Source organism: Ziziphus jujuba, chromosome 2 (assembly GCF_031755915.1).
Source record: "Ziziphus jujuba cultivar Dongzao chromosome 2, ASM3175591v1".
In the NCBI taxonomy this organism is placed as follows: domain Eukaryota; kingdom Viridiplantae; phylum Streptophyta; class Magnoliopsida; order Rosales; family Rhamnaceae; genus Ziziphus; species Ziziphus jujuba.
This window is the reverse complement of record NC_083380.1, coordinates 16,340,748-16,405,974: the sequence shown is the minus strand read 5'-3', so window position 1 is coordinate 16,405,974 and position 65,227 is coordinate 16,340,748. Positions and strand designations below refer to the sequence as shown.

The following is a 65,227-nucleotide window of genomic DNA, read 5'->3' as shown; positions in this document are numbered from 1 at the left end:
CCTCTTTAGCACATTTATCTAATGCCATAAACTCAGATTCCATCATGGATTAAGCTATCACAGTTTGTTTTGAGGATTTCCAAGTCACTGCTGCATTCGCTAATGTGACCACATAGCCACTAATGGACTTTGAATCCTTGATATCTAATATCCAATTTGCATAATTGTATCCTTCTAATACAGTAGGATATCTTGTATAGTCCAGTCTGTATCCATGAGTATATCGTAAGTACCTTAGTACTCTAACAATCACTTTCCAATAATCATCATTTGGATTACTCGTGTATCTGCTCAGTCTACTTATTACATAGGCCAAGTCTGGTATGGTACAACTCATCAAGTACATCAGATTTCCAATCACTCTAGAGTATTCCATTTGAGATACACTTTCTCCTTTATTTTTGGATAAGTGTAAACTCATATCTATAAGTGTTCTGGCTATACTAGTATCATCATTACTAAATTTAGCTAGTATTTTATCCACATAATGTGTTTGACTAAGAATGATTATATTCAAAGTCCTCGTGATTTTTCATACCTAAATTCACATTAGTAAGCCCCATATCTTTGATGTCAAATTTGGAATTTAACATGGTTTTTGTAGTCAGACCATATTGTCGTCACTATCCATTATGAGTATGTCATTTACATACAAACAGAGAATGACATATCCATTCTCTATATCTTTTACATAGATACATTTATCACATTCATTTATTCTAAACCCATCTTTTAGCATGACATTATCAAGTTTTTGATGCCACTGTTTTGCAGCTTGTTTAAGTCTATATAAGGACTTTACCAATCTACGGACTTTCTTTTCTTGTCTTGGAGTAGAGAAACCCTCAGGCTGCTCCATGTATGTGAAGTTCCACATCGATTGAAAAGGGGAATGAAGCATGCCTTATAAGGCTGTGGACATCTTTCCCTTGTGGACGCCTTCCCATAAGGGAAAGTAAAACCGTGAAGGGTAGGATTAGGCTCACCACCTAGCTTCCAAACCGGACAATATCCTAATTAGGCCTAGGAGGCCTGGGCCAATGGGACTAGCAGGTGAAGGGGTGGGACCCCTAACCATTAGGATGCGTTTTAAACTCTTGAGGGTTGGGTTGTAAGAGGATTCGTTAATGCCAAAGCAGACAATATTCACATGTAGGTGATCTGGGCTATTACAGTTAGTATCAGAGCCAGTACTCGAATCGGTGTGTGAGCGAGGACGTTGAGCCCCAAGAGGGGTGGATTGTGAAGTCCCACATCACATGCCTTATAAGGCTATAGATACCTTTCCCTTGTAGACGCATTCCCATGAGGGAAAGTAAAACCGTGAGGGGTAGGATTGGGGTCACCACTTAGCTTCCAAAGCAGACAATATCCTGATTGCGCCTAGGAGGCACGGACCAGTGGGACTGGCAGGTGAAGGGGTGGGACCTTTAACCATTAGGACGCATTTTAAACCCGTGAGAGCTGGGTTGTAAGAGGATTTTTCAATGCCGAAGCGGACAATATTCACATGCGAATGGTCTCGGCTATTACAATGTAGATCTCTTCATCTAGATCTCCATTAAGAAAGTTGTTTTCACATCCATTTGATGTACTTCAAGATTTTGCAATGCAGCAATCTTTAATATCATCCTTATGGAATTTATTCTCGTTACTGGAGAATAAGTGTCAAAATAATCAAGTCTTTCTTTTTGCTTGTATCTCTTAATTACAAGCCTTGCCTTGTATTTATCTATTGTTCCACATGCTTTCATCTTCCTTTTAAAAATCCATTTGTAACAGAATGGTTTACAACTTGGAGGAAGATCTACTAATTCCTAGGTGTGATTCTATAAGATGGAATCAATTTCACTTTTTATGGACTCTTTCCATAAATTCTCTTCAGGAGTATTTACAGCCTCTTGGAAGCTTTAAGGTTAACTTTCTAGCATATAAGTAAGAAAATCCGGACCGTAGTATTTTTCAGTTCTTACTCTTTTGCTATGTCTAATTTCAATCTCAGTCTCATCTTCATTCTTTTGTTCTTGATCACTATCATTATTATCATCACTGATAGCGTCGTAAGTTCATTTAGATGAACTCAGTCCTTCCACTTTATACGGAAAAATATGTTCGAAAAATGATGCATTTTTTGATTCCATTATTGTGTTCTTGTGTGTATCAAGAATTTTTGACCTGTACATGAGAAACCGATATGCACTACTCTTCTGTGCATATCTTATGAAGATGCAATCAACTATTTTAGGACCTTTCTTCATCTTCTTTACTTTGGCTAGACACCCTCACATTCGTAAATATTTATAGGAAGGTTGTCTTTCCTTCCACAACTTATAAGGTGTCTTTACCTGATCTTTCCGGGAGCACCTTATTTAAAAAGTCGTTTCTCGATAAAATGGCTTCCCCCCATAAGTTCTGAGATAATCCAGAACTTATCAGCATTGCTTTCATCATGTCTTTCAAAGTTCTATTTTCCTATTCAGCAACACCATTAGATTGTGGTGAATATGATAGAGTAACTTCATGTATAATGCCTTGTTAAGCACAATACTCTCCAAACAGAGTTACATACTCTCCACCACGATCACTTTAACTTTTCTATTGAGTTGATTCTTAACTTCTGTTTTATAGAGAATAAATTTCTATATAGCCTCATCCTTACTCTTAAGCAAATATACATAGCAATATTTTGTGCTATCATCAATAAAGGTAATAAAATACTTATTACTACCTTTTGTCGGTACGAATTTTAAATCACATACATCACTATGTATTAAATCCAAAGGTTCATTATTTCTATCAATTATTTGATATGGTGACCTTGTTGATTTTGCTTCCACACAAATTTCATACTTATTATTGGAATCAATTTCAAATGTGGGAATATGATTTAAGTTAATTAACTTCCACAGAGAATTAAAATTAACATGTCGCAAAGAATTAAATTAACACATCCTAGTCTACCATGCCATAAAATGGAAGACTCAAGCAAATAAACAGAAAAAGTACTAGCTTTATTCATTTTTTTTGGCTCTACAGTCATTACATTAAGTTTAAATAAACCATTGACTACATAGCCCTTTCTCACAAACATCCTAAACTTGGAAAAAATAACCTTATCTGACTCAAACACTACGCGAAAACCATATTTTCTCAGTAATGATCCAAATACCAGATTTTTACGAATGTTTGGAACATATAACATATTATTTACAGTCAGCTCCTTCCCAAAGGTCATATTTAGGATTACTTTACCCTCACCTTGGATTTCTGAAGTGGCGGAGTTATCCATGAACAGCTTTTCCCCATTCTTCTTTGACTCGAAGGAAGTGAACATGTTCCTATTTGAACACACGTGGTGGGTCGCACCAGTATCTACCCACCACTCTCTAAGATTAGATCCCACCAAGTTCACCTCAAGGACCACAGTGCTAAGGTCAATGTCATCAACCTCTCAAGTGATGTGCTCCATCATTTGTGTCTCTTTGTTTTTCTTTCTCTTCGACAGCCTACATTCTGTAGTTTTGTGACCATCTTATCACAATTAAGCACCTACTTTAAAACTTGGCATTCTTGGAGATTCCTCCTTTAGGTCCTAACCTAGAATCTTTTCCAGTTTTCTTCGTATTCTTGGAGATCTGACCATGCTCCATAACATTAGCCTTCATCATAGCCTTCGAACATCGTTTATCAGATTTCCTGTTATCATCTTCAATGTGAAGCTTGTTAACTAGAGTCTCCATATCCATATGCTTTCTTTTGTGCTTGAGATAATTCTTGAAATCAATCTAACTTGGAGGTAGCTTCACAATCATAGAAGCCACTTGTAAGGCTTCATTCATAATCATCCCTTTAGCAAGAAATTCTTTAATCAGTACTTGCAACTCATGTACTTGACTCATTAATGGCTTCATATCCACCATCATGTAGTCCAAGAATCGGCTTGTAATAAACTTTTTAGACCCAGTATGCTTAGTCTTGTACTTTCAGTCCAGTGTTTCCCACAGCTCCTTTACTAACTTTGTGCCATAGTATACTTCGTATAGGGCATCAGATAGGCCATTCAGGATGTAATTTTGACATAAGTAATCGAAATTGTTCCATGCATCCACTGTCATAAGTGTCTTCTTATCACTCTTTTCATTACTAGATGGCGCATCTTCAGTTAAGTACCTCGCAAATCCCAGCGTGGTCAAGTAGGAATGACAATTTGTCCCGCACGACCTGATCCCCGCGGTGCACCGCCCCTAACAAGGAGGTTTTTCCCTGAAAAATGGGGATTACAGGGCGGGCTCGGGGCAAAGATTTAACACCCAAACTGGGGACGGGTCGAGGACGAGGAATAAACACCCTGCCCCGAACCCGGCCCGGTATATATATTTATTTATTTATTTTAATTTTTTTTTGTTTCATTTATGTAAAACATCATTTTCTTCTTTTCTTACAAGTCCTCAACTTTGGCCGCCGATATTGATGTATTTTATTGTATTTTTGTTGTATTTTAGTCACTTTGTTTACATTTTATTCATAAAAAAATTATATAAATTTTTTAAAAAACAAAATTTATATGAATGATAAAAAAAAAAAAGGTGGAAATCGCCCTACCCCGTCTCCGATTGGGGAATCCCTGTCCCCGCCCCGCCTATAAAGAAATGGAAAAAACCACGGGAACGGGATAGAAAATTCCCCGTGGGGATGGGGATGGAATTTTAAAAACCGGCCCCGCCCTGCCACGTTGACATTCCTATGGTTAAGTAAAACAGCATCTTCTACGCTACCTCTTGAAGTTTGGTCTACTAAACTTCTCAGGTCTCTCTGTGTGACTAGCAGAAAAAGGCATCTGAATCCCAGAAGTCTGAATAGGCATGGTCCTATTGTCGTCACTTGCTATTTTTTGTAAAACTACAAAATAAATATCAATTAGTTGTTATTTTTTATCTCAACAAACTAATTCTAATCAATTTCCAACAGGAAAAACATAAAAAAAAAATGTGATTTTATAGGGTTTCTATATACACCACAAAATTACTGTAAACATCCATAAAATTGCTGTATACATTCACAAAATTGTTTTATACATCCACTGGGGCTGACACCGTCATTTACACAAGGATGACAGCATCGTTGATGTGGCACCTCATGGTGATGTGGCAATCCTATGTGTCAGTGTGCCCCCTACGTGGCTTATCTGAGGTCCAACACGTGGCATCTTATATGACAGACATGTGTCAGAGGTCGACACGTGTCTCACCTTATCACACGACATGTGGCTTAACGACTGTGCAACACATGGCCTTTCCATCGTGCGCCACATTACCTTGTCACTGTGTGCTATTTATCGTCACTATCTAGCCACTTGGCGATGTCTCATTGCAACATATGGCGAGCTCATAATCAATCGAGCTGAATATCTTGGGACTGGATTTGATTTGGGCTTGGGTCTTGAGCTGAACAATAACCTGTTTTAACCACGAGCTAGGTTTTTATAACTGAGTCAGGTCCATTAGAATTTAAAATTCAGGCCCACCAACCTAGAAACCTATCCATACCCATTTTTCCAACCCAATAACTCGTTTCCTGACCTATCTTCAACCTCTATCCGGGTTTTCTCGACCCGTTTATCTAATAATTGGGTTTTTCCCACCTGGTTTGAATTTTTCATATCTTTTTCACTATTACGGCAACCAAAATTCACCGAAAATATACCAAAAGTTTTAGAAATTCATGGGCAATAAGTTTTGTAGAAAAATTTTTGATAAAAACAAAAATAAAAAATATGCCCATAAATTTTTAAATCCCACGAGAATCAAATTTATTTATTTATTTCCATCAAAAACCGAAACAACACGTATATGTATAGTACACATATAAAACAAACATCCAAATAGAAATCATACAATCATGGGCGAATAAAAATTGATTAAACAAATTTAAAGAAATACCCATCCATTATAACATACATGAAAAATTATATATATAAATATATATATATATATATATATATATTTTTTTTTTTTCTTTTCCACTGGAAGCATACAAATCAAAGAACAGATGCAATCCACAAATACAAACAAATATGTAAATATAGAAAAATGCCTTAAAATTGTTGGAAAATATGTATGAATATATATGTAAATACATGTGGATAAACTAAAACAATATAAATAAAATTACATAAAATAATCAAAGTAAATCAAAACCTGTATGTCCTTGTTAATGGTGATCTGCTCTTTAAAAGTTTGACCGAGGCCTATATGGTACCACAGTATCCTTAAGACATTTTTCGCCCACCGCAGATATTTTGTAACAATCGTCTCCCATAATACAAAGGCTGCAAAGATCTTGGATACAGCACTTCCAAAACATTTTTTTCGAACTTTTGGTGTACCTTTACTTTACTACAGTCATAGTTTTCTCTCTGGTCTTTACTTTTTCACGTTATCTTGCAAAAAACCAATTTTCTCTGTAAAACCTTTTTCCCCCAACTCACCAGAACATTGAAAATAAATGTGAAAGCATAAAAAACTCTCAAGACAATTGTCCCCCACGTTTCAAAATTATTATTTTATTTTAAAAATTAATTAAAACTCATTATTTTCTCAATCATCAACCGTAAGGGAAACAAACATTAAAAGTCCAAAGCCCACTAACAAATCATTGACACACTTGGGCCCAAAACTATAACAAAAGTAATGTTAAGCTCATCATCGATAAAAGCAACATCAATAAGGTGTAACATCTTCAGTGTCTTGCAGCTCAAAATCCATTCACCAAGTGACACAATCGAAACCATAAGATGTTTCAATGTCAAATTCTCAAGCTCCCCAAATTCAGTACTAGTGGGCAAGATTAGGAAATCACTAGGACCAAAATTCACCTCCAATTCTCTTAAAGATTTACAACCCAATTTATCGTCTGTCAAAAGAAGAACACCAATCTTGTCTAACACCAAAAAAAACTTTCGAACATTACATTTTTTATTGCCTTAGATATCCAACGGTGACAGATAAAATCTCAAACATCAATACCAAGATTTTTGACACAAATCCCTATTTTAAGTTGACCTATATTATTGTTATCCCAACGATGCAAGTTTAAAAAGAGGTTTATAAATTTCCAAAACCTAGAGATTTCATTGCGATTATAGAAATTTTTTACCACAATATTCAAGAATGGTGTCGACAAACAAAGTTCTCTGCATCTCTTAGATAGAGTGGAAACTCTTGCAACGTATTAGAAATGAAAAAATTTCATGGAATATGTATTTCTCAAGATTGGTGAAACGATCAGAATTATCCATATTGATTGGTTTTATGAAAATTCTAATACTCCTAATCAATCCCGTCAGAGGAAAAAAAACGAAACACAAAGATAGCGAGCTCAACACTACTAACCTTGGTCCAGCTTTTTGTTTCCTATACCATGGCAGAGAGGGCTTGAAAGCAGAGAATTTTCTTTTGGGGTTTGGAGGATTTGTAAAAAGACTTTCCTATCATGGCAGAGAGAGAGAGCTTGAAGCAGAGAGAATCTCTATGGGGTTTGAAAGAAATGGACAAAGAACGTGAAAAAGAGGGAGGGAAAGAATTAGAAAGAGAACGTTAGAGAGAGAGAGGGGAAAAAAAAAAGCAAAAAAGGATTAATTATTGCTTTGGTTTAACAAAAAAGAAAAAGAATTATGAGTGATGGACTCCACGTAAACATATATATAATATTCTTCATTAGGAAATACAGTGCAATTTAGCCCACTAACTAACAATGGAACTGCACGTACTATTGGTAGCATTTAGCATCCCTCGCTAACAAATATACATAGATGTCCTTATTCCAAAAGTATCTGACACGTGGCTATTGATCACTGGGTAAAAGATCAACTTTTTAATGTTCAGACCACAAATTTGTCTAATATTTAATCTAATCTGGTCAACCCGATGTCAACACCTTTCAATCATCTTCATTCATCTCTCATTGCAAATCAAGCCGATTGCAGAAGGGGTTCTCTTCAACATTATTGCTTCATTCACAGCATTGTTGCTGTCTATTACACCCCTATTGCTGTCACCAGAGTTCCATCTATATTGCTTGTAGAAAGTAAATGGTTTATGTGATTTATTATTATTTTTTTTTTAATTTTGTTTGACGTTTTGTTTGAATTATGGGTGTTAAGGAAATGTCAACTTTATGTCCAATGTTTTAATGTTTCATAAGGTGAAATTCTTATCAACCGTTAAAAGCATGTTATGTCTGATTTCTTCTTTGTTATTGATTATTATTATTATTATTATTATTTTAACAGAGAAAAATTATTATTGCTATCCTGGATTAATGGAGTTAGGTCCTGAGCTAAAAGTTCCTTTTTTGACGAGGCTGGTCTTCTATAGGAAATTCTGTTTTATGTGACCCTTTGGCATTAATTCAAATAAAAATTTGCAAGTTTTCTTAAATTTTTTGGTTCGATTGCCCCATTGATTATCTAATTAATTATAGTGGTATTTTAGGAGTTTCTATATGTTGTTCATGTTCCATCAAAGATGATACAAATAATTTTGATTAAGATATCTTGATATTTCATGGAATGAAAAATAACTAAACTGCACATTTTGCAAACACTGATTTTTCACTGATTGTCCAGAATGATTGAGCTAGCCACGACATTAATTTGAAGTATAAGATTAACCCCAAGACATCTTTTGGTAGCTAAATATTGGAATTTGACTCATATGCCAAAAAGGACTTTTTTAATTAACTTCTCTTTGCACTTTGGATATCCGAATTCTAATTGTTTAACTATTTTACTTTACTTCAGATTTAGTTTTATTTTATTTTTATTTTTTTTAATTAATTATTTTCTCCGTTCATGGTGGATGAATTGAATGCAATCGACCTTTTTTTCCATTATTTTTTCCAATTTTTCCATTATATAAAAGAAGGCATCATCTACCTAAGCTGTATTCAGAAGAATGCAGCTCGTTATAAGATGCGCCTGCTAAAAATTAATAAAGATTACACTGGTTGGGAATCTAATTACCCAACTAGATTTTGGTAGAACACTCATCAAATTTAGATAAGTTTCATTTATATTTTGGTGATCAAATATAACAAGTTCATTACCATTTTGATAAACTTAATCCAAGAGCTATTAACCAAAACAGTACATCTAGAATTATCTTACCCTGGTCAATTTCTCATAAGCAACGTTCAAGCTCCAGGCTTTACAATCCCTAAAAATTTTATAACAAAAACCATAGCAAGTTCAAGCTAGAAAACCCGTAACATATATATCTGCAAAATGTATGAATCACAAAAGCTACATGTGAAGCTATACAAGTTCTATTAGCCAATTGATTACCAAAAAAAAAAAAAAAAAGAGAGAAACCGCATATTAACATACGGTTTCAACACTTAAAAATCAACAATCAGAAATTCAAGCTAGAATGGAATTATTAAAAAATAACCAGTTCGAACATCCGAATTTCGTCTTTTTCACTAATAACACAGACTGAAACATCAATGGTCGATGAAGAAATATATAGCACTAGAGGAAGAAGCTACTTGGAACTGTCGAATCTTTTTACTAATCTCAGATCGTTCACAAGGTAATATACGTGTATTAAAACGAATCGTCAACATTTTCAATGATTTTGCATTTTTGAGCAAATACTTGATCAGCTCTATCTCATTATGCTCTCCACTAATATGCATGTCTACTTCGTTCAATGAGTGGACAAATTTCAGATTTTGGGATTCCCAATACTCTGAACTAAAGCTCTTCTCCATCTGTAACGGTGTTAAGACTAAGAAAGTTAGATAGAAAACCACAACATAGATAATAAAAATGGTACACATTAGCAACAAATATGGTTGTACCTTCGCCCATCAGTTTGAAGGTAAATTTTGGACAAGAATGAGTTTCTTTTATGCATCATGAAAGTACCATATATGACAAAAATTAAAAATAATTATTTCTAAATGACAAAGAGACATATGAACATAATAATGAGATAGTTCATGTGGCAGTGACAATTCTCGTAGACGGGGTATTGCTTTACCTTTTCGGAAGGGTGACAACCGTTTATTTTTAGAGAATTTAAATGTGGCATCAAATTGAGTAAGGAAATTGCAGATGGGATTTCAATGCTGGAATTAGTGCATTTTAGAGTCAATGAGTGCAAGTTAGAAAATTCTGGCAGCAACTCTGGTGAAGAAATTTCCTACAAGGTAAGAAAGGTTGAGTGCCCCATTGATATTGAAAGTAACAAATCCACATAGTTGGTTAAAAAAAAAAAAAAAAGGAAAAAAAGAATGGAAACAAAAATAAAAAGTTTGTGATGATTAGATGCATACCTTAATAGAATAATCACATATAGAGATTGATGAAACTCTGTATATTGATTGAAATACTTGACCAATGATACCCAAAGCTACACGTTCATCGTTGAAATCTATAGATATATTAGATTTGGACAAGGACTCTAAATTTCCTTCACAGGAGTAATGAGAAACGAGTCCACCCCACGAAAACTGTTCAAGTTTTGGAGCATGTAGTGTAAGTGACTGTGAAGGTTGTGGAGCATAGAGCCAAACTATACGCAGATTTCGAAGTCTCTCTGCTGAAACTTTGATATTGAAATTAGGAGAACCAACAAGCATATCCTTTAGTATTAAGTCTTCGAGTGACAAAGAACTAAGGTTGAGTGTATTTACACAAGTAACTGCGTGAAGGTGTACCATCTTCAATGACTTGCAGCTCGAAATCCATTCATCAAAGTTGGTTGAAACCCGCACATCTCTCAATTTTAACTTCTCAAGCCCCACAAATGAAGTGGTAGGCAAATTTAGCAAGCCTTGGGGATTCATACGCACCTCCAAATCTCTTAAACATGCAGAATTCGAGAGACCACTAGGCAAACTAAAGATTTTAAATTTATTGAAGCGCAAAATAATATTTTCAACATTGGACTTGGTTGCCTCGAGTATCCAGTTACCGATGTGATGATCACCACCAAGAGTTTGGCCATACTTTTCTGCCTTAAATTGATGTACGTCAGCCTCATTATTCAACGACGTGAAGCTATGTGAAAATGCATTAAACTTGTAAAGTTCTTTGCCACTGGCATTCCCTAACTCAATGGTCAAGACTGGCAATGTCAAGCAGAGTTCTCTGCATTTTGTAGAGAGTGTAGAAAATCGTGCAATGTCCTTAAAACCAAGGAAAGAAAGAATTCTGTGAGATATGAAGTCTGGAAGACGGCGGAAAAAATCAATTTTTCTTGATTTACTTTGCTTTTCCATAATGATCTATGAATTCTACTCACTGTCTTATAGTTCTTACAGACAACTAGGGCCAATATATATATATATATATATATGTATTGTAGTCAATCCCTTCACAGAAAAGACTTTTCGTCACTATAACTTCGTCCCAGATTGCTTGGCGATATATCAGAGAGACCTTCGAAGCAGAGAGCTTCTTTAGGGTTCTGAGGAAACAGAGATATAGACGACGACTTTAAAAAGGGAGATAATGTGAAGACTCCTATTGGCATGCGAACTCCTATCCTATTCTTATCTCCTATTGGCATGCAGACTCCTATTCCTATTTGGCACAATTATATCTGAAACTTAAGTTTAAATATATTTTACCCCTTGATTTCAAATATTACTACATTGCCTCCTGCTGATTTTATTAGTTTAAATAAAAAGAATTCAAAATTGAATTAAATTATCAAAACTTTAGTTCAAATGTGCATAGGTTGTGTACAATAATCAGAAAACAAAGGCTATATATGAAAATTTTTAAAACTGCAACCGTATTTGTGTAATTTACACTATCACTTATATTATGAAGAATAATACGATGTTCTGCTAATTTATGTCCTTGCAATATTGCTTTCTAACTTTCACCTCCATCGTTGTCACCATTCATCATCCCATATCCATCTACATCGCTTGTATAAGTAAATGGTTTATGTCATTTTACGAGACATAAATTGTTGTCTTAAGAGGATAAAGCTATATACGTTATTCTTTTTCTTCGATTTGATGTTTTGTCAGAATTTTAGTCATCAGGGAAGAGTAAACTTTTCTCTCAAATGTTTCTTTAATGTCTCATAAGGTGAAATTCTTATCAAACTGTTAAAAAGCTTGTTACTGAAGATGTTTAAATTCGAGGATTTATAGTCCCTCATGATTTTTATAAGAAAATTCATAACAAATTCAAGCTAGAAAATTGATAGCATATCTGCAGCATGTATGAATCACAAAGCTAAATTTGATTCGTGAGCAGCAAAAGTTTTATATCCAATAAAGAAGACAATATTAACATAAAGTTACATGCCAACACTACAAATCTATAAGAGGTTCAACTATAGTGAAATTACAAAAAGTTAAAGGTGTACAAACATCAGAATCTCCATTGTTCATGTTTCATCAAGATGTTTAGAATAGTTTTGATTGAGATATCTTGATCTTTCATCAAATAAAATATGAAGGAGCTACAAGATCCATAACAAAACTGAAACAACTTGTAAACAAAGATTCCACTTATTGTTCAGAGCTGCTGAGTTTGCCTTAACCATTTGAAGTATGTAATCAACCTAAAACATCTTCGGATTATGTTTAAGTTATGAGGATTTACAGTCACTTATTATGATTTCTATATGAAAATTCATAGCTGCAGCATGTATGAATCTCAAAAGCTACATTTGTTTTGTGAAGCTCCAAAAGTTCATATAGCCAATTTAGAAGACAATATTAACATACAATTACATGCCTACACTTAAAAATCCACAAGAAGTTCAACTATAGTGAATCTTACAAAAAGTTAACCATGTTTAAACATCACAATCTCTATTTTTCGATTGTTAGAAAATGGCTATAACTAAAAGATTGAAATCCGAAGCGCACCACACTTTTCACAAATTACACTGGACGGAAATATAAAGCAACATGGGAAGAAGCTATTCGGAATTCTTTAATCTTTCTAATCGCAGATTCTCTACATAATAGAGCTTTATAAAGAATGGTCATCTTCTTCAAAGCTCTTGCATTTTTGAGCAAATACTTTATCAGCTCTATCTCATTGTTCTTTCCCTCAATCTCCATTTCGACTTCCTTCAATGAGTGGAAAAACGGAAGACTTTGAGACTCTCAATACCCTGCCCTATGACTTATCTTCTCCTGTCATTGTGTTAACCAAGATAAAAGTAGTTAAGGGAGAAAACCACACCACAGATAATGAATTCTCTTTTCTGTATTATATATGTGATATATTTGAATTGTCATTTTTATTTATACAGTATTCGTGACAATTTTCCCAGACATGGTACTACTTACCTCTTTGGAATAGGGAATCCCAAGTATTTTCAGAGTATTCAATTGTGGCATCGATTTGAGTAACAAAACTACAGATGTAATTTCGTTGAGGGCATTGGTGTGTTTTAGAGTCAATGAAAGCAAGTTACAAAATTCAGTCAACAACTCTGGTGAAGAAATTTCCTACAAGGTTAAGAATGTTGAGTGCCCAATTTATGTGGAAAAGAATAAGTTCACATAGCTGATAGAAGAAACAGAAACAAAAACAAAAACTAGCGATCATTAGAAACAAACCTTAATGGAAACATCACGTATATTCATTGATGAAACCCGGTGCATTGATTGAAGAACTTTACCAATGATTCCATTATCCAAGGACTCGTACTCATTGTTGGCAATTGAAGCATGTTCTATAGATATATCAGAATGGCACAAAAACTCTACATTTCCTTCACAAGAGTAATTAGAAGCACAGCCAGCCCAAGAAAACCATTCAAGTTTTGGAGCATGTAATATAAGTGACTGTGAAAATTCTTCATCATTGGGCAATATTATACGCAGATTTTTAAATCTCTCCGCTGAATTTTGATTTTGAAACAATCAGGGAAATCATCATCATCAAGTGTTAAGTCTCCAAGTGATGAAGAACTAATGTTGATCCCATCTACCATATCAACTCCTTGTATACCATCTTCAGAGACTTGCAGCTCGAAATCTAGTCACAAAACTCACTTGAAACCATCACATTTCTCAAGGTCAAATTCTCAAGCCCCCCAAATGAAGCAGAGGGAAACTTTACCAAGCCATGCAAAAGCATAGACAACTCCAAATCTCTTAAACATGCAGAATTCAAAACAGAACTAGGCAAAGTAAAGTGCTAAAGGACTCCAAATCCAAACAAATCTTTCCAGCATTACAACTGGTACACCTGGTTGCCTCAAGTAACTATTACCCATGTGAAATTCAACATCTTCTTAAGACCTAAGATTACAAATTTTTACTTCAAATTTATGTATATTGACCCCATTACGCAAGGACATAAACCGGTGTAGAAAAGCAATAAACTTGTAAAAATTTTTACGGCCATGGAAATTTCCTAAATCAATGGTCAAGAATGACGATGACAAGCAAATTTGTCTGCATCTCCTAGACAATGAAGAAACTCACGCAACGTCCCTAATATCAAGCAAACAAAGAATTTTATGGAATAGGGTGTCCGGAAGATTGCTCAAAAAATCAACTTTTTTGGATTTACACCGACGTTCCATTAGGGTTTATGAAAATTCTAAGTCACTGAAACTACTTTTACAGACACCCAACCAGAGGATATATAGTCAAAAAAATCCCTTCAGAGAAGCTCAAAGAGAGAGAGAGCTCGGCACTAACCTTGGTTCAACTTGGAGAGAGGCTAGGAGATAGACCTTTGAAGCAGAGTTCATTTCTTTGAGGCTTGGAAGATATAGAAATGGACAAGAGAGAAAAAGAGGAGAGAGAGCCAAGGCAAATGTACTGTTTGCAGTCACAAGTACTCTGAAATTCTGCGTTAAAATACACTTTTACCCCGCCAATAAAGATAATAAATAAAATTAAACACTTTTGTTCGTTATTTTGGCTCCCAGTTATTACTTTAAATAAAAATGATAATTATAATAAAAATGATAAGATAATTATATAAAAAAATGTTCCCAGATTATGCAAAATAATCAAAAATAAAGTGTTATATTATTTGAAAATTATTTCCTCAGCACAAAAATATTATTTGAAAATTTTTAAAACTATAGAAGTCTCTGTAATTTATCTTGCTATATATTGATATTCTAAAGGTGCCCCTCAGCTACTGTTACATCTCTAGCTTCTATAATAAGTAAATGGTTTTTGTAATTTTTACTAACGTACAAATTTTTGTGTTTAGTGGATAAAGCTGTATAATATATAAATCTTTTCTTTATAGTGGGTCTAGTTGGATATGTTCTGTTTTTTACATTTGTTTTTAAGTGAGTAAAGAAAGCTTGGTCTTCCACACTAATTTTTTTTTTTTTTTTTTTTGATAAACGGTCTTCCATTCTTCTAATCTCTAAGAAAGTTCTATTTTCTAGCAAAGCTCTTTTGCATTCACATAAAAAGTTACTATTTAATACCATTCTTTGACCAATGTCAGTTGTTAATTACCCATTTTTATTGATTCAGCTTATATTTGTTTTCTAGTTGATTGATTCATTGATTATCTTATTTATAATGTTTATTTTATAATGTGTTTCATGTTTCATCAAGATGTTATTGAATATTTTGATAAAGTAAAAAATATCCGATTTTCTAATCTTTCAGCTAATATGATTGGAGCCGGCTGCCAAGTTTTATAAGCAGCATAATTTTCAAACACGCTGGCTCTGTTTGGCATGTAGACTCCTATTTGACACTTAGATTATATATATATATATATATATAAAGAAAAATTCTATAATGCGGACGGTCCGCATATGGACGGTTCGCATGCAAATGGTCCGTATGCGGATGGTTCGTATGCAGACTACAACAAAGTTGATTTTTTTTTTTCAAAAAATATCACTTTTAATGTGATCACATGCGGATCCGGCCGTATCGAAGAACTATTATAGATATATAGATATGTAGCCTACGAGGCATAGAAGGAATGATAAGAAGAAAAGACAGGCACCATGAAGAGTTAAAAAAAAGGACAAAAACAAAAATATTTTATGGAGTCAGTATGGGGAAGGGAATAGAGAAAAGGTGAAGAGTATCCACTTGCAAGCTGTTTAATGAGATTTGCAAAAATTCAAGATATAGAAAAAAAAAAAATGGCTGAGGCAAAGAAAGAAAGGCTTTTGGTGAGGGTAAGAAGCCTTTGCATATGATGTAGAAGTTATAACCATCGTTTGTTGTTAGGTTTTACTTTTATGAATGATTCACCTTGAAATTGTGACTTTTTTTAAGACAGAGTAACTTAAACATTCTAAAGGCTTCTTATTTTTATTTTTTTTTATTTAACTTTTCTTTTGGGTGTGTAATTAGATGCATAAAAAAATATTAAATAATTTTGAAGTTATTGTACTTAAAGAATTGGGCAACAAATCCCTAGCAAATTTAGATGGATTCCACACAATAAAGCTTTTATTACTAGAAGTTCATGACGCAACGGAATCAGTTAAGGATCATCTGCCATCTCATACATCTTCGTAATGAAAGGAGGCAGTGAATTGGAGCTGCCTTAAGCTTCATCCATCCAGATTCCAAAATTTCTAAATCACAAACCTAAACCCCCAAATTAATAAACCCACAATTGAAACATCAATCACTTCGCAGAATCCCCAATGGCATCCTCAAAATCCCAATAAAAGTCATATTTTCTTTCTCTGTTAGGCTTTTTTTTTTTCCTTAAGCTTTTCCATTTTTTGGTTTTCTGTGAGAAAGAGAAGAAGAAAAAGAAAAGAAAAAAAAAAAAGGGATAAAACAGAAAGAGAGAGAAAGAAAGAGTAAAAAAAAAAAAAAAGAATTAAAATGGTGGCCTTGAAGTAACGAAAAGAGTTGGTGGAGGAAGAGTGAAGAGTGAAGAAGAAGAAGAAGAAGATGATGATGAAGAGAGAAGAGAGAGAAAAAGAGAGAGAGAGAAGAGAGAGTCCCTAAAAGCCACGAGAGAGAAAGAGAGGGAAGAAAGTCCCAATTAGCCCCCCCAAAAAAAAAAAAAAAAAACTTGGACCACCCGTTTAATCGAACGGCCAATAGAGCTTCTCATGAAAAATCACGTTTTTTGTCCGCATGCAATTTGATCAGGACGTCCTAAGTATAGAACTCCTCTATATCTGTAATTTAAAGGTAAATGCACTTTTATCCCCCTAAATTTCTATACGTTTGTTATTTTACCCCCCTGGTTCCAAAATTTACTACATTAGCTCCTACTAAGTTATTATTTTAAACAAATATAATTAAAATTACCAAAAATTTAGTTTAAATGTGTATAGGTTACATACAGTAGTCAAAAAAGAAAGGGTATATATGAAATTTTTTTAAAATCAGAAAGGTGTCTGTCTAACTGACCCTAATATTGATATTCTAAAGAATAAGACATTCTGCTATGAAAATGTCCTGTTGCTTTCTAACTTTCACCTCCATTGCTGTCCCAATTCATCCTAGTTCCATCAATATAGATTGTATAGGTAAATGGTTTATCTACTTATACTAAACATAAATTGTTCTCTTAAGAGGATAAAGCTATATGTGTTATTATTTTTAGATGTTTTGTTTGAATTGTGGTTGTTAGGGATGTGTCAACTTTCTCCAGCATGTTTCTCTAATGTCTCATAAGGTGAAATTCTTATCAAACTGTTATTAAGCTTGCTTTGTCTCCACATTTTAATTATTATTATTATTAGACTAATGGAGTAATGTGTTGAAGTAAAAGTTCCTTTTTTGACAAGTGTTTTTTCAAGTGGGTGAAAGAAGCTTGGTCTGCCGTTGGAAATTCTATTTTATGTGACCTTTTAAGAATTCACATAAAAAGTTACTAGCTATTTAAAAAAAAAAATGCTTTTGCTAATTATATGTCACAATCATACCCCAGTCCTCACGGAACCTTAATTACGACACAATCACTTGATTGTAGCACTACATATTGTCTTTTTGTTTCATCTTCGTCTAGCTTTCTTTCATCTTTCCCTCAACTTTGCTAATTCTTCCTCCATCCTTTTGAAGTGGTTCTTTCACTATAAATCATTCACCATTTTATTATTAATTGTTTGCTTGAAACTGATGGTGAATGTATACATATAGCTAGATTAGCTAAGTTGTTTAAGACTTCAAATGTCACATCTACTTAGCTGGCTAAGAAGTATATTAATAACTTCAGAGCTAACCCTAATAGGAAGTTAAATCCTTTATTAACAACTATTAAGGATGATTGTAATACTGAGAGGAGATGAATAAATGGCAGTATAAGGGACTGCCAAAGAGCAATATCACGGACTATGGGACTATTATGAAGAGTTGAGGAAAACTAACCTAAATAATACTATGGTAATAAAAAAAATGAGTTCGAAAATAATGTAAACAAGTTTCAGAGGATTTATATATGTCTAGGAGCCTACAAACAAGGCTATAAAGAATGATATAGGCCAGTAATTGGCTTTGATGGTTGCCATATAAAAGGTCACAATCAAGGTGAATTACTAGCAGCTGTGATGGTGATAATGCAATGTTTCACTTACATATGCATTGGTAGAATCAAAGAATAAGGACATCTGGAGCTGGTTTCTTGAATTTTTTAAAGAAGATTTTGAGTTAAGGAACTCTTATGGGATAACATTCATTTCTGATAAGCAAAAGGGCTTGATTAATGCATTGAAGGAGTTACTATCTGAATCTAAATATAGATACTGTGTTAGGCACTTGCACAAGAATTTTAGCCTCACTTTTAAAGGTTTAGCCTTTAAAAGCAAAGGCTGCGGTTTACTACCAAGGCAGAAACAATGCCACGGTTCAAAGCTAAAATGGAAAAAGTAAAGGAATTATCACCTGATGCATTTAATTGGTTGAATGAAAAACCTCCTACATATTGGTCTAAGTCACATTTTAGCACTTGGCCAAAATTTTATATCCTTTTGAATAACCTGTGTGAGGCATTCATTTAGTGGATCAATAATAGGAGCAAAGGATAAGCCTATTCTAACTTTGTTGAAGGAAATTAGGTGTAAGATCATGAGAAGAACGACATTCAAATGAGAGGTAGGTGTTAAGTGGAATGAAGAGATTGAACCAAGGATTTTTAAGAAACTAGAGTCTTTGAATGCTGATAGTAGGCAGTGTGTATCAATATAGGCTAGTGAAATGAAATTTCATATTACAATTGCCTTTGACAGTCAAAATGTTGTAGATTTAAGGCAAACACATGCTCCTGCAGGTATTGAAATTTAATAGATATACCTTGTTCTCATGCAATTTCTGCTATTTTTAGTAGAAATATGGAACTTGAATCCTTTGTATACCATTGCTATAAAAAAAATATGCTTATCTTAAGACATACAGTCTCATTGTCAATCCAATTAGTGGTCCAGATTTGTGGCTTAACACTGAAATACCCATTTTGCAGCCACCAATGTTTAGAAAACAAACAGGTATGCCAAGGAAAGTAAAAAGAACAGAGCCAGACGAGCAACAACCTGGTACCATAAAGAAGTTGGGGAAAAAAAAGGTCCTGATGACATGCAATAAATATGGGCAGCAAGAGCGTACTATGAAATTCTGCAGGGAATTTAGAACCAAATTCAATTTTTAAGTAATTATGTTCAATTCTTTTAATTTTAATTTCAACAATGGCATTATCTTGTCAATCTAAATGTTTCTATTCAACTTCAAGCATCAAGTAGCTCAGCAACCCTATCTGAGGTAGTAAGGAGCACAAGGAGGATAACTTAACGAATTCTACTCTATGCATGCAGGTTAAGAGACCAACTAGGATAACCAATGGCTGTGTGTTTATGTTGTTAGTACAACTTATTTTTTGTTGGTGTTGTAAAATTCAGCTAGTATATGGTTGTTTTTGGTAGTTTGTGAATTTTGTGAAGTTGATCTTTTGTGACTATTTAGGATATTTTATTATGGCTAGTTGTTTATGTGCTGTTTAGAGTTGTTTATATGCATGGTAGTATGGATTGGGCACAATAATATGATATACATGTATTTGGCTTTGTAAAAATGTTTTTATCATGTATTTAAACACTAGGACATATACTTTAGGATGTGTTTATAAATATATTACTTTTATGATATTGTCTTGTATTGCTTTTTCCATACATAGCTTTTAGCTCTTTGGCCAAACTAAATTTTTTACAAGGAGGACAAACAGACTAAATTTTTTACAATCAACAAGGATACTAAATATAAGGTTCAAAGATATTTGATATAAACAAGAAGCTGATAAATACAAGCTGGTAAATATATTCACAAGGTTAAAATAAATACAAGAAAACATTCATACAAGCATACTAACATATGCGATCTTGATCAACTTCAGTACACATAACATAACATAGTACTACTAATCAACTATTCCTCTTTATATTCTCCATTTGTCATCATTATATACATAACCAATAATACACATACAATAAATCCAACACAAACTATTTTTTTTAGTCTAGCCTTATCTTCCTTTAACTTTGTAATATCTCTTAGTAGTCCAGGTATCACCCTTCTTCAATACTAACACATTGGTGGATCATACCATTCAAAGAATCTACATCCTTTTTCTTACATTTTTCTACAAATATAACTTTAAAAAATTAACAAATAATCACTAGTAATAGAATTAAGAAACAAAATGTGATGCTACATAATGATCTCAAATTGACATTTAACTCAACAATGTAAAAGATGCAATATTTTTTAAAGATGAAAAATTCAAAAGATTATCTCTGTTTTTTCTCTCTATTTTCTTCTACATATATTTAAAAAATGTTTATAGATTTTTTAAATAATTTTCATAAATGCTTAAACTTAAACATGAATGATAACATACTTTATACTTTGGACACCCATGAAATCTCCTTCCTATGTTAATGTTAGTCCATGAAGTTCTTTCCACCGCTAGAATTCCATAATGGCAGAAAATTTGATGCCTCAATTCTTTGTTAATGTTCTTCAGTGAAAATTCATTCATGTGTTGCAACTTGAGCTACAATGTCTCCAGGAGGTGTTTTCTTCTGCAACTTAAGCTACGATGAAGAAATTCTTTGTCAATTTTCTCAAGCCCTACTGTCCCTTTCTCACATTGGCTCCGCCATCTTTCATAATTTCACTCTTCCTTGTGTATTTCAAAATTGGGGCTAAAATTCCACAAAGTGCTCAAATGGAGCCCTAATTTCTAATTTGAAAACAGTGAAATTATCTGATTTACACTTGCTTAATGAGCACATGCATAACACATGATCATTCCGTTATGCATTTTTAATAGAAGAACAAATGATGCAAGCAAAAAGAAAGTTTGGGGTGCATAATGCTAGGAAAACAAATTTAGGGTACAATGAGTCAACTTTGATAAAGCTCGGGATGCTTAGTTACTAATATCCCTTTGCTTTCATTGCTTGTGAGTTTCTTTTGGAATAAATTAACTTAATTATAAAGATAGTAGAACAGTACTTTGCAAAATTTTACCAAATTAATTAGATAATAACAATGCCAATTCTTATATAATTAACAGATCATAAAGTACAAATCATAAGAAATCGTGCCTATTGTAGATGTTATGCTCTAGATTCTCAACCAATAAGTATTTAATTATCTAATGAATCAACCCCAATGTTCCATTGACTTTAAGGAACAATTTGAGCGAAGACACGACTTAATCTTATTAAAGCCTTTCTCAATGACATTGAGAATCTGAAGCATAAAAATGAAGTTGCCAAGGTAGTCTTAACCTAGCTGAGAGAAGTGATTTTTAAAGCTGACAACGTCCTCACTGATTGCATTGTAGGAGAGGAATACAAGAAAGAAGGGCTTTGTTTCAACTTATCCCTCTATGATATTCTATTTTTGAGTCAACTAGGCAAGAAACTGAAACATATCAACATGATTTGAAATAGATTGAGAAGAGCTTGGTTAATTTTCTAATATCCATAGATAGCCTCCAGCCAGAAGATTCATACCAAGTTCAAGAATTTATGTCTCAAGATTGCAACTCATCCTAGACAGTTGGGTTAGAAGGTGATTTAATGAAGATCAAATGGTGGATTGTTGATACCTAAGGTTCACTACTTCAAATTGTAGCTGGGGGATAGGAGGTTTGGGGAAAACCATTATTGCCACAAAACACTTCCATGATATTGAAGTCGTAAGTCGGTTTGACAAGATTATATGGATTTCTGTTTCAGGAGCGTAATGTGAGGAGCATCTTGTGAGGTGCATTCTTAAAAGACTTGGAAGAGATGTATTAGGGGTTGGCAGCAGCCATTTGCTCGAAGAACTATAGTACGCTCTTGATAATAAGAACTACCTTTCATCATGGATGATGTATGGCATATAAAAATGGAATGGTGGATTAACTTATGCTCTATTTTTCCCAAACAACATGGGTAAAGTAGTTGCATAATAATCGCCACAAGGATTGAAGGTGTTGCTAATAATCGCCACGAAGACTTAAGAATTCACTTGCCTTTGCCTGAAAATTTGGATAAGAGTGATTATTGGTTTTTACTTTCCAAATTTATATTTCCTTCAAGCAAAGGCATTTGTCCAAATTCCCAAATTAATAAATTAGGAAAAGAACTCTTGAAAAAAAATATGGAACTTTGTTCACACTAAAGATCGATTCCTCTGTAAAATTGACTCAGATTTCTGAAAGTTTTCATGAATTGACGACCAAATCGAAAAATATATCAATTATGGCATCTCTTCAACTGAGTTATGATGAACTCCCATCTCATTTAAAGCAATCCCTTTTGTGATTCTCCACTTATCCTAAATACTTCGAAAAAAGATCTGAACAGATAATCCACAACTGGGTTGGTGAGGGCCTTCATGCATGGGAAAAGCCCAAAATCTGCAGTTGATATGGGATATGAGTACCTCTCAAAACTAATCAAAAGGTGCCTTGTTGAAGCTATGCAGCTGCAAGTTACATGATATGGTGTAAGAATTGATCATCATGAACGCTGAAGAGGAGGGATTTTGCAGCTTTCATGGACAAAGAAAGCATATACTTGCAATGGGAACTCTGGTTAGGTTTCAAAGATGGCATGCATGGAAATCCATTAAAAAACAAATCCATTGACTGATTATTTATTTTTGGTGGATTTCCATGCATGGCATTGTTGAAACCATTGAATTTCCATTGCCAATATATGCTTTCCTTGTCCATGAAAGCTGTAGAATCCCTCCTCTTCAGCATTCATGATGATGAATTCTCACCATATCATGTAACTTGAAGTTGCATAGCTTCAATAAGGCACCTTTTGATTAGTTTTGGGAAATACTTATGTACCATATCAACTGTAAATTTTTAGCTTTTCCCATGATTGAGGCCCTTACCGAACTACCAGTGGATTAACTGTTCAGCTTTTTTTTCAGAGTATTTAGGTTAAATGGAAAAGCACAAAAGGCATTACTTTAAATGAGATGGAAGTTCATCATAACTCAGTTAAAGAGATGCCATAACTGAGATATTATTCCCTTTGGTCATCTACTCATGAAAAGTTTCAGAAATCTAAGTCAATTTTGTAAGGGAATTAATCTTTAGTGCTAATAAAGTTCCAATTTTCTTGACTGCCTATGGAAGGCCTCCATATTTGTTTAAAGATTTCTTTACTTAATTTCTTAATCTGAGAATTTGGACAAATTCCTTTGCTTGAAGAAAATACAAATTTGGAAAACAAAGACCAACAGTCACTATTATTTAGAGCTTCGGCCAAGTGAGCTCTTGAGTCCACAACTCTCATATCATCAGCAAAACCTTCAATCCTTGTGGTGATTATTATGCAACTACTTTTTCCATGTTTTTGGGAAAAACAGAGTATAATTAATCCGCTATTCCACTTTTATATGCCATACATTATTCATGATGACAAGGATGTTGTAATTCCTCGCATACAATGCAATTAGTGAGGATGTTGTCAGCGTCAAAAATCACTTCTCTCAGCTTGGTGAAGACTACCTCGGCAGCTCCATTTTTATGCTTCAGATTCTCAATATCACAAAGAAAGACTTCAATAAGATCAAGGCATGTCTTCATTTGCTTAAATTGTTCCTTGAAGTCAATGGCATATTGGGGTTGATTCATTAGATAAGTAAGTACTTGTTGGTTGAGAATCTAGAGTATAACATTTACCACAAACATGATTTTTTATGAATTTGTACTTTATGATCTGCTACATATATAAGAGTTGACATTTTTACTGTCTAATTGATTTTGTAAAATTATGGAAAAGATTATTCTACTATCTGTATAATTAAGTTCTCCAAAAAGAAACTCACAAGCATTGAAAGAAATGTAATGCGATAGTTAATCAAACAATTAATTGTTTAAGAAATTTCATTCTTCTTAATCCGCCTTTTCTAGACTGCCAAACAATCGATTAATAATCACGATTCAATAATAATTAGAAATTAAGTTCACAAATGTGGAGGAAAACTAGAACAACAAATACATTTAAGTAATCAAAACTCAGTAACCTGAAGAAAAACAAGCCAAAAGCAAACAAGAAGAAATTGTTAACATTACTTATTAGGGCATAATGTGTGGAATAAAAGCAGGGTGGAAAAGAAACAGAGTAACAAAAAATTTGGTTGTAAACAAAGTTACTCTAGAAAACTATAAGTAACAATTATAAAGTAAAAGAAATTAAATAGAAGTAGCCGAAAAGTAATCAAAAATTATAAAAAAGAGCTACAACCCATCTATCACTTATGGTAATAAATAAGATATTGAAAGAATTGATCTTAAGTACTAAAATTTTTCAAAGTTTTTTTTTTTTTTGAAGTTTTTTTATTCATTGTCAAATCATTTAAAAGTGAATGCCTGAATTGAGTGTCGTAAAGTTTGATCTTGAATTCAGTAAAAATGACTTGCCTTTTTCAAGCTGAGCGATCTTTGCAAGTTGGATCTGATACAGACAAATCTACCTCTGTTCCTTCTCCTATCTCCATCATCTCCAATTTATTTATTTTAAATTCCATCTGTTGGAAGAAAAAATAATGAATGGAAGATGAAACTTTTGCAACTTTTCAACGGGAACTGCTAAAGAAAAAAAAAAAAAAAAAAGAAGATAGATAGATGAAGTTAAATTAATATTTCTTCCAAAAGTTTAACCTATTAAGTGGATCATCATTTCTTTTATATTTTCCTTTAACACTTCTTATTATATGTAGTTCCAACCACTTTTTCGCTTTTTTTTTTTTCTTTTACATATGATTTTACTTTTTGGATAAAGTTATTAAACTTTAAACCTAAGACATTAGACAATAATTAGATATATATATATTTATATATATATATATTATATCCTAAAAACTTAACCTTTTGGAATCAGCGATAATTTAAATGGTATCAAACCCTAGAATCTTAGAAACCTAAGGTCAAGAAGCTTACACCGTCAAGGTAAGGAGGTTATGATTAAGGCTGATGAGATTATCATGATCAAAGATAGAATTGTTCCTGAACAACTTATTCTAATAGCTGTCTTTCTTCCTAGTGGGTCCTTGCTTTGAGGAAAAAAAAAAAAAAAAAAAGGTCTACAAACATCAGTCCTTCCTTGCTTGTTGAATAAACTATTGTTGGCATCCTCTTGGTGAGCTCTTTGGTAATCACGAACTTGTTTGTCATTTACCCTTTTTTGCTATTTTTAACTTATGATGTTCTTTTTCCAGGCTTTTCATTCCATTTTTACATTGAGCAATCAAGTGAACTACTCCCATAACAAAGCTTCAATGGCCGATGAAGCCAAAAAGAACATCAAGACTTGGCAAATTAAATGGTTGGCCTTAGGAGGAAGGTTAATGAACGCTCTTGAAATTACAAAAAGGGCTGGAAGATGTAGGAAGAAACTTGAGGATTTTGAGCAGTAGGAGGATCCTATTAAATATCATAAGAAAGTGTTTGTAGAAAAAGACACGATATCTGATGAATGCATTAAGAATCAGTTTTAGGTATGGATTTGAGTTTTTCAAGAGCAGATGGAAAAACATAATCCTGATGTTGAGATTAAATGGTTTTTCTTTAATTGTAAGTCCTAGATGGTGCCTAATGATGGTGAAAAAGTTATCAGGAGGTTCCCCCAATTAGGGTCGCATGCACTTCCGCTCCTATTTTAAACTTAGGAAGGGCTTAAGAAATTGGGAATGTGGCTATAGTTGGTCCAAAAGAGGAAGTTCCTAAGGATTGAGGTCCTGTTCAGTGATTTCAACTGGTTGTAAAGATTTAGGGTAACACATGATTAGGAGATTACACTTAACACATTTATTTATTTATTTATTTTTTTTTTTTGGTTGCTTTCTGTGTTAGAAACGTAATTAAATATCCTTACAGCCAGATTTTGTTAAAGCTTTTACCGAGTAAGGACTCAGTTCACAATGATGTTGATGCTTCTTACATTTTGACTCATATCACATATAACTATTGAAATATCCTCTTTTGAAGTATTATACTCATGTAAAACTTTTATACTTGTGTATGTGTGTGTGTGTATATATATATATTGTTTTGTGTTGAATATTCCAAACTTCCTTTAGAAGGCTTGTTTACATAACTTTTTATTAGATATGATATGAATTGACATCCCAAAGTTCTTTATATTAATCTATTGGTGGGTCACATTTTCCATGAAGTAGTTGTCCCCCTAAAAATAAAGAAGAGGGACATTGTTTACGAATCGAGCAACCAACTTTAGTCTTGAGCTAAGGATTAGGTATCACTTTTAATTGAGGACCTGAATTGACTTTCAAGTTTGAGCCCTTAATTGGGGACCTTATTTAAATAATCAAGGTTCAAGCCTAAGCTCCTAAATAAAGGGTTAGAGTTGGAATTCAGGTTTGAGCACTTAGTTAAGGACCTAAATTGAGGTGTTATCCTGAGCTCGTGAATGAGGACTTGAATTTAGGTTAAAGTTCAAGCTCTTGGTTAGCAGGAACTTGAATTCAATTTTCAGGAGGTGTGGTTGACTCACCTCGATTGAGATTGAGGCCGCATGTAACAGAAAACCTTAGCTTATTTCAGGTAGCACGGTTGGCTTACTTCAATTGAGATCAAGGTCGGGTCTAACAGAAAAACCTAAAATTACGTTTAGGTGGTATGGCAGGCTCACCTCAATCGAAACTAAAGTGATGTCCAACAAAGAACATGAATTCACTTTCAATCCATGTGGCTGGGTACCATTTTTAATTAAACTTGTTAATCAAAATAATCAAATTTATATCATTATTATTGTTAATGTATTTATTTTAAGATTATTATTTAAAAACATATTAGATTTAATTACATAGAAACACTTAAAACTATTTCGTTTATACTCAAATAAAAATATTTAACAATACAAATCAAATTATAAAATTAATACATAATAAAATCATATGTAATGTAGGTTCATGAAAAGAAAATAAGAATATTTGTTGAAATTCCTTCAATAATATCTCAATGCATATTAGCTATTTCATATTTTTGTGACTATACTCATTATTACTTTTAAAATGCACCAAGAACAAGCATTTTCTATTCACTACAAACATTTTCACAAGTTAGGTGATGAGATTATTTATAATATTATGGATTATTTAAAGATTTTATTATTATGTATACTTTTATAGATTATTTCTACAATGAAGATTTTATTCAAAATTGAATTTGAAAAAATTTATATTATTTAGTCAACATAATTTTTTTAAAATGTTTAATCAGCATAATATAAACAGAATTATCGCAAATTAGTTAAAAACTTAGAATTAACAATATTTAATGAACTTTTTATAAAACAATTAAAAAAAATTCTGAATTTTTTAAAACAAATATATACACTTTCTTAAAAATAATATGAAATTTTAATTTAATTAAAAAGTATAAAATTCACCCAATGAGAGGTGTTCCAGAAAAAAAGTGGCTAAAGACTTTTTCAGGAAATGTTAAGTTAAATGTGACACCGAAAGATAGTAAAGTGCAGTTTATGTTCTGGAAACTAATCACAACTTTAGTTTATAAACTTTTTGAGGATCACAATTAATTTATTTCCCTAGTATTATTCAGAAAATTTATCACACTAAACCACGAAAGAAACAAACAGCACATGAATATTATTGAAGAAACATAATCAGATCATATCATTAAGAATTTTTTCATGAAAAGCTAGCTTAGAAATCATGTTACCAAATTCCAAAAGAAAAAAAATATATTGTCACCTTGCCCGAAAGTGAGCTGGAACGAAGTCCCCCTGTCATGGCTAGAATCGAATTGAGTCCCCGTATAAATGAACGGAATACCAAATCAGCTAAATCATAATCAATCAAAAAAAAAAAAAAAGAAAATTCCTAAACAAAGCAATTAATGGACCAGATCAATGTTCATGGAAGCCAAGAGAGCCCCCCCAAAAAAAAGAAAAAAAAAATGATTGAGAGAATGAGAATTATTTTTTTAAAATGCATAACAAAAATGAAATCTGAAATATAATTTTTGCAGAATCTTTACCCAAAAAAAAAAAAATCAAATAAATTGCTAAATTTCCATAGCAAAGGTTGGATTCAGCCAATAAAATATAAGCTAGTCTTGTCTATAATGGTCAAAAGGGAACAAATGAGTAACAATTGAATGAGAAGCAGTAAATCTGAGAGAGAATCACCAGTGAAAAGGAAGTTGCATGAGAAAGGATTTGGGGATGAAAAAAAGATGAAATCTGGTTGACATTGATCTTGTGGTGCCATCAATAAATAAATAAAATCTCTCTTTTGGAAGAAGAAAGAATGAATGGAAGACGAAAGTTCTTTTTTCTTTGCATATATATATATATATATATATATCAAATCCCACAAAAATCAATGGATTCTAAATAAATCTAGAATATTTACAAGAAAGAGCATTGATCTCTTTCTTTCGCTCTTTCTTTCATACAGACAGTACTAAGGAGGAAAGCATCAAGCCAAGAACCAAAGGAAAAAAAGAAAAGAAAAAAAAAAAAAGGAAAAAAAAAAATGTGACCATTATGCATGATTTTCATTAGAGGTTCACACGTACAAAGAAAGCATACCTACATTTGAGGAAGAAAATTAGAGCAATGCATAATTTCCATAAAAGGTTCATACGCACAAAGAAAGCAAAGCTATATATGAAGGAGAATATTAGAGAAACATTATAAAAGAATTGATAATCGAACTCCGATAAGCTTACCTTCATCTTTGAAACTCTCCCTTTTCCCAAATACCAAGAGTGGCTGCTGCACTGGTTGATAGATCCATCCTCTCCACTTCCCAAAAGCTTCATTCTCAAAGGATGGTTTGTCAATTGTGAGGAAATGGCATGGTGAGCTCAAAGAAGCAATCTACAATGCGGAGGACTTGCCGACTTGGCGTACCCTTAAAGATGGAGCTATGCTTTGGCTTAGGCCATGACTCTCTACAAGGTTTTTGAAAATTTTTATTTCATGTAACTTTTTAATATTTTAATTAAAAAACTCAGCTAATTTTTTTTTTTTTTTGAAATACTTAGTTAAGTTATTTGAAAACTAGTATTCATTCTCATACGATACATGGTATATGTAATCATAACATATAAATTTTAAAAATAATCTATAATAATTTATTATATTTGAAAACATATTTAAAAATTTTATTAATAATAAGTATATTTGGATCTTTTTTTTTCTTCAATCTATATTATAAAAGTTTGTTAATAATTATAAATTTGACATCTATATATAATATTATTCAATTATATAATTCAAATTAAAAAATGTTTACATATCTTATTTTTTTCATCTATGAAATTTTTTTATCCAATTTTTTCCATCTATGAAATTTAAATTCAAATTCAAATATATTTTTTGATTTCTTACAAATAATTAAATTCCATATATTAAATACTCATAATGTAATTTATTTATTTACTTACTTATTTATTATTATTATTTATCCTATAAAAACATTTTTACCTTAAAATATAAATTATTTATGGAATTCAAATTATAAAATATTTATCTATTTAATTTTTTTCATCTATAAAATTCAAATTCAACTATATTTATATAATTTAATTCAAATTCAAATTTATTTATATAATATTTTTTATCTCTGGAATTTAAATTCAAATTCAAATGTATTTTTTTATTTTTTGCAAATAATTAATTTCTCTATATATATTATTATTAATAAATCCATCATCATCTGACTCTATTCCCCATCCATCATCATCTTATTCCTGCTGACATCTGGATAGTAATATATACTTAAGTGTATATATATTATTATTATTAATAAATCCAAAATTTATGTAATATTTTTATCAAATAAAAATTTATTAAAAATAATAGTATTTCTATCCATTACATTTCATTTTTTTCATATAAAACAATGATAATATTTATCATGCTCTTACCAAACATTATTATGATTATCATCCTCATATTCTAATCATTGATTATTTCCATTGTATATGTATATATTAGAATAAAACCTAACTTTTATGCTATCTGTATTTTTTTTTAATGTATTCAAATAATCTTTATTGGTAAGGGAAAAAAAATTAAAGAAATTCAAAGGCAAGCACAACCAAAATTTATAATGGATAGGAATGTGATAAGAAATCTAAGCAATATAAACATAAATATAAGCAAAAAAAAAAAAGAAAAAAATGGTTACCTTATCCAAGCTAAGTTGAAACTCATATTCTCCACCGCTTTTAATGTACTCATGCAAAAGTATATATTTATGAGTATTTTAAACTTTAATCTTTTTAATTTTTTTCTCTATACAAATGGATAAAGAATGGATGTTGGACTAAATTATTTTCTTATTTATAGTTGGAGTGAAGTTTTTTTGATTTTTTTTTCTTTTTTTTTTTGGGTCAATATAGAAGTTGTCTAATTATTTTGTATGGATTAAAAAATAAAGAGAATTTTTTGATGTCCTAATAATTAAAGATGAAAAAATAAAAATTTGGCTTATATATATATATATATATATATATATTATCATAATCTACATAATAGTTAACCATATATATATATATATATATATATTATCATAATATACATAATGGTTGACCATATATGTATATATATATATATATATATATGTATTATTATAATGAAGAGAATATTTTGATGAATTACCATTGACAAAATAAAATATACATGATAGTTAATGATATATATTATCATAATTTTAAGATTATCTTTTAAATACAACTTAAAATATATATATATATATAGAAGTCCTTTTAAGTATTTGTTTCCTTTATTATAAGTACATCTTAAACATATTTTGGAAAATATTAAAAAAAATACATTATTTACCATAATTTTTTGATAAGAAAATAAATCTCATCATTTGTTATTGCATTTTAAATATATATATAAGTCATTTTAAACATTTGTGTGTGTGTGTGTGTGTTTTAAACATTTTTTGGAAAATATTTTTAAAAAATGCATTATTTACTTTAAATTCCAATATCATTATTAGTTACTCTATTTTAATTTTATTATTTTATAATGTAATTCCATTTATTAATATACATATATGAACATGTATTAGTATATGGAAATTTTAGATAAAATATATTTAGTAATAATAAAAAATCATTTATTATATACATGTTTTTTTTACCAAATAAAGAAATCAATCTCATTACAAATTTATTTATGTTTATATATATATATAGATATATATTTTTTAAGAAGATCAAATAAGGAGATCAATCTTATAATTGAAATTTATTTGACTTATTTATAGCCAAATACATTTGACTTATTTGGTAAATAAAATAAAATAAAATATTTTATGTATTTTAATTTTATTTCAAAATTATTACCGCATGTAGTTATTGAATGCAATAAATATTGCAATTCCATCATTATAATAATGTACTTTTTTAAGTTATATTATATTATATAATAATAATATATAATAATATATAATTTAAAAAGTATAACAGCTACATTCTTAGGTAATGATCTCCAAGATCTTCTCCATTAGCCAGAATATACTTTATCAAAATCTAGTATTCCTAAATCGTCCATCTAATATAATAATAAAAATAATAAATTTTATTTTTTTATGTTTAATAATTATTATTTATAATATTATGTTTTTATATCGAAATAAAAATATATTTTTATTAATTTCCATGTAACCATATTTGTATATGTAAAAATATTTAAAATATATTTAATTAAGAAAACTATATATATGCAAATACATTTTATGTATTTAACTTATTTGGTAAATAAAATAAAATCAAATATTTTATTTGTTTTAAATTTATTTCAAAATTATTACCATCCGTTATTTTTTCAATTGTTTGATAGTTATTAATAACTATATCAAAAATTAATTTTGTATATATTTGGTTATAACCATAAAAGATAAGATAATAAATAAATAATAAATAAAAACGGCTTTTGGAGGAAATTTTAAAGAAAGGTATATTATATAGATAGATAGAGATAATATAATATAATATTATACAATATTATAATAATAAGAATAAAAATATATAAAAATTAAAAAGGGTAATACTTGCATTCTGGGGTAATGATCTCCAAGTCTTCCCTATTAGTCCGATTATACTTTATCAAAATCTAATCTTCCTCGGCCGTCTATCTAATATGATAATAAAAATATATATTAATTGGTAATAAAATAAATTCAATTAATTTGTTTTGAAAACAAATTTTATTTTGCTATATTTAACAATTATTATTTATGATATTATATTTTTATATCCAAATAAAAAGATATCTTTATTAATTTCTATGTAACCATATTTGTATATGTAAAAATATTTAAAATATTTTTAATTAAGGAAACTATATATATACAAATACATTTTACATATTTGACTTATTTGGTAAATAAAATAAAATCAAATATTTTGTTTATTTTAAATTTATTTCAAAATTATTACCGTATATCATTTTATCAATTGTTTGATTGTTATATCAAAAATTGATTTTATATATATTTGGGTATAAACATAAAAGGTAAAGTAATAAATAAATAATAAATAAAATAAAAATAAAAAAGGTATTTTTGGAGGGAATTTGGAAAAAGCATATGCTGACACGTAGCGTATACGGTTATTCTTTTATATATTACATAGATTATATAGATGGCTTTTAGGCATCCTTAATTTAAGTTTACGATATTATCTAATAAGGTAGTCATTGTTTAAGTTGAGATGATTTAGTTTTATGATGAAAGTTTTGATAGGTAATCTCTAATTATACTATAATTAGACACTAAAATGACACTTTTTGGTTTCTGCCGTATATACACTTTTGATTTCTGGATTTTTAAAATTTTCTAGAAGTATGCTATATCCCTTTTTCAATTAGAAATTAGAAAATAGTGCTTTATGTTAAATTTATAAATATTTGGAACAAAACTTATCTAATCTAATTTCCTTTTCTTTTTTTTTTCCTCAATAAACAGTCCACGAATTTTATTTTATTTTAATTTTATATAAAATTTTAATTAACAATTTATTTGTGTTAGTAACATTTTTCTTTTTTTGGGTAAAAAATTTATGTGTTATTAACCTATTGAATAGGTGGAGATCCAAATTTTTTCTGTCTCCATATAATCTACAAAATTAACACTAAAGCTTTGCAATGTGAGCTTGAAGATCAATCTAAATTCATCAAATTAATCAAACATAGGTAAACAAATGATGTCTAACTTTTCAGCCAGCATTGTTGGCATGGGAAGAAACACCTCTTCCATAGGCATTAAATACTGTTTTCTATGAACTATCAACCCAAAAGTGGTAGAATTTACATCAACACAAATGCTACGTGCTTTCCAAGTAAATCAGAGATAGCTTTGATTGCCAAGAACTACAAAGGTAAGGTCCTATTGCTTGCAACCAAGCCTATGCATCCTATGAGAGCAGATCTTGCTGAACTTAAAGCTATTGAATAGGTTACAACTATAGCTGAGGACTTTGAATGGAAAAACATGGATTGGCTCTGCAATGCACAGTCCCTGGTAAACCAGCTCAATGACTTTTCCGAGCCATGTGAATGGGATACCTAGGAATCAGTCGGATCACTCAAAGCCAAACTTAAGGAAAATAATTGGAGTCTCTTGGACCCCAAGGCAAGCAAACAAATGCACCGACCCAGTAGCCAAATCAGCCATTAAGGATAACAAAACCTTATTTTGTTCTAATGTTAATCTTTGTACTTGCCCTGGCAATACGTTGGCCCAAATCCTCACAGAGGAAACTGAAGCTTGTACCATGGGATAAACCGATTCCCTGGCTTCTCTTTCCCTTTATGCTTAATGTAGTTAACATTACCCAAAAAAAAAAAAAGAAAAAGAAAAAAACATTATTCTTTTGATTTCGCAAATTATTGTATTTTGCCTAACTCATTCTTCCACATTCTCGTGCACCTTTCTTTTAAAATAGAATAAAATGTTTTATCCAGTTGCTCGTAATAACTAACTTTTATTTATGCCAAGAAAACCCTTTTTTATTTTTTAAAAATAACATCATTTTTTTCTTAATAAAATTCACTTATTAAATATTAATAACCTTTCCATTTTAATAAGTACTAATGGATAGAAGGAAAAAAAATATATTAATGGATAATACTGCAAGTGATAAAAATTAATCCAACACAATTTAATTATAAATATTAATAAAAAAAATATAGAGAAAAATTCTTCAATTCATTCAAAAATGCTAACTCAACATTATGGTTTTAGTGTCAAAGAAGGGAGTATTTTGAACATAAAAATTATTGTCTAAAGAAAAATGAATTTAAGAAAACATTTTTTCTTCATTACCTGCAAAATAATATGAATAAAAATATTAGAGAAAATATTTTAAACATTTAAAAAATATTATAATGTCAATTTATGTTAACAACAGCAACTTTCGTATTAACTTATGCAAAAAATTTTAAAATCTGTCTTATTAGCGAATTCTAATGGCTCCAAATAAAGCCTAACAAATACAAAATTGGTAAAGAATGAGAAAAGTTGAGTGGAAGAGAAAAGGTTGTTGCATCAAGAACAGTGTAGCAATTAAGGGTGCTAATTCGTGTTATCATGTCGTGTTCGTGCAACCCGTTTATTAATCGTGTCGAAATAGCTCAATCCGAATCCAACCCATTTACTAATCGTGTTAAAAATCTTCAACCCGAACACGATCCATTTAATAAATAGGTAACCTAACACGACCTGTGTAACCCGTTTATTAAGTGAGTCAATTTGGATCAACATGACCTATCAATTTGAGCCAACACGATCTGTTTACAGGAAATTGACCTATTTACATGAAATTGATCCATTTACATGAAATAGATCCATTTACACGAAATTGATCTGTTTACACGAAATTTATCCTATTAAATAATTACCCTATTTAAATTAATTATTTCATATAAAATAAAAATAATTTAGTGATTAATTGATCCAAAATTAAAATATATATATATATATATATATAAAACCATATAATTATATCCACAAATTTACAATAATATAACATATGATATGGTAATATAACAATTTCATATAATAGTTAAATATAGATATATATATATATATATACATAATAAACCTAATACTACTTCTTTAAAAATAATATAAAAATTTTTTATTAATAATTATGTTTTTAATTTTCTACATCTCCAATATTCTTAGGTATATTAATTTTTATTTTTTCAATATCCATAAATCCATACATGTATTAAACATATTATATTTAAGCAAATAAGTATTATTTTAATAATTTTTAATTTTTATTTCTTTAATTAATAAAAAATTAATAATACAACCTTAAATATGTTTGATATTCCGTAATAAGAAAGTATTAGTTAAGTTTTATTAATAGTAAATTTAATATATTAAAGTTATAATTTAAAAAGATTATAATCGTGTTGTGTTGAATTGACATGTTTAGTTATACGAGCCAATTTTTCGGGTTAAACAGGTTAAGCCAAAATTGACACGTTTAATTAAACAGGTCAATTTGGATCAATTTTAGATTAAGTGGGTCAATCTGAAACTGACACTCACCCGAAATTAATCTATTTATTAATTGTATTAAACGGGTTGACATGAAATTGACCCGAACCCATTTATAATAAATCCAGACCCACTAACTTCGTATTGTTTTCAAGTCATGTCACCATATCATGACCTAAATTACCAACCCTAGTCCCAATGGTAGATACTTCTCAAAAGCTTCCACAACCATGGGTTCCATTGGAACCATCTTCACAAACCCAACCTCACCCTTTTCAAAATATTGGGGCTTCACCTAAGCAATATGCTTAAGTTCTTGATCATCCTGATCATCAGTACCAGACATCAAGTTGGACTTGCTCATTATTTCCTCAAACCTGACAGAACCATGAAAGGTATGGCAATGAAGCATTGCTATGTATCCATTAGGAATTAAACATCCTGCAGGGCAGTTCAGTATAACAATCGAGATGTAAAGCTAATAGCTTGTTTTGCAGGATCATTCTTAGAGTTGGATGCAACATATCCACGTCTAAGATCAGTCTTCTTTTTCATCATGTGGATACCAACAATGTCACCCAGAAAGGCTACCTAAACTGATTCACGATTCATTCCAACAAACTTAACTTTTGCAGTGAGTCCGGTTGGTGCAATTGTGATCTTCATACTAGGCTTGAGAATTCCCGTCTCAATTCGACCAATTGTGATGGTACCATTTCTGCCAATCTCATCATGATCCTTAAGTGAAAGCCAGAAAGGCTTGTTAGAGTGTCTTTTAGGTTCCCGAATTTCATCAAGTGCTTCAAGGAGAATATGATTATTTTACCAGTCGAGGTTGGTAGACCTTTTAATGAGGTTGTCACCCTCTGAACCAGATATAAAAATGAAAGGAATATGGGCAGTGTAGCCCACCCTTTTCAAATAGGAAGAGATTGACTTCACAATTTCATTATACCTCTCCTCAGGGTGCTTGGGAGTGGTGGCTAGGCCTAGCAACGTGTCGTATTAAATCGTGTTCGTATCGTGTTATGTCATGTTAGCGTGGAATTAAGTTAACCCAAACACGAATCGTTAAGCTTTCTTATGAAAACAGATAAACCTGAACCCATTTAATAAATTATCGTGTAACCCTTCACCCAAACCGTTAATCCATTAACAATAAATACAAATTTGAAAATTTAAATATCACTTAGTTTTGAAATAATAAAATAATATTTTTTAAAAAATTACAAAAATTCTTGTTTGTTTTTAGATTTTTTTATAAACTAAACTAAAAAAGACCAAATTAATATATGTTTAATAATAAATTAAGTAATTTTAATATTATAAAACTTATATAATTACCAAAATATCCTTCTTTAATGGGTCTAATAGGTTTATCATGTTTTACCTGTTAAAACCTATTAATTTATTGGATTTTATTGGGTGAAACTAATATGGACCCAACACAATATTGTCAATCCAAATCCGTAAATTATCGTATGGGTTCGTGTCATATTATCGTGTCGTGTGAGATTTTTCCAGGCCTAGTGGGGGCATCCATCTAAACACCATCGATTAACATCATATAACTATTTTATATATCAAAAAGAAAAGAAACTATATGAAGAAAACAAAGATTAAAATTTGCTTATATAAAACTACACAAAGAAACAAATTCATTCAATGCAAATTATAGAAAAGGCTAAACAAAATGAGTACCAACTTGACTGGAGAAGGGAAAGTTGAAATGCAATTACAACAAAATCATTTAGAAATTGACCTGTGATAGGATACCTGATGTTGACCCCTAGAAATATTTTTAGGGCACCATTAAGGGTGGCAATTCGTGTTATCGTGTCGCGTTCATATCAACCCGTCTATTAATCATGTCGAAATTGCTCAACCCGAATATGACCCGTTTATTAATCATATCAGAAATCTTCAACCTGAACACAATCCGTTTAATAAACAAATAATCTGACACGACCCGTTTAACCCATTTATTAAATTGGTCAATTTGGGTCAATACAATCCATTTACACAGAATTGATCAATTTATACGAAATTGACCTATTTACATGAAATTGATCTATTTATACGAAATTAACCCATTTACACGAAATTTATCTAATTAAATAAATTACCTTATTTAAATTAATTATTTCATATAAAATAAAAATAATTTAGTCCTTAATTAATTCAAAATTAAAATATATATGTAAAAACATATAATTATAGTTACAAATTTACAATAATATACCATATCATATGATAATATAACAATCTCATATAATAGTGAAATATAGATACATATATATACGTAATAAACTTAATACTACTTTTTTTAAAATAATATAAAAAAACTTTATTAATAATTATGTTTTTAATTTTCTATATCTCCAATACTCTTAGACATATTAATTTTTATTTTTTTGATGTCCAAAAATCCATATATGTATTAAACATGTTATATTTAAGTAAACAAATATTATTGCAATAATTTTTACTTTTCATTTTTAATTAATAAAAGAAAATCAATAATATAATCTTAAATAAGTTTGATAGTAATAAAAAAGTATTAGTTGAAATTTTATTAATAGTAAATTTAATATATTAAAGTTATAATTTAAACAGGTTATAATCATGTCGGGTTCGGGTTAAACAGATCAATTAGAAATTGACATATTTAATTAAACGGATCAGTTTCGGGTTAAGCATGTCAATCCAAAATTGATACGTTTATTAATCGTATTAAACGGGTTAATCCGAGTTTGATCTGAATCTATTTATAATAAACTCAAACCTGTTAGCTTCGTATTATTTTCGAGTCATATCACTATGTCATGATCTAAATTGTCACCTCTAATAGCAATGGAATATTGTCAGGATAATTTGGTAACTGTATGGGAGAAGTTGAAAATGGCAAAAGGGAAAAAGGCAAATATGGGAATTAAAATAATTTGCTTTCTATTTGTTTACAAGCGAGTAAATTTGTTAGTTTGTAAAATTAAACATTTAATGCAGGTGTATCTTCCCGTGGCAATAACACTGGCCTTTCTAAAATAGGTAATGTCTGCTTTCTCAAAAATCTATCAAGATTAATCAAATTGTTAAGCAAATAATTAGGGGGTTTTGATTCATAATTACCAAGTGTGGGCATCAAAAGGGAAAGTTCAGCAAATCTAGCCATCTTAAGCAGCAGACCAGTTTTGTATCATATCTTGGATTTCAATGTCACCAGTTTGAAAAACCAAACAAGAAATGAAAGTGTTCCTGTTGGAAGCAAGAAAACGCAAATTGTGCACCAATTGCTCCGAGGAAGCATAAGCATAAGGGTTGGACCATTTATTGTCCAGTCCAATAAGGAAAAAAAAAATAAATAAATAAACGTGCGACTGGATTATAATAGTAAACGTATTAATATTCTAATCCGATCATATCCAATGCATTGATGCAAATAGATACATAATGGAAATAGGTTTGTGCTTTACTTGCACAAGCTCGTCTTCTAAATAAGATTGACGCATGTAGTTTATAACCATTTTGTTCCCCATCATTTCTTTTTAAAAAAATAAATAAATTCCATTTTCATATTATTAACACCCTTTTTCTTGTTTTTATTTTTAGTTTGCATAAAGAAATGATGAAGTTATGCAGAACATTTTGATCCTTGTATTTGGTAATTCGTACAATCAATAAAATTCGTACAATCAGTAAAATATTTAATTTTTTACAAATAAATTTATAATTATTTCTTCATAAAAGTTTCTAAAAACATTTAGCCAATAGCAAAAATATATGAAAAATAATTATTTGGCATTAATTTTTATAAAAGCAATATAAATAATTTTAAAATATGAAAATATATGCAACTAAAAATAAAAAGATAAAATATTGGAAAACAAACGTTTAATACATATACAATTATTTCTTCATAATGGGAAAAAATCAAAAGACTAATGGAAAAATGATTATTGGACAAGAATTTTTATAAAAAGTCAGATAAATAATTTAAAAATATGAAAATATATTTTACTAAAAAATTAAAAAAAGAAATAAGAATTGTTTTTGTGTACAAATAAACAGAAATAAATTAAATGTTTATAAATAAATAATAATTATTTGTTCATAAAGAATCACGAAAAAAATTAACCAATAAGAAAAAAAAATATTTGAAGAAATAATTATTTGACAAGAAATTTTATAAAAATCTATATAAACAAATTAAAAAAATATTTTATTAAAAAATAGAAAAGATTAAAAAATTTTATTTTCGAGATAATATAATATCTAATTTTTAGAAAATCTCTATTGTAACGTAACACTTAAATTTATGAACTTCTTGTTATACAATAAAATAACAAATAGCAATATATATGGTCAAAAATATATACAAACTTAATGTGGTATTTCGAGTGACTGGCTTTTAAAATAGTGAATTAGATGATAAGAAAAAGACAAACATGAAAACATTTTGTCACTCTCTCTGTACGTATATTGTTTGTGATTTTTTTTTTTTTAATGTATATGTTTTAATATTTTTAAATATTCAAGCCCCTATATAATATTTTCTAGTCACAATTTTTCTGAAAAAAACAAGTGTTATTTTTCCAAAAGGTATATGTGTCATGTTTCTCAAATATTTATGTCGCTTTTTATAAGAAAATGTAATTTTTTTTCAAACAAAAAACAAAAAAAAAATCATAATTTCTCTAATTTGCTTAATACTGGTTTAATGATTTATTCTAAAACAATGTACTTTTTAAATACTTTCTTATTCCTTGTAAATAAAACATATATTTTTGCAGGCTTTTGAATACTAGTATTCAAAGCTTAGAAATAAATATTTGGATAATTTGATTTACCTACAAAATTTTATAACCCCACTATATTTTATACACGCTTATTTTTAATTCAATTTTTATTATTTACACTAATAAATTATATATTTTTTACCCTTAAATATAATTAATGTACACTACATCAATTTTACCCCTAATTCACTGTGATTGTTCTAATTTCCAAATCGATCTCGCATTATTCATCTTCAACCTTGTGCAGAGATAGACTTAAATCTAATTGATTTGATTGCTTGAATCATGAATTTTTTTTTATAGGAGTTTGAATTTCAATGGAAAAGCAAGTATTTCTTTGAATATACAAAAATGAATGACTTCATATATCATTGAATTTTCATTCAGTTTATATAATTTGGATCTAATTATCTACTCCGATATGTGAAATCCAGATGGGTTCAAATTGTCCAGGCTATATATGCCAAACGAGTTCACTTATTATTGAATTTTTGTTTCGATTTATATATTCTCGATCCAATTGTTTTTCCTGATATATATAATTCGTACAGAGTCAAACTATCTGGGTTATGTATACCAGATTCAAATGTTTTTTTCTTTTTATATATATAACCCGAACAAATTTAAATTATCCGAGTTACATAATCCAAATGCAATCGTCTTTTCTAGTATATACAATCTAGACGAGTTAAAATTGTCCAAACCATATATATCGAATGACTTCAGAATTTCCATTGCATTTATTCCCATTTTTAAAACAATTCATGTGAAGAACCAATAGAACGAGAATTAAGGGGGGAAGAAACACACACACACACACTCAAAGATAACAAATAAATCATACAAGAAACACACACACACTCAAAGATAACAAATAAATCATACAAGAAAGCTAAATAGGGTTGAAAGGAATGATTTTTCAAAATTTTTTTTTTCTTTGTTTGTCTATCTTTTCCTCTTAATCGCTAAATTTCATGGTCTCCATTATTAAAGTTTTCTATTTTTTCTAAAACTCCATTCACACACTCAAAGATAATAAAGAAATCATACAAGAAAGCTAAATAGGGTTGAAAGGAATGATTTGTTTGTCTATCTTTTCCTCTTAATTGCTAAATTTCATGGTTTCCATTATTAAAGTTTTCCATTTTTTCTAAAACTCCTTTGTAACGTGCATAGTATTTTATTTTTATTTTATTTAAATATTCAAGGATGTTTTAACCTTTTATTATAAGATATTTTTGGAATATAAAATATAATTAAAAATGTAGTGTCGCCCCAAATATTTTTGGAGTATTGGTGTTATTGCCCCCTAAATTACATTGAAATTACATTTTGCCATTCTCAACAGGCCTACACCCCACTTCAACATCAAAACTATTAATAAAATAATAGTTCATAAATTAATCTAATTTAAATATACAAATAAAATGAACCAAAAATAAATAAAATACTATATAAGATGCCATGTTATTTAATAAATTTAATTGGTAAACTATCTTGTGGCTCTGGCATTACCGGTTATATTCACCTCTATTAAGGCGACAAAAGTTGCTGAGTCAACATCCTGCTTGAGTAGATGTTCACTCTAAAATGCTGACTAGGGAACGACAGCCCAATAAAGTTGCTAATTAGCTACGGTGTAAACCATTGCTAATAATAATAATAACAACAATAATTAAAATAAATTAAAGAAAAAAAAAAAGCCACCTAGCCTTTAATCTCTGCCCGCAGCCCGCTTTAACCATAAATATTGTATTTTCATTTGACTTTTCTATGGAAGAGGATGTGTTCCACTAAAGAAATAAATATTCTGGAGAGAGACGTGAAAATAACAACTAAAAATCTTTATCAAGCTCGGACACCAAAGAGAGTCATCATAGATAGGCCTCCCATAACATTAAAAATGTAAATCAAATTTACACATTAACATTAACACGCTTGATTGATAACGTTTATACTTTCTTTTTTTTTTCTTTTTGTTTTTTTTTTTTTTTTTTTTGGTTTAGAAGCTTAAACATATATGAATGATAAATAACTAATATTATAGTAATTTATAATGATTATTAAAAAAAAAATTACATTTATCAAAATGAGCATCATTTTATTAACAGTTTGAAAGTTTGATAGATTTCAATTTGGTATTAAAATAAAAAAATACATTTATCAAAATGAGCATCATTTTATTAACAGTTTGAAAGTTTGATAGGTTTCAATTTGGTGTTTTAAGTTTTTTTTACCCCCTCTTTAATCTCTTATAGATAGTTTCTTTAAGTTTAGACGCCTACTTATCATTTAAAGTACAACCTAGTTATACACAACTATAGTAAACCATTAAGAAAAAAATTAAAAAAGCATAACTATTTCTAAATGCGGACTGAAAAATTTTCAGAAAGAATAAGCACCTACCACTGAAAATAGATGGATTTTGGATGGTATACTGATCAAGAAGTAGAATTGGAGTTCCACAGTATTCATATTTCATAGCATATGCTTCAACCACTCATACCTTAGAAAGCCATTCTAGTTAATCCCTGACTTTCTGCTTTTGAATATATCCAACTCCAATCTCCATGCTACTTTCTTTCATTTGGCTTCTCTGTTTTGCATACTTCAAGCTCATTGACACCCAAAACTCGTGCTTTGAATGCCAGATTTGGTTATTTAAGATTCATTTCAGATTCAAAACTATGATTTTTTTTTGTCCTGCAATAATCCTTACCAATAACTTCACAGCTCCATCGCAGATAATCCTCTTGGCATATTTGTGAAGTACTCCTCTTCAAATGTTTATGATGCTCACTGAAAGAGTATTAGAACTTATGTACAATCTCATTAATCCTTCGGGCCTTTTCAAAAAAAGCTTTCACAAGGTACAAGAAGGAAGCTGAAAATTAAATGAAGCATACAGGTATGGAGCTACTCAGAGAGGATAAACAGTATAGATCAGCTTCTCACTTTGAAAAACTTGAGGAATGGCCAACTGATCTTCAACAGGACTGGTATTAAAGATGCCAAATAGTCATCACGAGGAGATGTACAACTTCCAACTGACATAAAAGAGAACTAGATATGGTCAAACTCTCAGTGAGCATCTATAACATACTATCGTTAACAATGGGGGATATATCAGGACTACTGAATGGCTCATGCCAAGAAAAGGGACAAAATTCTAGTGAAACCATTCCTTTTTGAATAATGTAACCAAAAAGAAGAAGATAACTTCTGCAACTCCCTCTTTGATTCATATCAAAACCAATTCCCCTATAGTAGTAAGCCATCCAGGGCACCTACTATCCATATATGGTACTAAGTTTACTTGCTTAAACTAAAGTTTATAACAGAAAGTGCTCAACAATTCAAGAGCACCTACTAGTAATACAATCTTATATATTTCCTTCCAAAAAGCGTAAAAATCAAGTATCAATATTAGCAGGTATTACTATACCACATTATGAAACATAAAAAGCAAGCTGTGGCAACCTAGTAGCTAAATTAGCCTGCATTGCTGGATAAAACAGTCTCCTTCAATGCATATTCATTGTTGCACAACAAGAATGAACCCTGTTTTTAGCTTTTGAATGCAGCTGATAATGTAGACTTCAATCTAGCGGACATTTGCTTTCCCACCTTCCAGTTTCAGATATTTATGGTGTTTCTAAAATAGAAGTCCCCATATGCTAATGCTTCTTTTAACACAATGCAGTCCCAGAGCAACAACCTTACCTTCAAATAGTTGTGAGAACCATGATAGAGTACTATAGCAAGCACAGCATTTTGAAATAATCCATTTTCAAGTTCGAACTAATTAAATTTTGAGCCATAAGAATTAAAAGTTGGAAGCATTTACCTGTAATAAAAGTAACATTAAGTATCTAATTATAGGGACTACTTGATGGCTACCAATTCAGTGCCTTTAAAGTAGCACTGCCAAAATATGAAAGATTCCAACATTATGATAAAAAGAAATTAAGCTATTAGACTCATGTATTTAACATCGGAATACACACCCATTACCATTTCCATCCCTTTGCAACCCAACCCAAAGATTTGTAGAACAGTAATGATAAAAACTTGAAAAAAATGTAATTATTTTGTAGCACTGGCTAATGCCTCGATTTGCAGCTCTGTCATGAACATAAAGGAGAAATCATAAGGGGTTCTTTCTGAACACGTTCAATAAATTGTATTCATGTAAACAATAAAAGAGCCATAGCATTTTCACACCAAAAATCCTAGCTTTCCCCTTGCAATTCGATATGTTATGTATTTCCAATAAATCAAAACAAGGACTGGAAATAGCCAGTACCATTAGCATACGAACGTAATTCTGATACATAACAGGAGGTCAGAAATTATTCCCAAATGCCATTTTTATTGAATTTTCCAATTTACATAACTTATATCTATTACCATTATTTAGATCACAATGCACAATGCACAAGCAGTTAGTAAGCAGAACATTAACTCCCAAAAAGCTAGCTATGCTTTAATCTCTTCCCCTGCAAAACCAAAAGCTCAGTCACAAATGATCACAATCTGACACAGAAATTTCATAAATAAAGAGGAACTGGTATTCACCTTTCATGACTCGGGAATATCAGCAACTTTGTATGAATCTGGTGAAACTTCTGCCAACCACAATCCCGGGAACAATAACTGCAATATTTAAGGAAAACAAAGAAAAAAACACATTGAGATTTTAATTTTGAAAAAGTTAAAAAAAAAAAAAAATCGTTAATGTCGGTATAAATGATCAACAATTTAGAGACCCTTTTGGATAGAGCTTCCAAAATCTAAATTTTAAACAACGATTGTTTTCCAAGTAGCTGACTTTTTAAAAAAATTTCTCTCATTTTCATGTATTTTCTCAGAAACCAAACAAAATTTTAACGCCAAAAAATTTTAAAAAAAAAAGGTCCCAACTTTCTTACGTCCAATTGTTTCTGAACGGTTCTTGATCTCTTCTTAGGCCTCCTTGGCGGTCTAGTCCCAACCATTGCTGCGAAATCCTCCTCCACCTCTTGCTTAGAAAGCGAAACCGAAAACTTGGCTCTCTCTTTCTTCTCAACCGTCAACTTCTTCACCGGAGATGACCTCGATTCGCCGTTCGTTTTCACTTGCTCGGCGGTTTGGAAATTAGACGCTGCTCTTCTGGTCCTCAAATTCCAAGGTCTGCTCGCCTCGGCCTCCGCCTCCGCCGCCGCCGCCGCCACCAACGACACGTCCTTAGCTCCTTCTTCAAGAATACTAACCTTGAGCCTCTTCGCCGCAACTCTGAGATCAAGCAAAAGCTTTTCCCGAACAGCCTCGATGTTGTTGCTGTCGTCATCGTCCATTTGGGTATTCGAAATCAGACCCGAATCGCGAACTGGGTTCGGCTTGGAATTGGATTTGATACGAAAGGGATCAGATTTTTTCAGCTCCGACCCAGAAGATCGGTGGTGATGGGTCGGAGCAGACTGTTCGTCGGAATTTGAAGGGATTTTGATGCAGCGGAGGAATTTTTGATTGCCCCATTTGAGGTATGGTAAGGAGAAGTTGTGTAGTTGCTTCGATCTTTCAGAAGCCATAGCCATTAGAGCTCTGGCGTTCTCGCTCACTATACGGTTTTTTTTTTTTTTCTTGTTCTTCTGGGTTTGTTTTTATGTGTTTCAAATTCTTCGGAGAATGAAAGACGGAAAAAATGGAAGAAGATTTTCGTATGGTCTCTGAGAAATAAGAATCGCGGTATATATATGTGTGTTTGTGTGTGCGTGTTTACATATTATATTATACGAGACACAGAGAGCGGTTTTAACGTTCGGGTAGAGAGTTTGAGGAGCTGTTTGTTTCCAACCACACTGTTTCTTTTTTTTTTTTTAATTTGTTTTTTCACTTTCGGGGTAATTAGGAAAGAAGATTTACAAAAATAAAATTCGAAAGTAAAAATATTATTGGAAATAATTTTGATCATAGTTAGAAATAAAAACAAAAAATAAATTAAAAAAAAAAGAAATAATTTTTCATTTTTTTTTTATCATTTTACTCTGGCGGTAAAATAGGCATATTTTTACTTTTTCTTTCATAGGATAGTTGAAGACCCATTTACAGTATTTAAATTGTGGATTGCATTTTAGTGTTTTCTAATTCAAAAAAGTTGTAGTTTTAGTCCTTAAATTTAAAATATTGCAATTTAAATCATGAAAATTTCAATTTGTTGGATTTTGATCCAATTAGATTTCTCAAGTATTTTCTTTAACTATTAAAAGGTATTAAAATGTAAATCTTCGAAACTATAAAACTTAAATTGTTACCAACTAAAAGTAGAGGATCTAAATTGCAACAAAAATGATCAAATTGCATTTTAATAATTGTCATATGAAAGTTATGTGTAATGGAGTTGTTAACCACCTTTGGCAAGAAAATTCAATTAGATCAAAATGCAACAAATAAAAATTTAAAAATTTAAATTATAACATTTTAAACTTTAAATCAAAATGCAACTTCCTTAAGTAAAAGATATTAAAGTGTAATTAACTCTTTCAATTATAATTTTGACTGTTCAAAAAAAAGAAAAAAAAAATATATATATATATATAATTTTGGGGGAATTTTTTTTTTTTTAATAGAAAAGCATGTTAATATTAAATATTAAGCTCTTTGAATGAGAATATTTATTAATTATTAGTTAGAAAGTCCATCCAACTCTAAACAATGATAACTACTTTCACTTAAGAAATGAAATTTCAAAAATAGTCATACAAGTTAAAGAGACTCCTTAACTATGACTGGGAACGGCAACATATCAACTTTTTGAATTTTCTAGCTTCCTTTGAATGGTCCTTGTGGTTGAAATTTGTTTCACTTTACCCCTATTTGGTTTGTGTTGTTCTTTGTTGAAAATTTAAGAGCTTATGGAAAAATTAATTTTTTATTGTTTGGATGATATATTTTACCAACCAATGAGCCTTTAGAAAACAATTTGCTAATTGAGGGAAAGTTTGAGAGAACTTGTTTCATTGTAAAATTGTATTATTGTTTTCTTTTGTGCCAATCTAATAACAAAATTATTATTTTCCACAATAATAATTTAAAATTTAAATTCTTTAATTTCTTTAAAATAGTATATTATTGTATTTACTTGTATGTTATTTTTATTTTAAAAATATATAAAACTTTCGCATAATTGAATCTTATTATTATTATTATTATTACTATTATTAATTATTATTGTAGTTAGTATTATTTATTATTATTATTATTATTATTATTAATATTGGTATTATTATTATTATTTATTATTATTATTTATTATCAATTATTATGATTATTATTATTAATACTATTATTGCTATTACTTGTAAATTTGTTAGTGTTGTTATTATCATCATTGATGTCAACTGTGTATGCATCATATTTGTCCAATTGAGCAATTATGATAGCCTTTGGACAAGCATTATAGCATTCGAACAAGTTACCAAAAATCTTGATATGTTGTATCATTGCCATTATTATTATTATTATTATTATTATTATCATCTTCCATCTGTATTTATAAGTTTGATAATTCACGAGACACCATAATAACATGTGATTGTAATAAGTGGATGCTGTAGGTGAGTTTGTGCTATTGTTATAGAAGTCTAGAAATTTATGAAAAATCTTGTAGTAAGATGAGAGAAATAAAATAATATGATATTAAAGTGTACTTTCTATATAGAGAATTTTGAAGCATGCTCCATCTTTAAGGAAAATGTTATCAGATTTTTTGCAGGATTGTCCAATAAAATTTTTCCAGTCGAAACCCACTTAGGGTTCCAATAAAGAGGTTTGGGTGGGTCCTGGCACTTTAAATTAAAGTGTTAATACTTCTTTTTATTAGAAAAGAATATTGACATTAAATGTTTAGCTAGGAGTAATTTAGCTATTTCTGTTTGTACTTTAAAGGGAAAAATATATAAAAAATAGTCATACAAGTTAAAGAAACCCAGTAATTATAAATGTACGACAACATGTAACTTCTTGAATTTTCTAACTTCCTTTGAATGATCCCTGTTGTCGAAATTTGTTTCATTTTTCCCTAGTTTGTTTGCATTGTTATTTGGTGAGAGTTTAAGAGTTTATGGAAAATTAGTTGGGTATTTAACACCTATATTATTAACCTTTCGTACATTGATTTTAATTTTTTTCTTTTAACACTTTGATCCTTAAACTTTAATTTTTATGCACTTTGGTTTATAAACTATTTTTTGTTCATTTTATAACAGTTTTAAGGCATGTGGTACATTTGATACAATATTTATAGGTCTGATAATGTTGTTTAATTTTGCAGTTTTATTGTTTTACTGTTGCAGTAAGTATACTGTATACCTCAAAATTACTAAAATATAGATTAAAAAAATAGTTTGCGGACCAATATTTATAGGTCTGATAATGTTGTTTAATTTTGCAATTTTATTGTTTTATTTTTGCAGTAAATACATTGTATATCTCAAAATTACTAAAATATGAATAAATGAAAAATAATTTCCGGACCAATAGAGTATACAAAACTGAATTATAGGGATTAAGTGCCCAAAAAAAAAAAAAATGAGGTTCAAAGTGTTAAAGCCTAATACTTGAGGGGGCATAGGTGCTAAAATACCAAATGATTTTCTTTGTTGTTCGGATATATGTTTTACCAAAAAAAAAATTTCTAATTAGGTCCAGTTTTGGAAGTGCAAAAGTTTTTTTTTAAAAAAATAAAAATCGATTCTGAAGATTATATTTTTAGGAATTAGTTTTTCAGAAATCAATTTTTTATATTTGGTATATGATAGAAAAATTAGGACATGTAAATAATTAAATTTGATTTTGTATAATAAATTAAAAATAAAGTTTGTATTTTCAAAAGTTATAAAATTATTTTTACAAGATTTTAAAAAATGACATTTCTATAAGTGGAATAACTTCCCGCAGAAATAGGAATATATTTTTCTAGGTCTACATTTTTTTATCTCAAAATAAATATACAAATATATGAAAATTTTTACTTTTTAAAAAAAAAATATATTTCCATTAACATTACCATTTAACAAACAGATCCAAAATTTGAGACTAATTGTTTTCAATTTAAGATGAAATTATTGTTCCCTAGTCACAAAGTTACAATTTTTTATTTTTTTTTTAGTAAAAGCTCATAGTTCAAATCCCAATAATGCTTTATAAAATAATTTTTATCAATCAAATTTGTAAAAGAAAATGATAAATTGGATTTCATATTTTTAGAATTTAAAAATACATTCGGTAAAATATTTTAAAATAAATAAAAAAAATATTGCAATAGCTAAAACTTTTATTTTTCTCGCATAATACATTTTAGCATTACCAAATTCGGGTAGTGAAGATAGATTTTTGAAAAACTAAATTAAAAAAAAAAAATGAAGGCATTCTTTCTACACGCTGGTTTTTTCTCCTTCCACTACATTTTACATAAATTTTTTAAAAAGACCCTTTTTTATTTAGGACAAAATATTTATTTTTATATTACCAAACATAGTTTAATGTTTACTAGATTTTTATCTGAACAATATTACAGTGCTCAATACGTATTAACTGAACAGTATATATATATATATATATATATGCTTAGCTAACAAAAACTAAATATACATTTGATCTTTAAAAAATAAAATACATTTTGTCTGTAAAAAATAAAACTTTTATATTAAAAACATAGAACGTTAATTAGTATAAAATATAATATAATTTATCGATATATGTTATTTAATTGTTTTAAATGTAATTATATTTATAAAGGAGATTTAAATACCCTCCAAAGCTCTAACCTTAATCATATTTTGTTTTGATTTTTTTTTAATAAGTGTGTTTTTGATTTGAATATTTTACTAATTAAACATTCTCCATCAAATATAATTCAATTTAATCAAGTATAATGTCAAAAAATACATAAAATTATAGTTCATTATTAATATGTATTTTAGTTGATGTATACTGAACATTTTTGACATTTTTCAGCTAGAATCTACTAAAATTTAAACAAGGTTGAATAACCTTAAATAAATATTTTATCTTAATTTAAAATATTTTAAAAATTACATAAAATACAGTAGGAAATGAAAAAATAATTATGTTAAATGAACGCCCCAAATTAATTTCCATTAAGATTTACCATTAAACAAAATAGTTTTAAAAAACCAAAAACACTGTATGTATAAAATTATTTATTGGGCCTGGACTTGCCAATTGTGAAGATTGGCTGGAGCTAGGGATGTCAATTTGTCCCGTCCATCCTCGAAACCGCGGTGCACCGCCCTTAATGGGGCGGTTTTTTCCCGAAAATTCAGGGATGCGGGACGGACTTGGGACAAATGCCTAAAAACCGAATCGAGGACGGGGAATAATAACCACGTCCCGAACCCGTCCCGATATATATATATATATATTTTTATTTATTTATTATTTTTTTTATAAAATTTTATTTATGTAAAATTATTTTATTCTTTTTTTTAATTTATTTTTCTAAATATGTATTTTATTATAATTGTAAATTTGTTCCTTGATGTATTTTATTATATTTTTATTGCATTGTAGTCATTTTTTTTATATTTTAATCATAAAATAATTTTTTTATATAATTTTTTTAAAAAAATATCAATTAAAAAACAAAATGAGAAAAACCATCCCGCCCCGCAAAATCCCCGATCCCACCACGCACCTAAAAAAAAAGGGAAAATCGTGAAGATGGGATGTAAAATTTCCCACGGAAACGGGGACGGGATTTTAAAAACTGATCCCGTCCCGCCCCGTTAACATCCCTAGCTGAAGCCTTACAACCAGCCCAATATGACCTTTCAATAGATAAGTTCCAGGTTTACTACCAAAAGTGCTATATACAATCTTATATTAGATTTTTTTTTTTTTTAATAAATTTATAATTTTATTATAGAACATATATTTAGTTGAATTGCATGTCCTGTAGTTGACAAGTACCAAACAAACTTTAGTCAAATATGGTACATCGAAATCTTGATAACCATACATCCTAAAACGCATTTCAAATATTTCAGAGTTGCCTTTCTAAACTAAAAAGAAATAATGGATATCGATGGAGCGAACTAGAGGAGATGAAATCTGCACTGTCATTGATTATGATGAATTGAAATGGTTGATAGCTTAGTGGAGCAAGATGGTTTCCAGCTTTATCGAGGATGGTCGCCGGCGTATGGAGGTTGGGTATAAATGGCTGCTGTGGATATGGGATTTTATTATGTAATGGGACTGTATCAAAGTTTGAAGAATATTGGAACTGTATTAAGAGCAATTCTGATACTACAAAAACTGTAGAAGTTACTTTACAAATTTTATGAGTTCTATAGATAATTTATTAAAAATAGAATTGCATATGGTTCTTTTGGAATTGTAATAAGAACGTCTCAAAAAAAAAAAAAAACATAAAAAAAAAAGGAAAATCATGTGTAATCTCCAATCACAATTTTGCAAACTACCAAAATTTAAAAAAGAATAAATAAAATAAATAAAAAATAAACAAAGAGAGAATGAAAGGAAGGTAATACACGTATCACAGAATTTCAACAAGTAGTTTTCTACCATTTTTTTCTTCTTGTTGCTAAAATCCCTATCATTCATGCATGAGACTACAATTTTCTTAGAATGATATCTATCAAGCAAATGGACAATGGTAAATCGACATTATCATGTCAAGACTAGTCCAAGTCTGAAAAAGCCTCCTACAATTAGAAGACCAATATTGCAAATGAGCTTCAAATGACACCCCATTTTCGCGATCGAATTTGGAGCAGTGAATTTATGTTTTTAAAAAAAAAAAAAAAACTATTTCCGAGATCGAATGTGAAGCACTGATGAAAAATAAAATAAATAAACTAAATAAAAAAAAGATTCACACTATAAGATGGACAGAAACTGAGTTACATATAAGTTGGAAAATTTACTGCACCTTGAAAAAGTGCTAAGTATCATATCAAGCATCCTATATATAAACCGCATTTTAACTGCTTTGTTTGCTCTCTGTCAAAACACAAAAAGATCTTGATACCATGACAAGGTGATCCACAAAGGGCTTCTATAGAAAAGGTGTTGGACAGGAAGGGAGAAAAAACCAGTTTCCTGGTAGGGGAAAATTGAAAAAAAAAAAAAATTTCCTGTACAAGTATTTACAAACTTATATGTATACATTTTCGTATAAGTAAACCAGTCATTGGTGCAATGTAGAACACTCGGTATTTACTGTCTCACTCTTGATCACTCTGGTGTTGTACGATCCACAAGACCCACATTTATGATATAGCCAGTGAAAGCGAGCTGTGCCCTTCCTATCACAGTCATTGCAGAGAATTTCCTGAATTGCCGCGCAAATTATTTAGATAAAATTATTATCAGAAGATAAATTACCTGTGGATGGGGCTTTCCACATTATCATGGTAACAATGGTACAATCATTGTTTTAGATAGACAAATTGATTTGTCCATCAATTTAAATGCACGAGGCACATGTTAGGGAAAAAAATAAAGGCTGTTATAATTAGCTCAAATATTTTGACATTTCCCAGGCTATTATAAATTCACTTCAAATTTCCAATACTCAAGGTAACCGAATTTTGTCACTTCAAATCAACAAAAACAATGCAGACTCCCCATTGTAGACTGAATAAAATGCATATGATACAAATCATAAGACTTGGTACTTAGCAATGGAGCCATATGAGAAAAGACAATGTTCCTTCCATGACATAAATGACGTTAGACGTTACCCTAAAACTTAATTTAGGGGGTAACTGTTTTATCTTCTTATCCTAGAGGAAAGCAACTACTTTTCTCCAGTTCTATTTTTCAGGCTTTGAGAATAGTTACAATATCTGAAGCACTCAAACAACATCCATTTAGGGAAAACCAGATCAAAGTACTAGTTAAAAGAAATCTATTTTTGATTCACTTACCAGTTTTTATCATGCTAAACATAAGCAAGTGCTCTTTTCGGCAATTATAAAGTTATTCAACACGACTAAATGGAATCAGTGGTTTAACATGCTGAAGATAGTAAAAAAAAAAAAAAAACATAATGATCAGAAAAAATAAATACCTGACAACGGTTCCTATATTCCTCTGGGAGCTCCTCAGCTGCCAATAGTGCATCAAGCATGCCAAAGTACACCTGAATAGAGCAGAAATCCATAAAGAAAGTTCATCATTTTTGATGCATTATTTGCTGGTAACCAGACCAAGGTGCAGCCTCAGACAGGTTCATAATATTCTTAACAAAATGTAGTTTCCTCAGTAACCATACAACTCTTAAAAAGCACAATAAAATATAAATGCAACAAAATGATTAAACCCTTATGATTAGGTAATATAGAATAGAAAGAAAAACCATATCCACAAAATCTCCCTTTCCCATTCTGACAACTAATATTTACTGATGACTTAGTGCAAAAAATTTCATCAACAAATCAAACCATCTTTCACAGTGAAGTATCCTAAGCTCAAAAACAGTTTATATAAAATATCGCCTTTCTTTTTTCTCAAGGAGCAGCAAGATGGTAACAAGTATGATGTTCAATGAAACCGTGACACAACTAATTAATTTAGACAGGAAATACTATGGTCAAAAAACTTAACATGGTTCTAGAATGTATAAAAATAAAAACTACAGTGATTATGATAAAACCAGATGGTAGTGCAGATCCTTTTCATGACAAGGTAATTAATTTTATTTTATTTGCTAATTTAATCAATTTGTGTGTGTGTGTGTGTGTGAGAGAGAGAGAGAGAGAGAGAGAGAGAGAGAGAGAGAGACCTTATTCCTTTCAGTAATATATGTGGGAGTGAAATTACAATAATACAGCCAATAAGACATTGGTCTAGGCATCACAAATTAATCTGTAAAAAAAAACACGAGAGAGAAAGAACCCTTACCGCCATATCTCCTAAAGATTTGCTGCAAATTGGACAGGTATAGTGACTGCAAGTGTATGCCTAATAGAAATTGGCAAAGGAAATCAAATTTTGATCACTTCTTCTTCTTTCTTTTATAAAGAGAAATGGTGTTCAATAATTAGAAAAGTCAATATATGTGGACAGGCAAAAATAAAAAATAAAAAAGTTTGTGAGACATAGATACCTGAAAGCAAGCAGAATGCATGTAATGGCCACAAGGTAAAGCTCTGACTGCTGCACTTGACGTAAATAAGAAATCACAGCAGATGGGACAATTTGTCTCTAAACTCTTCTCCAGGCATTTGTGGTTCACTAATTTCATCCCCAGGCAACAATTGCATGTCATGCAATGAAAATAATCAATGCCAAGACCTCCCCCAAGGCGGCATAAATTGCAAAATGGGCAATGATAAACAGTTCTGAAGAAACATAAAATTGTGCATATGTCAGAAAGTTCTCTACAACATTTGAACTACATGAGTGTAACAGTATAAAGACGAGGTCTAAATAACAAAATTAACCAAATTATTTATCTCAAAGTACTAATCATAAAATGAAAAATAAGTAACAATGTGATAAAAAATTGTAATTGTAAACTTTTCCGAAGACATTAAATAATTGTTATATTGTCTGAAAGTACTGTTAGGCCAGTAAAATGACATTTCTTTTCATGTGTTTAAAGAAGCATAAATAAAAGGCTGCCTGGAATTACATGCACTATTGAGCACCCTACTTTTCTGCCACTGATTCATAAAAAATCATTACATGCAGTATTAAAAAGTGGAAACCACTTTTCACCAATTTTTCATGATATCTGATAAGTGCCAATAACTTAAGAAAATTACATAGCTAGATTAATTTGACAGATCATGATCAATTACAGGGCCATGTGAGGATTTAGTACTTTGGTAAGCAAAGTGAAAAACAAGTTATAGTTTGGGAAGACAAAGTGTAATTAGCACCATTTTCTTAATAACCATGTGGGGTTTAGGAGATAATGCAGTTCAAGTCAAGTATGTGTCGAAGTAAAGGAATAATTATAAGTACAGATTTGTTGATAGCAAAAGGAACCATTTATCATGAAAATTGCCAATTTACTGGTGTTAACAAATAAAAACCTACAAACTCAAAATATCCAATTAGAAACCATGTACCTTTCATCATCAAAAAATTTGCATATATTGCAATAATATTTTGCCATTGGAAGTCCATTGCATGAAGGTGTTGTGCAAATTGGCCCAACTGCCTGAATGTTCAGGCATGTCATGCACATCATTTCAGTTGTTGCCTTCCTGCCATCATTGAATGTAACATTCAGAATATGACGACCCAGCTTGAAATGAAAGTGATAATATCAGAAAGTTTACCTATCCATTGAGTGGTCGCTCACATTGTCATGGCAAAATCTACAGGTAAACAGCTTTCCACAGCAAGCAGCACGGAGTTTGCAGTTTCTTTTGTAGTGTTCACAGCCAAACACTTTTTTCTCTTCATCTCGAAATGATGGTGCGCGCCCTTCTACATCTTCACCATTAGAAGTTCCTCCATCTATTACTTTAGGTAACTTTTTCTGCTGAGCGGCTATCCAACGGCTGAAATAAACAGGTCATTTATTGATGGTTCAGGCTACATGACTAGGATAGTACCAGCATTTTCTTTCATGTGATATATTTGTTAGTCGTCTCATGCCAAAGACAAAAAAATAAAAAAAACAAACTAAGCAAGCATGCAAGGACTAAGATCATCAAAACTAACCTAGTCATAAGATTCTGCACAAGATATGCTTTCCTCCTCGGATCAAGAGTTGAGTCACGATAAACCTTTCTAATCTCCGACTCAAGCTCATTTTGATTCATACGGAAAATATCCTTCCAACCAGGCTTGAACATCTGATCACTGTGGTCCAAGCTTTCTTGAAATTCAATTCCTATAACAGGATCAAGTTGAAATAGGCCACAGTTATCAGTTCCAACAAAATTTGCAGATGGTACTGACTGTGATTGATTATGAAAACATTAGTTGAGCTATTATGCATATGCGGCATACTGAGAGAACTATAACCTCTAATTGACTCAAGACTTCCAAGAAAATCGCACAAGTTCTAATCCCACCATCAACAAAGAAAAAGTTTCCATCAACCCATCCACACCATAATTTAGACATCAGATTGCAGTTAAACAAATAAAATTTTTAGACATTTTCAGGATAGGATACATGAAAGGGCCATAAACTAATCGCAGTTTATGAAAAATGTCAGAAACTCTTTCAAATTCTATCATGAACTGCATGATTTTAATACAAATTTGAACTTTCAAACAGAAAGGTTTGCACCTGTACAAAATACAGTTAAAAATGGTATTATGTCTACTTTTTGAAAAAAATTAGCTGGAACTCATTATAGCAATACGATGAAATTACACATAACATGGCTCAAATTTAACACATCATGCAGGCCATTTCATGACTACAAGAAGAAATAGGATGTTAAAGAGCTGTAGAGAAAGACAATATCCCTTGGCTTCAGAACATGAGATTTAACATCCCTCACCATACTCATGTCTCAAACAATCTTCCAGACAGTGAATTAAAATCATAGTAAGGAACTTAGCATGATCATATAGAATTTACAACAATCATATTCCACTATCTAAATATTAGAAGTGTTGCTGGAGCCCGGGACACAGCTGCTCAAAAGCTAAACATCAAAAAGCAGATTACCAAATATCTCAAGACAGGCATATATCCACTGTGTATGTCTAAGTATCCTGAAACCTATCTATACTTTTAAAATTTCTCGAAAACTCACTCCTTAGAAAAGACATTTTAGAAAAGGGGCCTAGTTCAAACTAAGCCATACACTAATTCCGTTTTAACAATGTAAAATACTAGGAAGAGTACAAACCTTTTAGAGAGAGACTAGATTCTGATGTTTCAGCATGTGATGTTAATTCTGAAGTTCCTTTCCAGAATTCATTAAGCCACTCGTTGAACATTGTATTTTTGGTTGCCTGCTTCCAGGTGTCCATCATTTTATTCTGTTCATCCTGAGTAAGTGCAGAAGTCACCCAAGGTAACATTGACTGGAGCACTTCAGCACCTGTAGTCCCAATTATGCGACCAACTATTTTGTCTTGCTCTTCCACAGAGAAGTGCTTGCCAAACAATGGCCACAGCTCAAGTTCTTCCCTAAAAATATGCTGATCTAATGTCACTTTTATAGATTTGCACATTCCTTGAAGCTTAGTAGATAGCTCATTATACTTCCTAAAAGAATCGTTACTTTGGACAGCTGAAAATTCAATGTGACTTTCGCTTAAATCCCCATTCAAGTATGCCTTCTGCAAGCTTTCATGAAGGTGTGAAAGCTCAGAAAGAGCACAGGAAATATCTTCAAATAATTTTTCCTCTTGCTTATGGTCAAGTGTGTATGAGTGACTCACATTATGAAGTGCCTCTTTGGATTCCAAAGCAGGAAACACTATATCATCCTCAGCATTACTATGAGCTCTATATAAGCCCCACAGCAGACGAAACCTTCCAGTAAACTGCCGTAGGAATGTCTCATCACAGTCATTAAGTTTTCCAGATTCAACATCCAAATACTCTAGGTCTTTCTGTATGGCTTTATGAAATTTAAAGATTGTATCAATAGGTCGTTCTCCACGGCCAATATCAAAAGAACTATTATCTGTTTCCCAGACAAAAAGACTGGAGTTAAGAGATGGGCAAGAAGAGCTGAAAGACAAGGAACGCAAAGACTTAGCCGCAAAAGTAGAACTTAACCCCAGATTATTGCTATTTACTCCTAAACCAGGGACAGGGCATGACCGATCACTACAACATTTCTTCTGGTTGTTTACAGTCTCTGTAGAGCAAGGAGAATCACTATTTTTGCATGACTCGGTAACGTTTCGCTTAGCTGGCCTTTTAACATCATTTGCTAGAGATGAAATCAAGCTGTCTTCAGCAGACAATGCAGACACACAAGCACAATTTGACCGAACAAAATCTTCTTCAATATCTGCGAACTTTTTAACAGGACAGCAACCAATGGCACTTGAAGAGAAGCATAAACCCTTATTACGAGCCTTGCAAGCCCAACCCAATAAGAGAGTTACCAGAGCAGAATCTTGTGCGGGAGCTGTATCACAGAACATGCATTGTCAGAAATTAATTATATAACAGCATGTTTGTTGAATTACAATAATCTTTCAACAGATGAACATATAAAGGATAGATATAAAACCTGCCAATTGCATATTTTTAAGAAAATTTTTGGTTTCATCTTCAGTCAGTGATCCCATTAGCCATGGCAAGACACGCTCAATTAATTTTAAGGGCATCATGCACAAACTTTGATATAAAATTTCCCGCTGTCTTTTGAGGCTGAAGTGCTTTCGAGCAAGTGGAAGAACCTAGAAATGCTGGGAGTTAGCAGATGCATTCAGGAACAAAAAGGAACATTAGTGCTATGGTTTCTAATCTTGAAATCTAAGTAAAAATGGTATGAATAGCTACAGGTTATGATATTGTATCCAGAGATATAAGAAAAATCATATAAGATAGTTGATTGATCTCCTTTATGGCTATGATGTATTTCCTCCTCGTCATCACAAATGTTTTCTTCTTTTTGTTCTAAAATATTTTGTGGTCAATATTACTACTGTGGATCCACAAGGATTATTTTCTTTTGGGTGCAAATCCATAAAGAAAATATTGCACCAATAAGAAATGTCACCTGAACTTCCTCATTGGAGAAGTGCCTTTGTACAGTTTCCATTATTTGCTCAGCATGTGAGCATAACTTTGCATAAAATTCAGGTGCTGAAGTGGAGATTGCTCCGGCATCTTGTATACTTTCAATTAAACACCTAAACTCATTGAATTGGCTTTCTTCTTCAGCATGCTCCTGAAAAAAAGAAAATTCTCCATCTACTGCAGGAAATATAACCTTGTCCTCAGCAATACTGCAACCAGAAACGTAACAATATCAAACAAAAGGATATAGATTGAGAAAATTTGTCATTTAAATCTATAAACAAGAAATAAGTATAAAATTATGTTACAGGTCTCAAATAGTATCAAATTTGTTAAATGGTTTCAAATAGTGCAAAATTTGTTTTTGAAAAGAAAATCCTCCATCTATTGCAGGAAATATAACGTTGTCCTCAGCAATACTGCAACCAGAAAAGTAACAATATTGAAATGATAGAGATCAAGAAAATTTGTTTTTTAAATCAAAACAAGAAATAAGTATAAAATCTATGTTAAATGGTCTCAAATAGTAACCTTCCTCTGATGCAGATAATGACACGATTTGAGGAAACAAAGATTCAAAAAGCATGATGAACTGCTAAATAAGACAGGCCCACACTATAATTTAAATATGGTTTGGATAAGTGGCGGTGATAGAAGACAAAATGATCAACTATGGACATCAAACAAAAATAAAAGGAAAAAAGAAAAAAAGAAACAAAAAATAAGAAGAGACAACAATCAGAGGAAATAAACGTAGAACATAGATTGCAGCACCTAGCAGCTCAGAGCATGAAATTGTTTCCACAAATTGATACGAAAAATTTTTCTGATTGTTGAAATATAAGGAAAGCCCGAGATCATAAATGCTAAAATAAATTATTTCACACCATGACCAAAATTGGGTAAATTTATGATGTTGACAACTAGAGTAAGAGATCTTTAACCTTTATGCATACTAGGAAAAAGAAGAAAAAAATAACTCAATCAAATCGCAAAGATTAAATGCTCCATCGGTCACATCATTTGACATAACAATAAGGGTACCTGTGAAAGATGCAAACTTCGGCAATAAATTGCAATCTCTCATTAAAAGCTGATAAATTAGTAAAATTTCCAGAAGCTTGTATCTTCCTTGCCTCCTTGGCTATCTCATTCAACTCCCTCTTGATAGCTTTATGCCAGAGCAATATTTCATTTATTGGATGCCCCCCATTGGAATCAGAAACATCCATACCTGACTCCAAATATTTTCTTTTCCCAGTCCTCACCTCACAAGCACAATTTACTTTATCTGTGCTGTGATTTAATGTGCTAGAACCAGAACCACTACAAGAGCGACCCTGAGGATCATCCAGACAACTTTCTATCATCTTATCAGTGCTTCTCCGGTCCATCCAGGCGAAAATGACCTTCATTCAACAAGAGATGGAATTCGCTCACAGTTCTTTGAAAACATAGCTAGAAAGAATTTAGCTAACTAAACAAAATTAAATATAACCTGTTGAAGAAGCTTTTCCTCTGGAACTATCCTGGTTAAGCATTTCCGCAGATCCTGGTATTCATCAGGTGAAATAGACGAGGAAAGCCATGGAAGGAACTGAGCCATCATATTTACAGGAATGCTACACAGAAACTGCCAGAGTAAAGATGCCTGCTCTTCAAGTGAAAACTTCTCAACAAGCAGAGGAAAGACCTGGCATGGTCAAATACAGATGGATTGAGGTAATTTTTTTCAAGAAAATAAAACAAAGTAAATCTCTCAGAATAGAATTCAAAATAAAAAAATAATAAAAAATTTGCACAAGGACATTTATAATTTACAGAACTGTGTGCCTAGAAAAAAGGGTAAAATTTTCAGAAAATAGATGGGGAAAATAGTCATATCTTTTAAACCAGCAGCTTTTGCATAAATTCAGACAGAAATATGCTTTTGACATAATGCGCACATGCAAAAGCCGAGTAGCATATAATTTGGAAGATATCAACAAGAGCATTTATTGAAAAAAAGAAAATTGATACACACAATCTTTTGTTTTATTACATAGGAATAAGTATATCTATCTTACATCAGCAAAATAATACGCTCATAATCGTCCCCACATTCAATTAGCTTTTACATAATATTGACCAAATTTCTTTTAAGTTTTATAGAAATATTTGCATTGTATACTCTTTCAACAAATTAGCGATTGATTATCTTCTAAAGAATAAGAGTCATTTCCTGGCATGAATGTCAGTTTACAAATTGTTTTAAAGTATGGATTGCGGCTCATTAACTAGCGAAAGATGAGCTTTTCATTGTAGCCCGAACATGGGGTATTTACCTTAAGCCACAACAGTAAACCAGTGGTCAAATAACAGGAGAAAACAATGATTTAGTCAAGTATTGTGGGTCGAACAAACAATTATCACATCCGTTGAAGAAACTTAACATGCATTGTTGGCCCACTTCCTAGCAACTTAAGTTTTGGGATTGATGGTAACTTAATATTGTATCAAAATCCAATTGTATGTTAGGTCTTGTTTCCAAATATTGCAAACCCCATTTTTATTAACTTATTAACCCCAGTTTTGTGTTGTGTCAACTTGAAATCCATAATTGGGCCACCTTCTTAATTGCTTAAACCTGTTGATTTGATGGCTTTGGCATTTCCTTTAATGTGTGTCTGGGTGGAGGTACATACAGATGTATCTATATACAATACCATATGCTATAATACCTCATTGCACTTTTCTTCACTAAAGTCAAGGCTCAAGTAATATATGTGTCTCTGTCCTCTCATATAGATATGCAGACAGCTCATAGCTGCATGAAAATTCCAATCAACAAATTGCCATCGACTTAGTTGATATTGAATAATATCCCATGTAGGCTCTAGATTTCCTTTCCATAAATGGTGGAAAGAGAAAATGATAAGATAATTCCTTTCCAGAATGAAAAACGAAAGCAATTTAGAGTACGAATCAATAATATCTTTCTCTCTTGATGGTAACCATCAAAAGTGCATTTTATAAAGATTGACCAAGGTGAAACAGCATTAACAGAAGATAAGTGGCTAATGAGAACTATAGATTAATCAGTAAACCAATGTTATATAGCCGGACCAGAAAGAAATGTTGGTATAAAGATAGTTATTTGTGCAAAATGGAAATAGACAGCATACTAATTATGATCGTTAGGTTTACCTTTTTCTTCATATATGATTATTGTTAATTATAGTATTATCTGTGTGTTAAAAACACATCCAAGAAAATCAACATTGACAAAGATAAATCAACTACTACTATATACATATATATATATATATATATATATATGTATATAAATAATTAAATTTCCATGATATGCAATGTAAGAATTTCGCAGCCAGAGATCTGAAGAATTTCGCAGCCAGAGATCTGAATAAACAAAATGACAAAGAAAATATTGGAAAATGAAATAGCACCTGCTCCTCTTCTTTAGCCATGTGCTGGCTAACTGATGTGTGTAGGGCTCCTGTACAAGATGCTAGCTCCCTTCGGAAACTTTCATCATTTTGTACATTACAAGTTAGCAGCTCAAACAAATGATCAAAAAGATTGCTTTCACTCTTGTGTTCAAGAGAGTATGTTTGTGCAACATTCTTGACACGTATATCAAGAGCTGGAAAGATTACCTGTAGCAAAATATCATATCATTATCTCTGTAAATGGAAACGGTATAAACAGTTGCATCATTAAATGGTTAAATTGGGGGAACAGTTGACATGCACTAGAAATATAGCAGGGGCAGAAGTAATTACAAAGTCATCAGGCAGTTTTTTCAAATCAGTTTAGAATCTGTAGATTCAACATAAACTGAATAGGAGAATTCTTTATATTACCCGTTGCCACTTATTGGACCATTAAAAATGTCATACAGAGGGTGTGTCCACGGAATGTGCTTTGAAAAACAGGCTTACTTTTACACAGTTATGCCACTCTATGCTTTCAATTTTTGAGTATCAGTTGAATCTAGCCAAGTGTATCATATGCTTTGTTTTTCTGACCAATAACGCATAATAGTTTATAAGCACAAAAAAACATGACTAGCCAAAATCATTCCTGCTGCAAATTTTTCTAACAAAAGACTAAATGACCAGTTGGGAGCGCTTTTAGATTGGCTAAAATCACTTTCAAAGAGAGAAAGAAACTGCTTCCTATAATGTTTGGCAAAAAAAAGTGCAATCGGTTTTCGGTGATTTTGTTCTTGGAAAATCACAAATATTCACCCAAATAGATATCCTTGAAAAATCAGTTCCTAAAGTGGAGGCCCTGAAAATATACACCCCAGGGTTCCAAGAACTCTATTATGTTTACTTTTTTTTTACATTTGATTGACAAATTGAAGAATGGTGATTCTTCATCTATAAAACAAGCAGATGTGCTGACAATGTCCAAACAACCCATAAATAGTTAAGGAGAAAAACGAATTGAAATACATTAAAGTGCAAATCCAACTACAAAATTTTAGTTCTTTTCGTTTTTAATATTTGTATTATCACATTCCATTTTTATGAAGAGACTAAAGGCTCAAGCGAGAAGATGAAGAACTTGTGCAGATCAAGAAGTTAAAAGAGCAAGTAGCATCAAATTATTTGAAAATTAATTAATGAGAACATTTATCCAGCTTCACATGTAGAAAAAAAGAAACAAAAAAAAAACAATTCAAAGAAGTTAAAAATTATACTTTAAAAAAAAAAAAATGAACTGGAAGTAAACACATTCAATTACCAGCAAGGCTTCACTAACTCAAAAAATTACAGAGAAAATAGTTTAGAGAAAAACAAACAAATTCAATTTGCGTCAAACCGATACATACAAACGGCTTTCCAAATTTAATTTCTTTCCTCAATTTTCTTTTCTTAGCAACCAAACTAAAAAATAGACAAACCGTTGTCGAATTCCAAAGCTCATTAAACAAAGAAAAAGAAAAATAGAAAGATTATGACCTCATCTTCGGCATTGGAGTGGTGCTTGTAAATCGATCTAAGGAAATGGTACCGCTCAAGCAACGGTCGTATATCAGTGCGTTTGCCGGTGGCGAAAGCCATAGCCAATCGATGAAGCGCATCGAGCTCTTTGCGAATAGCTTTGTGAAACAACAAGAAAATCAAAATCGGAGAGTCCGCCTCTGAGCTCCTCAAACAACCACTCGTTGTCGGCGACGACGACGACGAAGAAGAAGAAGAAGAATCAACGTTGTTGACGGAATTTGACAAAACCGCCACTCCACCTCCATCCCTATGTTGCAAACCCGTCAACGGCGTTGCCATCTCTTTCTCTCTCCCTCTAAATTTTCTCCTCTAAAATTTCTCGAGCTTTCTTGGGAAAATTCTCTATCCTAAGCACTTCCTCTGGCTGGCTCTTCTCGCTCTTGTTCTCTAGCTCTCTTTCTCCAACCGATAGTTCCTCTCTCTAAATCTTTAAATTTTGTTTTTCAATTTTCAATTTTTATTTTTATTTTTATTTTTATTTTTTGTCGTTTTTCATACTTTGGCTTTGGGATTGTTCAAACGGAGAAAAAGGCAGGGGGGAAGAGAGACTGGGTTACAGTACGGTCGATAAGAGAAGTATTTTTTTTTTTAATTTTGTTTTTAGTTGGCTTATGCCACATGGCATGAATGTTCCAGAGTGGATTGCAACGTCATCAACGACCTTGTCACGTGAGGTCTTGTACAAGTCACGTGGATGGAGCTGTATTCCTCGTGTAAGTTGTAGGA

General features: G+C 31.0%; 4 protein-coding genes and 1 pseudogene across 6 annotated transcripts; all 5 read right to left on the bottom strand.

Moving 5' to 3' along the window:
* Positions 1 to 9,410: 9,410 nt before the first annotated feature.
* Positions 9,411 to 14,838, bottom strand: LOC112491836 (F-box/FBD/LRR-repeat protein At3g26920). Of its 3 annotated transcripts, XM_060814764.1 has the most exons (6): positions 14,695 to 14,838; positions 13,603 to 14,023; positions 13,330 to 13,491; positions 10,339 to 13,173; positions 10,044 to 10,205; positions 9,411 to 9,771 (listed from the first exon to the last, which is right to left on the bottom strand). In XM_060814764.1, the coding sequence occupies exons 4-6, from the start codon at positions 11,284 to 11,286 to the stop codon at positions 9,502 to 9,504; spliced, it is 1,380 nt and encodes a 459-aa protein (XP_060670747.1). In that variant the 5' UTR covers positions 11,287 to 13,173; positions 13,330 to 13,491; positions 13,603 to 14,023; positions 14,695 to 14,838; the 3' UTR covers positions 9,411 to 9,501. The 3 variants fall into 3 exon arrangements, with proteins under 3 accessions (XP_060670747.1, XP_048330378.2, XP_048330381.2); XM_048474421.2 differs by having other exon boundaries at positions 13,330 to 13,475; positions 13,603 to 14,838; XM_048474424.2 differs by lacking the exon at positions 13,330 to 13,491 and having other exon boundaries at positions 13,603 to 14,838.
* On the bottom strand, positions 12,916 to 14,747 carry LOC132800746 (F-box/FBD/LRR-repeat protein At3g26920-like). The gene is made up of 5 exons (XM_060815004.1): positions 14,695 to 14,747; positions 14,041 to 14,141; positions 13,603 to 13,886; positions 13,330 to 13,491; positions 12,916 to 13,107 (listed from the first exon to the last, which is right to left on the bottom strand). The coding sequence occupies exons 1-5, from the start codon at positions 14,745 to 14,747 to the stop codon at positions 12,916 to 12,918; spliced, it is 792 nt and encodes a 263-aa protein (XP_060670987.1).
* Positions 14,839 to 36,213: 21,375 nt separating the features above from the next.
* Positions 36,214 to 37,088, bottom strand: LOC107418777 (elongation factor 1-alpha-like; annotated as a pseudogene).
* Positions 37,089 to 44,990: 7,902 nt separating this feature from the next.
* On the bottom strand, positions 44,991 to 46,542 carry LOC107418787 (uncharacterized). The gene is made up of 3 exons (XM_016027483.4): positions 45,707 to 46,542; positions 45,354 to 45,431; positions 44,991 to 45,274 (listed from the first exon to the last, which is right to left on the bottom strand). Exons 1-2 carry the CDS (start codon positions 46,349 to 46,351, stop codon positions 45,357 to 45,359), a joined length of 720 nt encoding a protein of 239 aa, XP_015882969.2. The 5' UTR covers positions 46,352 to 46,542; the 3' UTR covers positions 44,991 to 45,274; positions 45,354 to 45,356.
* Positions 46,543 to 52,637: 6,095 nt separating this feature from the next.
* Positions 52,638 to 65,021, bottom strand: LOC107418776 (zinc finger protein BRUTUS). The gene is made up of 14 exons (XM_048473486.2): positions 64,457 to 65,021; positions 62,933 to 63,142; positions 60,985 to 61,179; positions 60,531 to 60,895; positions 59,467 to 59,695; positions 58,975 to 59,143; positions 57,631 to 58,869; positions 56,484 to 56,655; positions 56,096 to 56,320; positions 55,883 to 56,020; positions 54,913 to 55,147; positions 54,708 to 54,767; positions 53,875 to 53,946; positions 52,638 to 53,133 (listed from the first exon to the last, which is right to left on the bottom strand). Exons 1-14 carry the CDS (start codon positions 64,778 to 64,780, stop codon positions 52,990 to 52,992), a joined length of 3,777 nt encoding a protein of 1,258 aa, XP_048329443.1. The 5' UTR covers positions 64,781 to 65,021; the 3' UTR covers positions 52,638 to 52,989.
* Positions 65,022 to 65,227: the final 206 nt, after the last annotated feature.

Excerpts from the sequence above, each read along its gene's own strand:
- LOC112491836 (XM_048474421.2), bottom strand. The coding sequence starts at position 11,286 with ATGGAAAAGCAAAGTAAATCAAGAAAAATTGATTTTTTCCGCCGTCTT. Across the intron at positions 10,206-10,338 it reads TATGTGATTATTCTATTAAG|GAAATTTCTTCACCAGAGTT; the intron begins GTATGCATCTAA and ends CTTACCTTGTAG. Across the intron at positions 9,772-10,043 it reads GTTGTCACCCTTCCGAAAAG|ATGGAGAAGAGCTTTAGTTC; the intron begins GTAAAGCAATAC and ends ACACCGTTACAG.
- LOC132800746 (XM_060815004.1), bottom strand. The coding sequence starts at position 14,747 with ATGAACTCTGCTTCAAAGGTCTATCTCCTAGCCTCTCTCCAAGTTGAA. Across the intron at positions 13,887-14,040 it reads GAGAAATGTGATGGTTTCAA|CGGAGAGATTTAAAAATCTG; the intron begins GTGAGTTTTGTG and ends ATCAAAATTCAG. Across the intron at positions 13,492-13,602 it reads TACGTGATGTTTCCATTAAG|GAAATTTCTTCACCAGAGTT; the intron begins GTTTGTTTCTAA and ends TTAACCTTGTAG.
- LOC107418787 (XM_016027483.4), bottom strand. The coding sequence starts at position 46,351 with ATGGCTATGGCTTCTGAAAGATCGAAGCAACTACACAACTTCTCCTTA. Across the intron at positions 45,432-45,706 it reads CCGTTCAGAAACAATTGGAC|TTATTGTTCCCGGGATTGTG; the intron begins GTAAGAAAGTTG and ends TAAATATTGCAG.
- LOC107418776 (XM_048473486.2), bottom strand. The coding sequence starts at position 64,780 with ATGGCAACGCCGTTGACGGGTTTGCAACATAGGGATGGAGGTGGAGTG. Across the intron at positions 58,870-58,974 it reads TAAAAATATGCAATTGGCAG|CTCCCGCACAAGATTCTGCT; the intron begins GTTTTATATCTA and ends TCTGTGATACAG. Across the intron at positions 56,321-56,483 it reads GTGCAGAATCTTATGACTAG|CCGTTGGATAGCCGCTCAGC; the intron begins GTTAGTTTTGAT and ends TGTTTATTTCAG.